Here is a 71,008-nt window from a genome sequence, read left to right as displayed (position 1 = left end):
GCTACAGCCGGGATGAAAAAGATGCATTCCGAGCCCAGGAGGCCAGTCCCTCCAAGCCAGATGTGGTAGTCTGGATATACATCTTCCCACCCCACCTCAGAGATAGGTTGCCAAACCTCTCATCTGTACAGCCCTCCACCCGCTGGGAACAAGTCCATCCAGTTACTGCCTCCCTGAGCGCTTTCATCCTTGGCCATGTGCTGACTCTCTCTCTCTCCACTGCTTGGGAATGGCTGGCTTGTACTTAATGATGCCAGAGTCAAGATACCAGGATCCTTTAAGAGAGGTGGAGAAACCTGCTCCCATGTCCCATTGCAGCCGGCATGGCTCTGAGCCTGGGCTGCAGACCAACTGAGGAAGTCCGCAGAATTTGGGACCTGTGCAAAGGCACTCTAGGAGCCATCCAGAAGGGATCGAGGCTCAGGCAATAGCCTGACGAACAGCTTAAGGAGAGCAGTTCCAAAAAGGACATTGTCCTTGCCAGCACTGTACTCAGGCAGGAAAGAGAAGAGAGAGCGCTCCTGAGTGTGGATCAGTATCAGGAGGTCACGGAGGAGCTGGGGATGGACACAAAGGAGCTAGGGACCAGGCAGGGTGAGCAGCCTGAGCAGATGGAGAAAAAGAGCCTCAGGAGCAGGGAAGAGAGAATTAGTCCTGGGGGCTCAACCCCAAACAAACTTCCAGGTTCCCATGCCACCATTGTGTATGGACATCCCCTGGGACTGAGCTCTAGGAGAGCAAGCTGGGCCTGGCTGGGGTCATGATGGTGGAGGAATGTCTGCCTCAAAGAAACAATCTCCAACAAGGGAAATCTTGTTTCCACTACTCTCAACACTTCTGACACCAAACGCTTCTGCAGTTCTCTGTGGACACCAGCTGGGCATCCTATGATTTAATTCAATTCTAATACTACCCAGACTTAGGGCAGACTCCCACAGTCCTGCCCTCACTTCCAAAGTCAAGTGCAAGTCCAGACCTCAAAGGTTTCCCCCAACCTCATCTTTGGATTTAATAATTTGCTAGAATAGCTCACAAAACTCAGAAAAGTGTTTTTACTTACTATTACTGCTTTATTATAAAGGATACAACTCAAGGAACAGCCAAATGGAAGAGATGCACAGAGTGAAGTATGGGGAAGGATCATAGAGCTTCCATGCCCCCTCCAGCCACACCACCCTCTGGGACCTCCATGTGCTCACTAAACAGGAAGCTCTCTGACCTCCTCCAGGTAGGGTTCTTTTAATGGAAGCTTCATTATGCAGGCATGATTGATTAAATCATTGACTATCGGTGATTAATTCAAGCTCCAGCCCCTGTCTCCTTCTTAGAAGTTGGGGTGGGGCTGAAGATTCCAACTCTCGGAACACAGACTGGTTCCCTTGGCCACCAGTCCCATCTTGAGCAGTTTTCCAAAAGTCACCTCATGCACATAAACACAGATGGTGCTGAAAGGGGTGTGTTATGAAAAACAAAAGTTGTGCCTTTCATCTTTATCAGTCTAGAGCTGTCTCAGGAGCAAAGGACAAATATTATAACCAAAAAGATGCTCCTATACCTCTTATCACTTAGGAAATTATAAGGGTTTAAGGCGCTCTGGCCAGGGGCTGGATACAAAGGCTGAAATATCATCACCTTGCCCTCCCCTGATGCCAAGCACAGAGACCTAGTTCTCCTCAGCTGGCTCTTATATAAACCAAGTCAGTCACAGGGTCTTTGCTTTCAGGAACTTGTCATGGAAGATTTGATCTTGATCAACAGAGCTTGAGGACATCCAAAGATGGGGCCTTCCATCCCTACATGTAGCCCTGAAAGCCAGACAGGGCATGTGTAGGAACACATTTGCCATCTTCAGAGACTCTTGAAAGCCTTGATCTTCAGACTTCAGAGGTTTCTTAGGTGGTCCTTTCAGCCCAGTATTTGTCTCTGAGTCTGTGATGGTAGGTGTTGAAGGACTGAATTGAATAGGAGCAAGAAGGGATGTTCTTTGAGAGATTAGGGGCAGCCTTGTAAGAGGGGTTGGGGATATTCCTGCAAATCACCTTAGGACCCAAACATTTTGCAGCCAGAAGGCTGGATTCCAGCCTCTGCCAGATCACTTGTGACCTTGTAAGTGAGCAAGTCACATAAGCAACATGGACCACCTTTCATCATCTGTCAATGCTCATGGTCCTTGACATCACAGTTGGCACCTGATACATGCTAGTTGAGTAGAAAAGAAAAAAATATATCATTGAGGGACGCCTGGGTGGCTCAGTTGGTTAAGCAGCCGCCTTCGGCTCAGGTCATGATCCTGGCGTCCTGGGATCGAGTCCCACATCAGGCTCCTTGTTATGTGGGAAGCCTGCTTCTCCCTCTGCCTCTGCCTGCCACTCTGTCTGCCTGTGCTCTCTCTCTCTCTCTTTCTGACAAATAAATAAATAAAAATCTTTAAAAATATATATATATATCATTGAGTATTACACAAACGTTAGCATTATGTAACAATTAATGACATGAATCAAAAGTTAAGTGGAAACCAGCCAAATCAGAGAAAGTTTTGATAACCAGAATTCAGGTTGACACAAGTAATCCGAAACTCTCCAAATGAGTAGGGTTACTCAATCGAGACAACTCAGACTTCACTGAAGTCTGGACAGGTTTTGCCAGCTGTGCTTTTGCAACCATCAGTTTTAACCTCACATCTCTTATCTCTATCTTGGGTTCTTTTGCAGATGAAGCAAATCCAGGCCCTTGAAGTCTTGAGGGTCGTTCATAGTGACAGTGTTCAGGGATAAGGCTTAGATATAGAATGGATTCATAGAATAAAAGCATAATGTCCAAGACTTGATAAATGTTAAACTCCAAGCCAACATAGGGACACATGAGACACAATGAGAGACCACTTATCCATGTCCTGGAACCTCTCTGCTTTTGTCCACCAGCATGGACATTTCTAGTGACCACCATCCTGGGACAAGAAGCCATTAAGCTACTTTCTTGGCCCATGGCAATGCTAGTTATCTATTGCTGCATAACAAACCTCGTGGTTTAAAACAATGCATAGTTATTATCCCATAGTTTTTGTGGATCAAGAGTCCAGGTAAAAATCCTAACGGATGCTAAGCAGTTCTCTGCTTGGGTCACACAAAGCTGCAAAGGGTTGTCCAGGGCTGGGTTCTCATCTGGAAGCCTGACTGGGAAAGAATCTGCTTCTAAGCTCACTTAGGTCGCTGGCAGATTTCCTTGAGATTATATCACCAAGGGTCCTCCCTGGGTTTTGCACACTATTGCCAAAGGTCACCCTCAGCTCCCAGAAACTACTCCCAGTTTGTAGAGGCTTCTGGAAGTGTCTTGCCATTATAAGCTTTCCCAACATGAATGAAATGCTCCATCTAGCAATGACAGTCTCCAGAGTAGGTCCCCTAGCAAGCTGGAGTAGTACATAATGTAACCCAATTAAGGTAGTGACATCCCATCACCTTTGGTTGCTTTCTATTGTAGTTAGAGGCAAGGTCTTGCTTACATCTGAGGGGAGAGGGATACTCCCTGGAGGCAGGGATTATGGGGGTCACCTTATGGTTTGCCCATTACAATTGCCAAGTTTGAAAGTTGTCTGGCAAACTGAAAGCCACACAAAAAATCAACATGATTGTGTTAAATTATTTACTAAGACCTGAAGAGAAAAGGAAGGAAGGAGGTACTTCCATGTTATTCCCAAAGCCTTCCATGAATTGTGTTCTTCTTAGTCTCCGGCAGGATTCTTCCCTGGACAGGTGATCAAGTCAGGACCAGCTGAAGATGCTTCACTAACACCTAACCCCACCAGATTAGGATATGGCATCCTTTCTTTATTCCAGCAGCCATCCCAGAGAGAGAGTGCTTCCCATTGTTAAGAAGAAAGACTTCATAGCTTACCTAACTGCAGTTTTAGCTCCTCCCAGGAGTGGAATTTTAAACCCAACAGTTCAGAATTTCCTCACCAGCACAAGTGAGGTCATCTGCTTGATAAGACCCTCTGCCCTTCCCCATAAAGGAAGGCAACCTGCCTAAAACAATCTTTTCTTTCCGTTTGCTCCTTAACTTGCTTATCTTCCTCCTTTCTGCCTACACAAGGCTTCCATTTTGAACTCCTTAGAGTACCTTTCTGTTTGTTAGAAGGGATGCTGCCCACTTGAAGAACAGTTGAATAAAGCCAACCAGATCTTTAAATTCACTCAGATCTTTAACACCATCTTTCCTCTCACCTCAGGGTTTAACCTTGGTTAACACTTGTCCCAGTCCTGTTCCCCCTTCTCCAGGCTCTCAGTGACCTCCGCCCGCTTCTCGCCCCACCCTCCAAGTAGCTTTCCCATCCTCTGATCCTGCCTGTTGATCAACCAGGTCGCAGAGGGACCAGACACCAAACTCAGCCATGCAGCAGATGCAACATTTTTTCAGGCAGAAGGTGTTGGTTTTGATCAGCTTCTCAAGGGTTCTACCCCAGAAGGTGAAGAACCATGGCTTTAGGGGATCCTTACTAGTACATTTGGAAGGAAATTCAGATAGCTCTTGTTTGAGGGCACGGCTGGCCGCCTTGTCCTATCCTCTGCCCAGGGTCTCAGGCCTGAGCTGGGCAGTCCTTCATAGCTCCAGCTCTCGGCGGGGGAAAAGCAAAGTGTTGGCACATGTGCCTCTGCCTGGAGCTATTCCCAAACCCCACTTAGCTTATCGGTTGCTCTGCCCTTGCCCTGACCCTCAGACCTTGTGCGCTCATAGCACCCTCCCTTATTGCCAGAGTCAACACCTCGGGGGCCCAGGAAGCTGCTGGCAGCTCCTGGGATGGGGGTGGGGCCGTGTTTGAAGACCACAGTGTGACTAAGGCTGCAGGTGTGCTTGGCCTTCATCTTGACAGGTCCTTTGGCTTCATTCATTTTTTCTCCGACCAGGCCCTACAGCGGATCTAAGGGCAGAAACTCTTTCCTGCCCAGGGCTCTCTTGGATCTGGTGTCAAGTAAGATCCACTGCTCTTGGACTCTTGGCCCAGGGACGTTTCTCCTCACCCATGGGAACACTGGCGGGCCCTGTGCTTCTGACACCTGAGCAGGGAGGCAGCCCAGGCCCCCAGGTAGGCACTTGGAACCTGCGGTTGACCCATGTCCCTGGATTATGGATCTGCTGTCAAGTAAGGGGGCACCTGGGGCAGGCCACAGGTGCAGGAAGGATGGCAATTAGCCAAGCATTGCTCTGTGGGGCGGGTGTCGCAGGGGCCTTTGGCTGGTGCAGGTTCCCTGGGGACGCTATGGAGAGTCGCAAGGATTCCTGGCCAGGGCTCCTGCCTCACACCACCAGAAGAAAGAAGCAAGCTGTGACTAGAACGGCATCTGGAGGCATGTCGACTATGTATCCCGGAAAGCACATTGGGCTGGATGGGCCAGTTACTGCGGGAGTGACTTACGGCAAAATCATAGCTCTAGAACTTAGAGGGCAGAGAGGCCCCTGACTTCTCCTTCCTTGTGAAACTAAGTTCATAAGAGGGAGGGGAGAGGCTATGCTGGTTGAGGTTGGGAAATGAGGCCAAACCACCATTTTGGAATGGGGGACACTGACTCAGACTGGATGGGGGCAGGTGCAAGGGATGGCGCTCAGCTTGCCAGGGTCAGATGGAGGGAGCAGGCACCAGCAGGACCCCACTTCTGGTCTGAAGGCAATGCAAACCCTGAGCCAGTCTGCTGTTTTTGTGGATGACTGTGCCTGCAAATGTGCCCATGAACAGATTCACCCTGGGGCCTTGGGCAGGCCCTGTACTGTGTGGGCAGTGTTAGAAGCAGGCTCTGTCATGATTCAGAGGCAGACACTCCTGCCCATTGCTGTGTGGCATCTCAGAGCAGGTGCAGAAAACATTCTCCAGGATGTCAGGTCAGGGGCCAGGGGAGGAGACAGAGTGGTGAACAATTCTGGTTGGGGAGGGTGTAGAGAGAGAGGGACAGGGAGCTTACTCACTATTCCCTGTCAGAAGCCATGACACTGTGGGAGGCGGGGTACAAGAGCGGGCAAGGCACTCTCTTGGTGACACAGGGCAGGCTTGTGTTCTGAGGACAGAGCTTGGAACTCAGATCCACCTGCAGATCACCTTAAAGCCCTCACAATGTGAGCAGTAGCCACTTGCAAGGACAGATGGCATCCGTGGAATGTGTGGGAAACCAGTGCCCTCAAAGGAGGGAGAGAATCTCTGTCCAGGGCTTCTCAGCTGGGGCGCTGTGAATGTGACACAAACTTGCAGAGATACGGACACCCTTGGCCCTTGGGACCCGTGGGGACACTCCAGGACCCTAGGGGCCAGCACACTGTCTCAGCCTCGGCACTGCCTCCTGGGCTCCAGCAGGTGGCATGTGTATTCCTGTCTTCCTGGTGTGCTACAGGGTGGAAAGGGGGAAGACACTGATGCTAGGCTGAGCTGGGAAGCCACACCCCAAAAGGTGCTTCAAAGAAGAGTCCGCCTGAATCCTTAGGAGCAGGACAATTAGGTTGGAGAAAGCCTGGGAGTGACAAGTAAATACTGTGTTTGGTCCCTTTTTCCGGCCAAGTAGGGAGAGAATTTGCATTAAAAACAACAATAAGCGGGCACCTGGGTGGCTCAGTGGGTTAAAGCCTCTGCCTTCGGCTCAGGTCATGATCCCAGGGACCTGGGATGGAGCCCCGCATCGGGATCTCTGCTCAGCAGGGAGCCTGCTTCCCTCTCTCTCTCTCTGCCTGCCTCTCTGCCTACTTGTGATCTCTGTCAAATAAATAAATAAAATCTTTAAAACAACAACAATAAGAACAAGGATTTGCAAAGGGCCCTCATTTTTGCAAATTCCTTGAGGAAGTGGTAATGTGCTGAAGAACATTTATTCCCCAAGACACCAGAGACCTAGTTGGGGCAGGGGATCCCTGAGAGAGAAACTTCTGGAACAGGGTCTTGACCACACCTCCCAGGGGACCATGGCTCTCAAGCATGACCTTCTGGGACATAACAGAGCTGAGGGTGAAGTTGGCATGTGGCCTGAGATGAGCTTGCCCCCTGTCACCTCTCACATTTGTAGGGAAGTGTCCAAGGTCTCAAGTCCTCTTGTAGGGCAGGCAGAGGGCTGGGCTCTGTGTCGGATTGATGCCGGCAGAACGGAGGCAGTGTGGCGAGGGCACCCCTAGGCTGAGGGGGGGGGGTCATCTAGTTTCCCTTATGTCTTAGTCTGATCGGGTTGCTATGACAGAATACCATCGAATGGCGGCTTCAACGACAGACATTTATTTCTCACAGTTCTAGAGCCTGGATGTCCAAGATCAAGGTGACAAGATCAAGGCAAGTTCCATGACTGGTGAGAACCCTCCTCCTGGTTCATCGATGGTCATCTAGCTGTGCTCTCACATGGCAGATGGGGTGAGGGAGCTCTCTGGGGTCTCCTTATAAGGGCTCTAATCGCATTCTTGTGGATCCACCCTCATAACCTAATTGCCTCCCAGCAGCCCCATCTCCTCACATTGTCACATTGTGGGTTAGGTTTTCAACAGATGAATTTTGGGGGGAGACATTCAGTCTATAGCACCTTAGCTGGAAACCCTTAGAAAGAAACTCCACGGATTGCCTGGGTCCCAGGAATGTGCACTTCTGCCTCTTTTCTTGTGTTGCTGCTCACAGCAGGGTGTACAGAGCATGACTGGCTAAGAGCTTGTTATAAATGCAGACTCTCAGGCCTCACCTCACACCTGCCAAGTCAGAATTAGCACATTCCCAGGTGATTCAAGTGCATGTCCATGTTTTTGAGAAACACTGCTCTATCAGATATTAAATTAGTGAGTCTGGAAAAGTGTGGTCTCCAGGGGAGTGGGAAGGGGGGGAGCAGAGCCCAGAGAGCCACACTGTCATGGTTCCAAATCCTGACTCCACTGTTCCCGCCCATGTTATCTTCTCTGAGCCTCAGTTTCTCACCTGCAGAATGAGGCCGATCAACTTCATGGGACTGGGGGAAGAATGAAATAGGCTGATGGGTGGAAGCACTTGGGACATAGTAGGTGCCTGATGGATGAGAATTTTCTGGAGTTTCCTTCTTTGCAGTTTCTTCACAGTGGGGCTGAGGAATGGCTGTCTTTAAGAGCGCCCTGGGAATTCTGATGCAAGGGCAGGTGATACTGCTTCTTATCACCTATAGAACCAAACACTTGGGATAATGTTTTGTCTGTATTCAGCCAGGTGGTGACTCTGGGCCCTTTCTCCATTCTATCGCTCAAGGCTGTGGCCTAAAAGCAGCCTCTACAGGTTTGCCTTTTTTTAAATTACTTTTTTGAGGAAACTGTACAATACAACATACATACAGAAAAGTGCATAAAATAAAAATGTAGTTGAATAATTATAAAGACAAGTGCTGTGTAGGCACCAAGTAGCAGAGCCATGCAGGGACCCAGAGATGAGTGTGGAATGTGGACTCCCTTGCAGGAGATTATACCTAAAGGTGTTACTTTATAAAGATTTTACAGGGGGGAAATCCCAGGCTCAGGTAAGTTAATAGCCCTCCTGGGGTCACACATAGCTGGGAAGGAGCCCAGCCAGAATTCAACCCACCTGCGTGGGTCTGACTGCAGGACGGTGCTAACTGGGCAGGGTTCCTGTGTGGGAGGTGGGGGTTGGGGTGGGGGGAAGCGTAGGGCAGGACTGGAGGGCCAGGCCCCAGAAGGAGTGAGGGTGGGCAGGACAGGATAGGATTCAGACCCTTGGGTTCTCTCCCCTGTGCAGGGAAGGATGAGGGGAGAGGTAAATAGCAGTTACTTTGGAATGAAGAGGGAGCACGCCCAGGGGGTGTCCGTCCTCACCTTCTCATTGCCCCCTGACAGCGCCAGGTGCTGTCAACCCTCAGTAAAACTTGAGGTGGGAGACCCTGGAATTGTCCTAGTGGATAAAGGGGAACTTGGCAAGCAGGTCTGTGAACTGTCCAGTGCAAGATCACTGAATCCAATAATGTCCATAGAGATGACGGAAAGTCAAGGAGAACGATGGAACCACCCCCAAAGGGAAGGTTCCCAGTTGAGTTGGCACGTTGCCCCCTGACCCCACTGCTCTCAAGGGAATGGGACTCTTTCCAGAGGAAAGTGCTCTGTGGGGTTGGCCTGAGGGCCCATTCTGGGTTTCAAGTGAGATAAGATATAAAACAAGGCAGGGGTCAATGGCAGGTCAAGGTAAACCCCTGCCAGAAAGAGTTGGCATTCTGAGGTCTTGGGACCATTACATAACCAATTGGGATAGTTCTGCTTTTCCATAAGCAGCTGGGAATTTCTGAGACCTGTTTACATAGAATTAGAACTTATAAAGGATACTGTGTCAAGTGTCATAACCACCCTGGTTCTCCAGCTGCCCAGTTCCCACACTCCCCTAGGTAAACTTTATTCCGTCTTTCCAGAGCTTGAAAAATGCAAATCCAAGAAAATCAAACACTAGATTCTTACCCACCACCCTCACACCTTTTTTTTTTAGACATAAAAAAAGGCTTTTCAACTGGGGTGCCGTGAATACAACACAAATGTGCAGATACCCATGGCCCTTGGGAGCCCTTGGGGACACTTGGTGATCCTCGGGGACCCTCGGGGCCAGTACTCTGTCTCAATCGCCACACTGCCTCCTGGGTTCCAGCGTGTGGTGTGTGTTTTCTCGTCTTCCTGGTGTGTCACAAGGTTGAAAGAGTGGGGAGACACTGATCCTAGGCTGATCACACTCCAGAGATTTTGTTAATTTATTTGACAGAGAGGGAAGCCACACTCCAAAAGATTTTATTTATTTATTTGACAAGAGAGAGAAAGAGAGAGAGAGAGAGTGCATACATAGGCAGAGCAGGAGACAGAGGCAGAGGGAAAAGCAGGTTCCCCGCTCAACAGGGACCCTGATGTGGGAATCAATCCTAGGAGCCTGGGATCATGACCAGCCGAAGGCAGATGCTGAACCACTGAACCACCCAGGTGTCCCTCCTGCAGCTACCTGTAGCGGGCCAATTCCCATAAACCTACTCTCTCCTTGGCATCTTATATCCTGCCTCAAAGACTTCTCGGAAACCGGTCCATCCCTCAGCATTCCAAATCCACCATCCGTCACACTCCACTCCCCACCCCCACCCCAAACCAAGTCCTCATCCCCCAGCTGCCAGATTCGGGAGCGGAAGGTTACCAGCAACCACGGGCCACGCTCATGTCGGGGAGAAGCATCATCCTAATAATAAGACAACCAGAAAACTGTTTACATTTGCCTGACAAGTGTTCCAGGGCAGGCCTGGGACTACAGTGAGGCAAATAAGGTACTGTCCACAACTGGAAAATTTGAGGAGGAGCCGAAAAGACCACAGTAATCAAGATGAATAATATTTTAAGGCAGTATTTAAGAAATTGTGGTAAAATAGATATTATATCAAATTTCCTGTTTTAACTAATTTTAAATGCATGATTTGGTGGCTTTAAGTACATTTCACAGTGTTGTGTGGCCATCACCAGCACCCTTCTTTTTATTTTATTTTATTTTTTCAGTGTTCCAAGATTCATTGTTTATGCACCACACCCAGTGCTCCATGCAATACTTGCCCTCCACAATACCAACCACCAGACTCACCCAATCCCCACTCCCTTCCCCTCCAAAACCCTCAGTTTGTTTCTCAGCGTTCACAGTCTCTCGTGGTTTGTCTCCCCCTCCGATTTCCCCCAACTCACTTCTCTCCATTTCCCAATGTCCTCTGTGTTATTCCTTATGCTCCACAAGTAAGTGAAACCATATGATAATTGACTTTCTCTGCTTGACTTATTTCACTCAGCATAATCTCCTCCAGTCCCATCCACGTTCATAAAAAAGTTGGCTATTCATCCTTTCTGGTGGAGGTATAATACACCACTGTATATATGGACCATATCTTCTTTATCCATTTGTCTGCTGAAGGGCATCTTGGCTTTTTCCACAGTCTGACAACTGTGACCATTGCTGCTATGAACATTGGGGTACAGATGGCCCTTCTTTTCACTACATCTGTATCTTTGGGGTAAATATCCAGTAGTGCAATTGCAGGGTCATAGGGTAGCTCTATTTCTAATTTCTTAAGAAATCTTCACACTGTTTTCCAAAATGACTGCACCAACTTGCATTCCCACCAACAGTGTAAGAGGGTTTCCCTTTCTCCACAACCTCTCCAACACTTGTTACTGTCTTGTTGATTTTGGCCATTCTAACTGATGTAAGGTGGTATCTCAATGTGGTTTTGATTTGAATCTCCCTGATGGCTAATGATGAACATTTTTTCATGTGTCTGTTAGCCATTAGTATGTCTTCTTTGGAGAAGAGTCTTCTGCCTATTTTTTGACGTGATTATCTGTTTTGTGCGTGTTTAGTTCAAGGAGTTCTTTATAGATCTTGGATATTAGCCTTTTGTCATAGTGTCATTTACAAATATCTTCTCCCATTCTGTGGGTTGCCTCTTTGTTTTTTTGACTGTTTCCTTTGCTGTGCAGAAGCTTTTGATCCTGATGAAGTCCCAAAAGTTCATTTTTGCTTTTGTTTCCTTTGCCTTTGGAGACATGTCTTGAAAGAAGTTGGTGTGGCCAATGTCGAAGAGGTTGTTCTCCTCTAGGATTTTGATAGATTCCTGCCTCACATTGAGCTCTTTTATCCATTTCGAGTTTATCTTTGTGTATGGTGTGAGGGAATGGTCAAGTTTCATTCTTCTATGCATAGCTAGAAAAGCATTCCATGCTCATGGATTGGAAGAAAAAACACTGTTAAAATGTCTATACTGCCTAGAGCAATCTATACTTTCAATGCCATCCCGATCAAAATCCCACTGGCATTTTTCAAAGAGCTGGAACAAACAATCCTAAAATTTGTATGGAACCAGAAGAGACCCCAAATTGCTAAGGAAATGTTGAAAAAGAAAAAGAAAACTGGGGGCATCACATTGCCTGATTTCAAGCTTTACTACAAAGCTATTATCACCAAGACAACATGGAACTGGCACAAAAACAGACACATAGACCAGTGGAACAGCTATGGACCCGCAACTCTATGGTCAACTAATCTTCAGCAAAGCAGGAAAAAATATACAGTGGAAAAAAGACAGTCTCTTCTCGAGCACCCTTCTGCAGACTATTTTCATCTTCCCAAACTGAAACCCTGTCCCCATGAACACCAACACCAACACTTCCTCTTCCCCCCTAGTCCTTAAAAACCACCATTCTAATTTATGTCTTTATGAATTTGGCTGTTCTAGAAAACTTACATAAGTGAAATCAAATAGTATTTGTCTTTTTTGTGACTGGCTTATTTAACTTAGCATAATGTCCTCAAGGTTCATCCATGGCGTAACTTGTGTCAGAATGTCCTTCCTATTCAAGGCTGAATAATATGCATTATATTCTATTGAATATGCAATAATATGCATACTATTCTTTTGTATCTCTATATCCATCAGTGGATACTTGGGTTGCTTTCACATTTTGGCTATTGTGAATAATACTGAACCCTATGAACATGCGTGTACAAATATCTGTTTGAGTCCCTGCTTTCAATTCTTTTGGCTATAGACCCAGAAGTGGAATCAAATAGTTCTATTTTTAATTTTTTTTTTTTCGAGAGAAAGTGTGAGTGGGGGAATGAGGGGCAGAGGGAGAATAAGAGAGAACCTTAAGCAGGCTTCATGCTCAGCCCAGAGCCACTGTGGGTCTTGACTCACGACCCTGAGATCATGACCTGAGCCAAAATTAAGTGCTGAACACTTAACCAACTGAGTCACCCAGGTGTCCCTATTTCTAATTTTTTGAGGAACCTCCATACTATTTTCCCCACAGCTGCACCATGTTGCATACCCATTAACAATGCATGATTTCCAATATCTCCACCCCTCCAAAACTTGTGTGTTTTTTTAAATTTCTTTATTAGTAATAGTCAACCCAATCAATGGGTGTGAGGTGGTATCTCATTGTATTTTTATTTTATTTTATTTATTTATTTGACAGACAGAGATCACAAGTAGACAGAGAGGCAGGCAGAGAGAGAGAGGGAAGCAGGCTCCCTGCTGAGCAGAGAGCCCGATGCGGGACTCGATCCCAGGACCCTGAGATCATGACCTGAGCCGAAGGCAGCGGCTTAACCCACTGAGCCACCCAGGCGCCCCTCTCATTGTATTTTTGATTCTCATTTCTCTAATGATTAGTGATGCTGAGAATCTTTTCATGCGTTTATTTGGCCATTTTTATAGCTTCCTTGGAGAAAAGTATATGCAAGTCTTTTGCTTGTTTTTTTTTTTTTGTTGTTGTTGTTTTGTTTTGTTTTGTAATTGGATTGTTTGTTGTTGAGTTTTAGAAACTTTTTATATATTATGGATATTAATTCCTTATCAGGTATGTAATTCACAAGTATTTTCTCCCATTCTGCATGCATTTTTAATTTCATTGATAGTGTATTTGGATGCACAGAAGTTTTTAATTTTGATGAGCTCCAATTTATCTATTTTTCATTTGTTGACTGTGTTTTTGGTGTCATAGCCAAGAAATCATTGCTAAATACAATTCTTAAAAATCCAAATTAATGTAAAAAAAAACCCGTATGAACAAACTACCAAAATCTAACCCACACAGGATTCTACCTGGACTTGTATTACTCACCTTATTCACCTCACCCCAATCTCACCCTTGTCCAATCCTGTTTTTACTTAAAAATTTGACATTTTGTTTTTCATGGGTTTGGGGGCATTAATTTTGAGTGATTTTTGAGAATGTTGCATTAGAATACCAGTCATCTTGGTTACTGGGTTTTCGGATGCCTCCTAAAATTTTGTGCTGGAGGCAAATTCCTGCCTCATCTCACTGTACTGCTGACCCTGTTCAGGAGAAAGTGGTTAGCCATCGCTCCCTAGGGCGGTACAGCGGTCTTCATACTGGGTCAGTTCTCTTTAAAGACTAGGTGAGGAAAGCTAAAAACCAAACTCCACAAGGAAGTCCTGTCTCTAGTTAAAGGGCCAAGTGTCCATTACCCTACTCATCCAGAGTTCCGCTAGTGGTGTGCTGGTAAATCGTCAACAACCTCTTGATGGAGTGGGGGGTGGGCAAGGTGGGCCTGGTATATAGTGTTTGCAGGTTTCCATGGTGTCAATGCTCCCTTCATGGGCATTTTCCAACCACAGACAGGATGTTGTTGAAAGCAGAGTTGGAAAGAAATGGTAAATGGACAGACTCAAGTCGTGAGAGGCATTAAAGAGGATGTTATTATTTGACTCTGAAATCACACCACATTAGCCAAAGATTCACCAGGAAAACCTGTGTGTAGTAAAAGAGATTTAATGCAGAGAATTGGGTATCTAGATGAGGGAGGGCCCCAAAAACCAAACAGGGACAATGCAAGACTAGGAGCAGCAGGAAGGCATTCCATCTCTAGGCTGAGAGACAGAGGGAAGAAGCGATGAGGGTCATTAGGGCCAGGGGCATGGGTCCCCTGGCAGACCTGAGCCCCACAGGACTTGGGACTGCTGACAGCATGTAGATGCTGGTGGAGATGGAGCCAGGGCAGACAGAGAGGGAAAGAAATACCGCAGCTTCTCTTCTCCTCCCACCTTTCTGTCCCCACCAGTGTCTCCCATTGGGCTAATGGATGGGGGCTTGCAGGCTACAGGATGCCCCCTTAATATACAGCAGAGCAGGGCAAGGGTGAGGAATGAATCTGAGCACAGCCAGGCCCAGGACTTTTTGATCTAGGCATGGGTACCTAGCATTGGCCCAATTATCACCATGCCTATTGCAAGGCCACTGGGTATAAGTGGCCTGCTCCCATGTTTTTGAGTATTGCTTGCTGATCAGACAATTTATGGAAGGAAAGGCCTCTTTGGCTTAAATAGTTGAGGACTCTAGGTCCAAATGTGAAACTTACATCGTTCTTACAGAGCAGAAAACTTTTCCAATGTGGGGATCTACAGATAATGTGTTTAGATTTCTTAACAAGCGGAGAGGATAATTGAAATATTCAATAACCTTAAGTGATAACCTGAATTGCAAGCTTTGCAAAGCAGGTTGCAAATCACATTAAGACGACAAATAGTTGGAGTGCCTGGGGGGCTCAGTCAGTTTAAGCATCTGACTCTTGATTTCGGCTGAGGTCATGATCTCAGGGTTGTGAGATCAAGTCCCGCATTGGTACCACACCGGACATAGAGTCTGCTTTAGACTCCCTCTGCCCGCTCCCACCTCTCAAAAAAAAAAAGCACAAATAGTCATTTGCATATAAAACTGTGAAATAGGAGTGGTTACATGTGTGGAAAAAAATTCTTTTAATTAATGATTTGGCTTAAGTAAATAATATTCTAACAAACCTCAAAATTTATTTAGCTATATAAGAAACATATTTCTAGTATCAAAGCTGATAGTTTATTTTGATGACTGATAAAATCACTAACCTGTCATTCTAAATGGAGAGAATAAAAAAGGAAGCAGAAGACATAATAAATGAAGAAATTGTGAAGAAATATGTCATTTTAAAATAAAAGAAAGTATCAATTATAAGAGAAAGGTTATTAATCTTAAAATAAATTATGTGTAAATGCATTTTTGATGACAAGAGTCATAATGAATTTTAAGTCTTTTTAGTGTAGCTGACTGATGGTCACAAAGCTCTGTAAACTGCCAATGAATCTAAGTTGATAAAATTAAGCCAGTTCTTTTTTTTTTTTTTTAAGATTTTACTTATTTATTTGGCAGAGATCACAAGTAGGCAGAGAGGCAGGCAGAGAGAGAGGAGGAAACAGGCTCCCCGCTGAGCAGACAACCCGAAGCGGGGCTCCATCCCAGGATCCTGGGATCGTGACCTGAGCAGAGGCTTTAACTCACTGAGCCACCCAGGTGTCCCAAAATTAAGCCAATTCTTGAATATGACTTTTCACTAAGCATTTTTATGGCCTGGTTGATAATAAAAATATTGAATAAGTAGGAATATCAAACAGTATGATAAGGGCTAAGAAGTTCTTTAGTGAAATTTCCAGTAGTTTCAGGAAAAGTCAAGAAAAGACTCAGAACCAAAAACTAAATTGTTGATGCTAAGAGAAATGGACTGATTAAGACAAAAAGCCACCACCAAATATCAACCTAATGCAGAAGTTCCTGAAAGAATTTCATGTGAGTCTCTGAGTTGAATTATGGCTCAGGCAAGGGTATCATCTGGCAGGTAGTTATTAAAAAAAAATTACTGTAAAAAGTTCTAAAAATGAATATGTGATTTGGAAACTACTAGAATGATTTGATGATTTATTTTCAAAATAATTTATATGTCTTGATAAGCCATTGTGGTTTGCAGTATCCATAGAATTCAGTGTATTTAGATATGAAGTAGAATATATTTGCTGATTTGATTTGCATATGATTTGCATGATTATTCTTGCTGTTAAATATATTCAGGCTGCAGCTGCACAGGAAGCTCATTTCTTTGAGGAGAGGCTGGGGCTGAGTTTCAGTTGATAAGTTGGGAGAGGGGCTTCAGCCACACACCACACATGGATACCAGCAAAAACACACAAAAGAGTATGACAGAGCAGGCTCCCTAGACAGCCAGGTGTGGGCAGGAGGACTTACTCACTGTTTCAGTCATTCAACGAATACTTACAGGACACCTACTGTGTGCTAGACGCTGTTTTAACTGTGAAGGATACTTGAGGTGGCTAAGAAGATAAAGATTATGTCTTTCTCGGACCTTACATCCAGGCGAAAGAACATGATTAAATACGGAGTGACTTTTAAAAATTAAGTTTTGGTGTTTGAAAGTTATACAAACCTCTGCCACCAGGGGGCACCCCAGTGTTGACCGGGTGGACTCAGCTGGAGAAAAGATTCGATGGGTTGGTGTATGCTGAAATTGATGGTGAGAAGACAGAGGTTATTTTGTGTGTCATGAGCAAGGAGCCATTTGTGTAGGAACCATGTGTGTCTGAGGAAGCCAAAAATCAGGTTTGTGTCATGCTTTCTGCTCCATACGTGTCTCACATAAAGAAAATGCACCCAAAGTTATTAATTTTTAATTATTTTTAAATTTTTAAAAATTAAAAATTAATAATAAAATAAAATTTAAAACTAAATAATTAAAAATTAATAATTTTAAAAAGACTTTATTCGTCTTTTATTTATTTGTCGGGGGGTGCGGAGTGAGAGTGAGCTCACAAGCGGGGAGGAGCAGCAGGCAGAGGGAGAAGCAGACTCCCCACTGAGCAAGGATCCCAACGCCGTACTTGATTCCAGGACCCTAAGATCATGATCTGAGCTGAAGGCAGATGCTTAACCAACTGAGCCACTCAGGCATCCCTATTTTACATGTCATGATGTAATAAATTTTTCACTTTAATTTTTCAAATAAATGTGCATAATGTAGCATTATAGAAAGAAAGATGAATATGTCAAAATGTTAAAAAGGGTTGAGACCCACAAAACCAGGGGGTATCCATTCTGTCCTCATGTTACTCCTCTTGGTGTCTGAACATCTCATCCTGGAGAACAGGAATAACAACCTCTGCTTCCCTTCCCCTTCCTTCTAAAGCCTGGGCAGAAATAGAAAGAATGGTGCTTATCACAAATGTGTCTCTCTCTACGCCACCTCCTTGCCCAGAGAAACGTTTGTGATTTGAGGTAAATGTGATCATAAATAAAAGAAGTGTTTTAAAATTTGTAGGGGATGGGCGTCCGGGTGCTTCAGTTGGTTAAGCGACTGCCTTCGGCCCAGGTCATGATCCTGGAGTTCCAGGATCAAATCCCGCATTGGGCTCCCAGCTCTGTGGGAGTCCACTTCTCCCTCTGACCTTCTCCTCTCTCATGCTCTCTCACACACACTCTGTCTCAAATAAACAACAAACAAACAAATAAATAAATAAAATCTTAAAAAACAAGATTGGTAGGGGAAAACATAAGGAGACCCAATGACTGTTTCCTTGACCTACCAGATTTGACAATTACGTTGACAAACAACCCCAAATGTAACATCAGCAATTCTCAAGTAGCTTGAGGGTGTGGGGCTCGGGGCTTACAGCTCCGTACAAAGCCGCTCTCTGTTCTGGATTCTGCACACTCTGTCTGATTTAAATTACTCTTTCCTTTGTGGCCACCACTGCTCTTGTACTTGTCAGATCCTGCCTCCATTTGGATTTGGAGAACACCGTGGTCCTTCTTGGAAAATAGAAAATCTGGACATGGACTCTTATCTTCCCCATTCTGGGAGTCACTGGGAGTGAGCTCATGGGATTTCAGTAGGAAGTAATAGTTGGCGTTAGGACCATGGGAGAAGACAGGCCTAAGCTGGTCAGGAGGGTCTAGTACTGACTAGTGAGTTCCTGGAAGGCAAAGACCACGTCTTATTCCTCGCCAAATGCTCCACTGCTAATGGTGCCCCACCTGCAGAATATTTGTTGAACTGAACTGCTAAGTAAAACCTAGTTGAGTGCAGGAAGCAGAATTATAGTCACTCCCTTCTTGCAGAAATACACATGGGATGGCCGGAGCAAGAAGGCGAATGTTGTATCCCAGATGTACCAGCTCTGTTACCATCTGTGATTGATACGTTATTGCTCCTGGTGAGTCCAACTAATTACAACTGAGTTACTTTTCCCAGGGACACACGGGTAAGGGGCATCAGAGAATACAGAAAACAAAGTTCCTTGGTGCTTGGACTTGAATCAGAGGTCTGTCGTTTCCTCTGTGATCTTGGGAAAGTCACTCAGTTCTCTGAGCCTCAGTCTCCTTTGCTGTAGTAACAGAGATGACACTGTAGTGAAGAGGGGATGTGAGGCTCCGAAAAGAAGCGTATGGGAAGACGTCTGGCCATGGACCCTCATATCCAATGTCGCTGTGGAAGGTTCCCGGTGATGGTGACTGTAACTGTGCGTGGGCTCAGCCATCAACTGCTACAGAAATAAAGTCAGCAGAACCTATAAGTGATCGTAGACAGGATCCTGTCCCTTGTGCCTCAGTGACACCTGGGGCCAAGGGAGGGGAAAGGCATTTCACAGACTGTTACCTGCCTTATGCCTCCTTCCTTCTGGCCCCTGCCTCTAGGACTGCATAAAGTTGTGGTTTTCCTTTTCATATATTATTTATTAGTGTTTTTAAAACCTCCTTTTCCCCCAGACTGCTTAGGGTTTTTTTTTTTTTCAATGAACTTTATTGAGTTATAATGTACTGAGGAATAATTTATCATGTGTCCACACCCCATTTTGACGAGGTTGGACAAATGTATATGTTCACACAACCACATCCAACATACTGGATATTCCTGTTACCCCCAAACTACCCTGTGTCTCAACCCAAGTTAATCCCTGCCTCTGCCCCAGGTAACCACTGATCTGCTTTCTGTCACCGTAAACTGAATTTGCCTTTTGTAAATGGAATTATGGAGCATGTACTCTTTGGTGGTTCACTTCTTTTGCTCAGCATATTTCTCAGATTCATCTATGTTACCATATCAGTGGTTGATTCCTTTGTTGTTAAGTGGCATTCTATTGTATCCCACTTTTTTTTTCTTTGCAAGAAAAAGTGTGCATGCTTGAGCAGAGGGTGGGGTGGGGCAGACTGAGAGGGAGAATCCCAAGCAGGCTCCACGCCCAACTGGGAGACTGACCGCAGGGCTTGGTCTCATGACTCTGAGATCATGACCCGAGCTGAAACCAAGAGTCGGATGCTTAACTGTCTGAGCCACGCAGGCGGTCACCACAATTTTTTTATCCATTCATTTACTAAGGGACATTTTAGATTGTTTCCACTTTTTTTATGATTTTGAGTAAAAATGCTATTTTTATCTCATTTTTATGTATGTTGTGAAGGCTAGCGTTCATTTTCTTTCTATATGAATAATATAAGTGTCCAGGTGTTCCAGTATGATTTATTGAAAAAGTTATAATTTCCTCTACTGAATTGCCTTGGCAAATTGTTGAATATCAATTAGTAATATATGTGGGGATCTATTTCTGCACTCTGTCTTCCGTCCATTGATCTCTGTGTCTATCCTTATACTGATACTACACCGTCTTAGTGTCACTCCACAGTGTCTTGAAAGCAGATAGCGAGGGCCTCTAACTTTGTCCTTCTTTCCAAGTTTATTTTGGCATTTGTGGGTCCTTTGTATTTCCATGTAAATTTTAAAATCAGCTTGTCGGTTTCCACTAGAAAGCCTTGGTGGAATTTTGTTTGGAGTTGCATCACATCTACAGATTAGTTAGGGAGATTGAGCTTTCTAATCCATTAAAATGGCATATGTCTCCATTTATTTTGGGCCTCTGGTTTCTCTCAACAGTGTTTTATATGTCTCAGTTACAAGTCTTAGCCATGTCTTGTTAAATTTCTCCCTAATTATTCATGTTTTGGAATGCTTATTTTAAAAGGAGCAAGTTCTGGTTGCTAATGTATAGAAATACAATTGATTTTTGTACATCAACTTTGTAAGTTGCAACACTGTAAATTTCATTTATTAGTTCTAGTAGTTTTTTGCAGGTTGTTAGGGTTCCCTGTATACATGACCACACAGTCTGTGCTAAAGACAATTTTACCTTCTACTTTCCGTGCTTTCTGCTTTATATTCCTTTTTCTTGCCTGGTTACATAGGCTAGAATTCTCAATTTCCTGATGAAGAGAAGTCATGAGAGCGAGCATTTTTTGCCTCTTCCCAAAGGAAGGATGAAAGTATTTAGTCTTTTGCCATTAAGTATGAGGTTATCCCTAGGCTTTTCATAATTCCTTATCTGTTTGAAGAAGTCTTCTATTCTTAATTTGCTACAAGTTTTTAACATCCACAAAAGTAGAAGCTCTTCAATTTTTTTCCCTACATCTATGAAGATAATTTTTAAAACAAAATTTATCTTGTTATGGTGAACTATGGTTTTTGAATCTTAACCAGCCTTAAATAGCTGGGATAAATCTCATTTTCTGTGTATTGCTATATTGAATTTGTTAGTATTTTTTTTTCATGAGAGATATTAATCTGTACTTTTCTTTCTTTTTTGTAGTGTTTTTGTCTGGTTTTGATATCAGAATAATGAGGATCTCATACAATGGGTAGGAAAGTGTGCTCTCCTTTATTTTCTGACGGAGTTTCCATAGGATGATCTTCTTTTTCTTTCTAAACATTTGATAGCATTCACTGATGAGTCCAATTAGGCCTGGAGTTTTCTTTGTGGAATGACTTTCAATTAAGAATTCAGTTTCTGGGGGCACCTGGGTGGCTCAGTGGGTTGAAGCCTCTGCCTTCAGCTCAGGTCATGATCCCAGAGTCCTGGGATCAAGCCCCAAATCGGGCTCTCTGCTTAGCGGGGAGCCTGCTTCCCTTTCTCTATGTCTGCCTGCCTCTCTGCCTAATTGTGATCTCTGTCTGTCAAATAAATAAATAAATAAATAAAATAAGAATTCAATTTCTGTAGTGGCTATAAGGTTACTTAGATTTTCTGTTTTTATTTTAGTTGGTTTCAATAATCTAGTGTCAAGGAGTTTTTCCATTCATCTAAGTTGTCAAATTTAGGTAGAAGGTTTTTCATGATGTCCCCTTATTATCACTTCCATAGGAATCTATGGTACTGTTCTCTTTCACTCCTGATATTGATAATTTGTGTGTATTCTCTCTCTTTCTCTTTAGTTGATCAGTTTAGCTAGAGGTTTATTCATTTTATTGATCTTTTCAATTAACTTATAGTATCATTGATTTTCTCTATTGTTTTTCCATTTCTATTTAATTGTTTTATGTAATATTTATTGTTTACTTTCTGCTTGTAACACATTTAATTTGTTCTTTTTTCTAAATTCTTAAGGTAGACAATTAGAAAATGTATTTTGGAATTTTATTTCTTTCCAATTAAAATGTTTAAAGCAAATTCCCCTCTAATGACTGTATTAACTGGAATAGCATAAATTTTGATATATCATGCATCCATTTTGCGTGGCTTAAAATAGTTTCTTTTTTTTTTTACTTAATGTATTTTCTGATTTTGTCTTTGACTCATGGACTGTTCAATAGTATGTTTCTTAATTTTCCAATTATTTGGGGAATTTTCAAATGGATAGGTCTAGGGAAGGACAAATTTGCACAGGCTCATTTGGTTTACCTCTCAAAATGTCTGGCTCCTCTAGGACACAGTATGCTCAAGACTTCTTTTTATCAGTTATCTGTAATGTATGCTAAAATAATGTTTTCTGTTTTCAAAAAAGATTTTATTTATTTGGGAGAGAGAGAGCACAGGCACACACAGAAAGAGAGGGAGAAGCAGGCTTCCCGCTAAGCAGGGATCCCCATGCAGGCCTTGATCCCAGGACCCTGAGATCATGATCTGAGCTGAGTGCAGACACCCAACTGACCGAGCCACCGAGGCTCCCCTGTCTAATGTTTCCTAAACCTGATTTTTTCTGAGAGCCAAGTGTGATGTCTTCATACCAAGGATGCTTTGATGTTGGCTGTGCCTAGAAGGCGTCTTGATTTGCCTTATTCATGGACAGTTGGAAGGAGGAACAGCAGAGGGGGTCAGAGACTCAGGCCAGGGGAAGTGACTGTCCAGCCGTCTTCTGGCTTAGCTCAATAGTAACCATTGGACAATGCTGTTCTTTCTCAGGATCCAGATAGCCACGTTCTGCAAACACTTGAGGTAGGTGAGACTCAGAAAATCATTCTGAGCCTATTCATTTATTCAGGGTACTGACCCTTCTGGGTACTGAGTTAGGTGGTAGGAGTATAAAGGGGAAACTTCAGCCTTACTGTGGAGTCAGGATAAGCACAGGAAAAGAGGGTCAAATGCACGAAGGGGCAAAGATAAAATCACACACACACATTTTAATATACATTAATCACTGGTCTAGAGAGTGGGTCAGAAATATTCTGATGTTAAGAATTACTGTACAGTTTTGTTGCTTAAAATCAGGAAGTTCACACTTAACAATTTAACATTTGGTGACCAACATCCATTTGGAATTTGGGCTGGTCTAGAGACAGTCGCACACCCGACGCCTGATGTTATAGAGGTCGTTTGGAGGTTTTGGGTTGTTTAAACCTTCCTTTCAACCATTTTTGCATTCAGGTTTTGAGAAAAAAGACGATAGTTATAAATTGCATCATTTCTTGAACTTGGGTTAAGAGTAAGTTCCAGAAAGCCCATCCCCCACACTTTGTTTTAAGGAACTTTGTTCGTAATGTGTCACGTGGACTTCTCTGTGATGCTAATTTAGATCTTGGTCGGCTGCCAGGGCCAATTAAGGTGAAAATATGCTGTTCGTTGGAGAGGAAGGTGGCCATCTGGAGCAAGGGGTGCAAATCTGAGAGGCATCTTCTCCTAAAGGTTAAAAAAACAAAATAAAGCAAGCAAGACCATAAAACCAAAATGAATTGAGACACATCCAACAGAGCACGATTAGTCATGAGGAAACACACAATAGGGAAGGGAAAGGGCTTGCGAATTAATCATTTTGCTTCTAACTCATGGGAAGAAAGATGCGGGGGGGTACAGCAGGAAGATGGAAGGGGCAAAATGAATGGCTTGAGTCACTGTCTTAGAAAGTTGTCTCCCTGGGGGAGAAAGCCAGATTGTAGCTGGAGGCCAAGGAAGACTGCTAGAGCTTTGAAACTGGGTGAAGCCAGTGAAGGGGGATAACCTGGAGTAGTTATGCATTTTGAGAGAACAAGTGACAGAAAAATGGAAAGCTTTCTCCCTTCACACCTGTAATTGGGAAAACGGTCCCAATAATTAGGAACTGTAGCTTGGAAAAGTGAGAAGGAAAGCACCAAATGAAACAATAGATTTAAAAACTTCCCATATGGTTTTCAGATTAGCGGCTAGCTTATTTTCTTTGTGAAGGACTGCATTCTGGAACTGAGATAAAACATGAGTTTCACTTTATCTATTTTTAATGATTTTATTTATTCATCAGAGAGAGGGAGAGAGAGCACAAGCAGGGAGGAGAGGCATGTAGAGGGAGAAGCAGACATCCATGAACAGGGAGTCCTATGCGGGACCCTGGGATCATGACCACCAAAGACAGACGCTTAACCAACTGAGCCACCCAGGAGTCCCGAGTTTCACTTTAGATAGAGTGAAAGAAACCAAAGTGTTTGTTTCCTGGAATTGGCATAGTGCTTGGCACAAACTAGATATTAAAAAATATTAGGAGGGGGGCCTAGGTGACTCAGTGGGTTAAACCTCTGCCTTCGGCTCGGGTTATGATCTCAGGGTCCTGGGATCGAGCCCCGCATCGGGCTCTCTGCTCGGCCGGGAGCCTGCTTCCTCCTCTCTCTCTGCCTGCCTCTCTGCCTACTTGTGATCTCTCTCTCTCTCTGTCAAATAAATAAATAAAATCTTTAAAAAAAAATTAGGAGATTGATTACATGGTGACAGAGTGTTCTAACTAGAGATTTTGGGTTTTGAGTGGTGGAAAGAGCATCTGAGCTTTGAATTTTTTTAGCAAACATGAACGGTAATAACAGCACACACTCCGAGAAAATCAGCAAGTATCAGGGTGTAAGTGACTGGTGTTGCTGAAACTCTGGGGGAAAAAAAAATCCACACGGAACTTGATTCCTCGGTTTTTCCAGCAGAGGGCACTTTAGGGTTTCTGTGACACACACGTGTCTCCATGACAAAAATGAAAAAATCTTTTGTTTCCAGAAGAACTTCACAGGTTTGTTATCTCAGAACTCTGCAAGGTTCCAGCAAGGTGATAGGAGGTGGGAAGGCTGCAGGGAAGACAGGTTGTTGGGAAGAGCCAGGATCAGGATGCATTTCTAGCTTTGTACCAACTGGGTGGTGACCTTGGCCAGCCACTTCAGCTTCTGGACCTGCTTCTTTATTCGCACTAGGAAAAGACCGTGTTCTGATCGCCAGAACCCTCTGACCTGACCGCATGGGATGCATATCCCCTCAGCAGCTTGGGGTCGGTATAAGGCCCCTTTTATATTTTGGAAGATTTAATTCTGAGCCCCATTTCATCATGGCAAGTCTGTGTCTTTCCTCTCCGTTCTTTCCTGAGACTCATCCCTCTCTGAGGCTGCCCCTGGCTTTCTGCTTTGCCCCTTGAAGTGGAGACTGTCTTCTCCTCTAAGGCCTGGGCTCCCAGCGTTCCCGTCCACAAAGGTCTGGTAGCTCTGCACATCTGTGATTGAGGACATCCAGCCTTCCCCCTGGAGAAGTCAGACATTCGGATCTAGAGGAACTTCAGAGAGGCTTCAGTACTTCAGAATCTGCAAAGGCATCAAGACCCCTTTCTTTGGAATGCTCCTAGACCCTGACACAATTTGTCCACTCCTCCCCAGCAGTCACAGAGGGAGCTGGGGAGGATGGTCTTTGTCGGTGTCAAGAGTCCTGGCTCACCCTCCCCGAGAGGAGTGCTTGCTGACTTGCCTTTCATCTACTTCCTGAAAGGGACACTCAGGAGGTTTTTTTAAGGGAGACTCACTGTCTCCTCTGCTAGAAAAAGAAGTAGCTGGAAACTTCTGACAGAAACTTGCTCTTAGAAAATCTAGTTCCACCTCCTGGGGCACCTTGTGACATTTTTATGATGGTTTGTTCCATCTTGTCTTTCCTTAGAATTAGTAGAATCAACCCAATTTTAGGCTGGGGTTGGGGGGTTGGTCAGCAGATGACATTTTGTGTTCCTCTGTCTCCTGCAGGAGCAGTGGGGACTTCCTCCCTCCCTGTGGCCAGCCCCCAGGCTCTCCAAGATTGCCAGGTGCCCCTCCCTCTGGTCCTTTCAGTAGGGCCCTGGGGGAGCTGTACAGGAGGTGGCCTGCCAAAGGCCTGGCAGAGAGGAAGAGCAGGCACTGAGATCAGCCGCTCTGCTCCAGCTGGGGTGTGGACGCCAACAGGCTGTGGGGTGCCTGGCAATTCCTCTGGCTGCTGGGCCTTGGATCCATGCCTGTCCCCCAGGACTCCATCTCAGAAACCATGATTTCTGGGCCCTGTTCTAAGACTTGCCCAGGACTTTATTAAAAAGGTGGGGGACTCAGCGCAGGAAGGGGACGTCATTCCATGTTCTTGGACTTGGTGTCAACTCTACAACTTAGAAAATCGTCTTTTGCTTCTTCTTGTGCCTTCTCTCTGGCCTTATCCCCCTTTCCTCTCTCCCTTCCTCTATATCCTTCCTCTCCCACCCTCTGTTTTCTGCTCTGTGGCCAAGGGGTGCAGAGCCCAGAACTAAGGGGAAGGAAAGCTGTATCCCTTACCCAAGGACTCAAGTGCAGCGAGCAGCTGCTGGTGTCCACAGAGGGACATACCTGTGTGTCCTCTCAGGAGAAAAGCACTGATCCCTGAGTTGCATGTGGCCCAGCCTAGCACTGTGCAGCTGGCTCAGATCCAGGACCAGTGTCTGCAGGCTAAGGCCCACATGTTTGATGCTGTGCTCCATCCGGCAGAAGTTTTGTGCCTAACTCTCCCCCCGCCCGACAGATTCACGCTTCACAGAATGCATTACTGGACCCAAGCATTATGCACATTTAAAACATACTGAAGATAGAAAGAGATGAAAAATATTCATAGAAGTTCACCTCCTTTCTCCTTGTCCCCTATGGCACCATCCTGCACACTCCCGGTGTCTGTCCCACACCTTCGAGTCTGCCGGCCAAGTTGTCCTCAGGGCTACAGCCCCATGGGGTCCCAGGTGGCTCAGGGTGAGGTGGGGAAGGATGGTGGTCATGGTCATTCATCTCCTGGTCCTGAACATTCCAGTTCTCCTCTGCCCTGGCACACGGTAAGCTTTTCCTTCCTCCTCCACCCAAGGATTGGTGGGGCCGTGGGACTTGTTCCAGCCAAAGAAATGTGAGCAGAAGTGATCAGAATCACTTCCAGGTGCAAGCTGCTAGAGCCGGGGCTAGAGGAAGAGGGAGATAAAGAGGAACAGCAGTGACTTCGTCTGTAAGAGCTGTACCGAGTCCTCCCGACTTGTGGTCTCAGTAACAGCCATATGCGGTCTCCCTGTGCTGGAGGCAGCAAGTCTGGGACTGAGGTGTCTGCCGGGGTGGGTTCTCCCGAGTCCTCTCTCCTCAGCCTGCAGACGCCACCTTCTCCCCGTGTCCTCACACAGTCTTGCCTCTGCGTGTGTCCGTGTCCCGATGTCCTCTTCCCCTAAGGACACCAGTCCCAGGCTCGTGACTTTACTTTACCTAAATGACCACTTTCGAGGCTCTATCTCTAAATATAGTCATGTTCTGAGCTACGGGGCACTGGGACTTCAACATTTGAATTTTGAGGGAACACAGCCCAGCCCATGACCCCACACGAGGCTGTTATTTCCTGGTGGAGGGCATCTGCCAAGCCTGCTGAAGTCCAGCACATCACTCCCTAGCCATCACTTTCCAGACCTTCCAATGATTCTGTAGCCCCCAGTTCCCCGTGTCAGATCCTTCCCCTCCTGGAATGCTGGCTGCCACTTCTGCTTTCCCGCCCCAGCCCTGTCTGGTACAGATGGGACAGGGCGAAGAGTGTTTTTTAGGCCCCCGGCCCATGTCCCCTGAACCATGGCAACCCCTTCCAGGTGAGGCTCACTGTGCAACAGGTGGAACCCTGCGGTGCCTGGGCCGGCAGCGGGGAGGCAATGCCCCCCCGGGGTGGGGGAGATGAGGAGGATGGCTCATCATTCCCTCACTCAGGTTGACCTTGGGACCCCAGATGCCCTCTAGTGAGTCATCCTTTCTTAGCATTTCAGCCATTCCTGCGTAGAGAAGTGGGTAGGCAGGGTAACAATGGGGGTCGGCTCTCTGTTCGGTGAAATGGTTTAGGAAACATGAGGGGGGGAAGCTGGCACAGGGAGCACACTGCCGGTGCCATCCCTACTGGTTGGGGAAATATCCACCCTGAACTTGGCACCTTGTGGTGGTAGGGAGGGGGACCCTGCTTGCCAGAGCCCTCAAACGTTTGCAGTTTTCCTTTCCTGAAGCTACTTCCTTTGGAGACTGCCTTGCTCTCTCTGTCACTGTTGGCTTTGAGCCAGTAAACAGGGTGTTTGAAAAGAGTCAGGTCTGAAAACTTGCAGTGAGATGGGCCCATTCCCTGAAGAGAGAGCCCGCTGTTGTGATAGGTTGCGACAGGACCCCTGTCAGCTGTCAGCTGTAGGGCCCTACCCACCCCTCCCCCAAGTCTTCCTCCCCAGCTGCCCGGGTCACAGACTCCCACCTTTGCCATGGAGAGTCAGGAGCGGGGACAGCCTTCTGCTCCTGCTAAGAAGCCAAAGGGAATGCTGTCAACAGAGTTCAAAACCCTTTCTAAATAAGTTAGATAAGATCTGCAGGGGGGGTTGGAAGCCACCATGGTGGTGATCGTAGTGACCTAGTCATCAGTCCTGGAGGGATACCCTCAGCTGGGGCTGCTGGGCAGCTAGTGTAGCGTCAGGCTGTGCCCCTGAATAGAGCAGCCACACCAGCCCTAGAAGGTCACTTCTGCTCCTCCCACAGACCCTCCATTTGGTCTCCAGACCTCTAGATGCCGGAGTCTCAGGAGGTGGTACTTAGAGCCTTTCTCTTAGGTCCTCTCTCTCTTCCTTGAGGACTTATACAGGCATGGTGCTTTTAATATCATCCAAATACCCAAATCTAGACTCCCAAATTTGTGTTTCCAACAATGACCTTTTCCTGAAATCCAGGTCCCTATAGCCAACCACTCACTCACTCCCCACTGGAATGTACATTTAATGTACCACACTTGAGACACAACTACTGGTCTTGTCCCTCTGCTCCAATCATGCTCCCCTCAAGGCATCTTCGTCTCAGTAAATGGTAGCCTCTCCATCCAGCTGCCGGCCAGCAGGTGGTTCTCCATTCCTCTGTTTCCTTCACACTCCATAGACAAGCTGTTGGCCTCACCTCCAAATTATGTCCCAAAGCATGGCCAAAGTCAATCTCAAACTCATCCTCCCTGCCTCTCTCCCTCCCTCCCTCTTCCCTCTCTTCCTTTCTCCCTCCTTCCTCCCTCTCTCTCTTCCTCCTCCCTCTCTCTTTCTCTTTCTTTCTCTGTGTGCTGTAATAGGAACGAGGTAAAAGAAAAGAACTTTCTCCCCCTTATGTAGTATCTCCTTTTGAAATATTTTTATTCACTTCTTCTAACAGCAATATAGAAACACAGAATCATAAAAAATAAGATTATAAATTGTCCATCAATTACGTAATAGCACTTGGTATTGCTACAGGGAGGAGACCCGGGGCTGGAGCAGGCCCTCTCAAGCCTCCCCAGGCTCTCCGGGCCTCTGTGATCTCTGCCAAGTCCATGAAGGCATCACGCACTGCCGGGCACGGCAGTGTCAGTGGAGACCTTGTGGTTTACACCCAGGGTCCTTGGGGATGACAGAGATGGGTAGATGATGATTAAACTGCAAACACTGTGTACATGTGGCACACCAGAAGGTGGCCCCAGGATGCTGGCGATGCAGGTGAGGTTACAGGTGACGCACAGACATCACTTGAGCCCCATAAGGCAGGGAATTCACAACACTGAACCAACCTGCCGAGTTATTTGTGTTCCCTGGAGGAATAAGGGGCTAACGGACACGGGGGGATGGATGAGTAAGGAGACGCACCCAGTCCATCCTCCTCCACTCTCATCTCTGGTCCCCTCCCCTTTCTCCTCCGTCCTCATCCCCAAATTAAATTCTCTTGGGGTGAACAAAGCAAAAGAGCTGAGACATCTAACCTATTCCAAAAAGTGTGCCTTGATCTCCGTTTCTTCTCAGAGAACAAAGAAAGGAAGGGGACATTAGGCGAGCTGAACAACTAAATTGCCCAGTTGATGCCAATTCAATTAGACCGACCAAATCAACAAAATCAGCTTCCATTGAATCCAATTTTTTCAATTACTGTGATGACTGATTTCTAGAAAGTGAAAAAAAAAACCAGTTTGGCATTATTTTCAGAAGATGGGATGGGCTTTCCTGTGTGGGTGTGAGTGCGTGTGCCTGTATGCCTCCCCGGAGCGGGTGGCGGGTGTGGGCCTGCCCGCTCCCCTGCCGTCCCAAGGACGCGTCTCAGAGAAGCCTGGCAGGAATGTCTCGGTGGGACTGGGCAATGCTAGTACATTATCCCTGAGGAGAGACGGCTTGGGGTGGAGAAAATCCCCCTCCCTTCCTGCCTGAGGGGGAGCAGGTCTAAAGGGTCGGGCGTTCCACCAAGAGGTCTCCTCTGTGGACCAGTCCTCTGGGCCTCACACTTCAGTCACTGCTCAGAGTCAGGCAAAAAACACATCTTAGCTATGTTGCTCTACCTTCTGTGAAGGAAGCATAACGCTTCTGGCTCTTTGACGTCACCAGAAAGAGAACAAGTTCTTTTCTAACTAGGGACCACTCATTCATATCCTCCCACTGCCAGCCCACCAAAGAAGAACAACCTTCCCAATGTGGGTCAGAGCGTGTGTGTGTGTGTGTGTGTGTGTGTGTGTGAGGTGTGCATGGGCCCAGAGAGACTCTACGGGAAGATGAAACATGAAAGAACATCAGGACACCTTACTTCGACTATGGAAGTGTGATGGGTAACATGTGTTCTGTGGGTCCACTTTCCAGGCATTGCTCTAAGTTGGACCCAAATATTCAGGACTGCAAAGTGAGAGGTACGCTTGGGGGCTGCACGAGGTGGAGCGTAGAGGGCTTGGCAGTTGGTGGGTTTGGCAAAGCATTAGGACCATCTTTGGGGTTCAAGTTCCTTGATATTTGATCTGTCTTGACATTCTCAATAATGATTTAATCTGTTGGCTGTCTGTAGCCACTAAGGAGTCGCATAATCTGAGGGAAGTCATCCTCTTTCCCTGGCTTCACTTTACTCCTTCATGCACAAGGAGGCTTGAACCAAGTGACGTCAAAAGCCACCCCCCACTGGCAGGAGAACCTGCACCAGGTGGCGTTCTATGAGGCTAACTTTCCTCCCTGTTGAGGCCTCGGTCCTCGCCTTCCTCATCCTCATGCTTGTCATCAGGGAGAACCTTTCAAGTCAAATCCTGAACTACTTCACTTGACCTACCCAACTGGTGTCAACATGCGGACAAAAATCAAACAGCTCTGAACACGTTAGCAACAGATTAGTAACAGTCTGATTCAACTGAAATTAGTGGTTTAAATCAGGCACAGAATGCCAGAGGAGGCTCAGGGTGAGCTCTTGAGCTTCCTCAAGTTGTTCTGGGGAGGGCAGGAAGGGGACAAAGGTGACGCCACCAGGAGAATTCGGTGCTGGGAAATCCACTGACAGACTTGCCTGGTTCACTTGGGCACTCCCCTGTAGGAGCAGGGTGATGACAAAAGGGCTCTTTGGAGATTGGGATTGGTGTGTGCGGCCAGGGAAGGCAGCAGAGAGGACATCCGAGTTTGCTCCGCCCCTGTGGCCCCCGTGTGTCCTGGCACACACTAGAAACAATCGACACAGCCCTGGTTGTGCCAAGGTCTAAGACTGACAGGAGCCTGGGCGGCCGCTCAGCAGAGAAGCTGGCGATGGCTATGGGGCCTATGTTCCCAAGCTCCACTTTGTCACTCCTTCTGGTTTTCCTTTCCTCCTGGGTCCCTGTCAGGGCTGCTAAGTCACCAGTCTATGGTGAATCTGAGCCAGTACTTAGAGGACAGCAATGGCAGATGGGCTCATCTGAGGTACATAATCACCTCCTCCCTGGGGGCTCAGTGCCCTTGGGTAAGTTTTCTGCAAGAACCATAGCGTTTGGTGGCCCCCCTTTGGGATCTGAGATCATAGCACCAGTGATTCTGAGGAAACGGGAATGCGGGTCAGTGAAGGGAGGATGGAGATGCGTCATGCTAGGAGCCAGGTCTCACTGAACATCTGGATGGAGTGGCCCTTCTGCAGAACACTTTGGGTCACGGACAGTCAAGGGGTTGTGGGGCTCCACAGCCGGGGCCCCCTGACAGAGGACCTGCCATGGGTCTGAGGGCCCATGGTACACCAACCACAGGGAAGCCCTGCTCCTGGGGAGACTCACTCAAGGTAATGCAACCTCCATGCCCTCCCCGCCTCCCCTCTCCACCTCCCAAACATTCTGTTCTGGCTCCTCTGACCCCTTCTAGGGCTTCTCAGCACAGAGAGAACCTCCTGGAGTTGATATTCATCTTGGTGACTCCAATGAGCTTGAGTGGGGTAGAGAGACTGAAGGAGGAGGCCAGAGGAGAGTCGCAGAAGAGATCAGACAGCTCGTCCCGTTCCTCCAGCTCGTAGGTGGCATCATTGAGCATTCTCCTATGCAGGTCACAGGTCTGCTCGATCTTCAGCTTGCTGATGTCACTGCGCAGGCGCATGAGCTGTCTGGCCAGCTGCTGGTCCTGTAGCCGCATCTCCATCTGGAAGGGAGGAAGGGAGGCATCAGCAAAGAGGTGGGCTGGGGTTGCAGCTCCATAGTCTCTGATAAACACAGACCTGCTGATGGGAGACCTAATTAATGGCTTGTACCACCAGCTGGTCCACCTGGAGATACTGGCACACTCCCTGCTCAGGAAGGTGAAAAGACACACACAGCAAGATGACAAATGGGGACAGACGGTTTCCTCCAACAACACTTCATGCCAGGCTAGATTCTATGTCTAAATACTTCTGGAAGAGGCACATGTCCGTCCTGGCTTAAAGGTTCAGTCTCATTGTTAACAGACACACATGGGTAGAGTAAGAGTACAAAGGAATGCACGGGAGTGGTTTAAGTACCAAACTGAGAAGGCTGATTACCTCTGGGTGAGAAGGAAAGAAGGTGGTTAAGAAGGTTTATGGGGGCTTCAGCTTTATTGGTAATATTTCATACCTTATGTTGGGTGGTGGGTCTACTGTTAGATCATTCTTTAAATCTTTAAACATTTTAAAATGACTGCAATATGTTTTTTTTTTTTCAAATATTTTATCTGTTTGAGAGAGAGAGCAAATAAGAGAGAGCATGAGAGGGTAGAAGGTCATAGGGAGAAGCAGACTCCCTGTGGAGCTGGAAGTCCGATGCAGGACTCGATCCTAGGACTCTGGGATCATGACCTGAGCTGAAGACAGTCACTTAACCGACTGAACCACCCAGGTGTCCTGTAATATGTTTTTTTTTAATATTTAATTAATTTGTTTATTTGAGAGAGAGAGAGAGAGAGAGAGTGGAATCACGCAGAATCTGTCCTTTTGTGACTGGCTTATTGCACTTAGCCTCATGTCTACAAGGTTCGTACAGGTTAAGAGGCTTTTTAGATTTTAACCTTTGCAGAAATGTTTAGCGAACGTAAGTCAGTCTTCAAGGCTCCTGCTTGCAGTAAGTTGGAAGAATGGCAGCTCCTGAGGAAGGTGGGAGAGCTGGGACGGGGTCTAGCTGGGGGGATGGAGGCCCTCCTGCCTTTTCTGTCTTCTCTGCCAAGGAGGGTGTTCAGGCAGCGATGGCCTCACATCCCATCTTCTGCCACATACTGTCAGGTGCAGTGGAAGCATAGCTTTAGATGAGAGCTATTTCGATCTGTGTTCCAGAAGAGGAAACCAACTCAGAGAAGTTTAAGGGACTGTCTGGGATTGGCCAGCCAGGGTGTGGTGCACTCAGATCACCCCGGGGCCCATCAGAGCCCAGAACTGGAGGCCTCTCAATGGCTTCCACTGACCTGGAGGTGGGCTGGATCCCAGAAGCAGTGAGAAGAGGGAAATCCATTGCTCTGGGGTTAGACTCTTGGTGCCAGTGGAACCCCTCTTTACTAGCTATGTGGTTTTGGGTGAGTCACTAACACTTCCTGAACTCCTGTCTCTTCTTCTAGAGAGAAGGGATCCTGTTTATTCCAAGGACTATGAGAAGCATAGCAGACAATGAGTGAAAGCCAGGTGAGCTGAACGCTGCCAGTCAAAGGTAAGAGGTTCACCTTTAAGTTCTTTCTCTGGGCCTAGGTGCAGAATGTGGAAACTGGTCAGAACCTCCCACTTTTAAGATTTCATTAAAACAACTGAGATGCTGGCCCTAAAACCTGGTCCCGGTGACTCAACGATCAGTGTGGGTTAATGCTCTCCCTGGCAAAGACTGCACTGTAGGACGTGCTGATTTCTAATCTCCCTGCCCAGGGTGGCCTGTTGTTCCTGCACAATAGAGGCTCTTGCTGGATTCTCGGAGGAGCGCCCACAGTGGCTGTAATCCTGTAATTAGGGCATAGTACTTGGTGAAAGGGGGAGAAATGTCAGTGTGTGGTGGCTGTTAGCACATTGCGGTGACAGGGCGTGTTCCCACTGGGTGAGGAAGCCCAGGAAGGAGAAGGCGGCTGATTGATGGCCTGGCAGCAACCACGGTGCTTGGCTGTAGCCAACCCAGGTAGGCTGGCCAGCTGCGGAAATTCATGGAAGGACCTCATGGGAGAGGGCTCTGCTGGGAGGTCTCTGGGGCCGTCTCAGGGGGAGTTAGAAGACAGGCTGACTCCCGCCTCTGGGCTGGGTGGAGTGAAAGCCGACGTTGCAGCGAACTGATGGGGAGAACAGTGAGGCAGTTCCTCAAAAAATGACACACAGGATTGCCACATGACCCAGCAGTGCCTCTTGCAGATAGATCCCTGCAAGTATGGAAAGTAGGGGCTTGAACATTAACTGGTAGCCCTGTCCATAGCAGCGTTATTCACAAGAGGCGAAGGGTGGGAGTAACCCATGTGTCCATGGATGGATGCAGAGATAAACAAAATACGGCCTGCCCATACAATGGCGTGTCCTTCCGCCATCTTGACATATCATGGGAGACCTCAAGGATGATATGGAAGAGAGAAGCCAGCCACAAAAGGCAAAGTACTTTACAATTCCACTTACATGACATAACTAAGTAGTCAAACTCGTAGAGACAGAGAATTGAATGGGGGTTGCCAGGAGCTGGGGGGATAGGGGAGTGTGTGTTTACTGGGGACAAAGTTTTGGTTGGGGAAGAAGAAAGCCTTTCTGGAGATGGATGGTGGTGAGCACCACAGCACAAGGCTGTGAATGTACCTAATTAATTATACACTTAAAAATGCTTAAAATGGTAATTTTATGTGATATACATGTATTTTACCACCATTAAAGAAACAACAAAAGCTACACATTTGGGGGGGGGGGGTCACTCCGACCTGGTTTGCCCAGGACCTTCCTGGTTTTAGCTTCCCAAGTCCCACGTCCTAGAAGTCTCTGCGGCCCCGGGCACGTGTGGATGTTGCAGGCGTTGGCGAGGAGGACTTGTCCTGGTCATCCAGAGGCCCGTCTCTCTGTGAGATATTTTCTTTAACATGGGTGGCACTGGGAACCCCCCAGACCCTGAAGGAGGTGGCGTGGTCTGGGAGGTTGAAGGCTTCTCTGAGGTAGGTCAGAGGAGCAGTGACCAGAGAAGGAGAGACTCAGACCAACTGCCGAGGAGAGAGTATTTTGTTCTTTGGCAACGGCCCCAGCAGTGTTTGGGAGAAGAGGCATTTTTGTGGCAATTTGGATGATTTGCTCCCTTCCTCAGCACCCCTTGCCCACTTGCCCTGTGTTCACTTGCTCAGTCTAAAACTCTGAATGACACCTTGGCATTCCAGGGAAGCCAGCATGTCTGTTTCTTGAATAAAGTCTTAAACGTGCAAGGTTTGGCTGATACCTTTATTCCTAGTTGCCCATAGGATGTGCTAGAACACTTTCTTGGGTCTGCTCTCTGTAGGTCTAAAATGCCCTGAAGATTTAAGGAGTTTGAAAAAATACAAAAGGCACGTAACCAGCAGACCTTTGGGAGCACAAGAAGCAATTCTTCTGAATGTGCTGCCTTTGCTCCCCACAGCTCCTGCTTCCTAAAGCGAGTGCCAGTGCACGGCCTGTGGGACACACCCTCCTCTCTCCAGCACCAGGCCTCCCTGAAGTCCTGTTCCTGATCTGCTTTGTTTTCTTCACTTTCTGGACAATCATGCACCTTTGCCCCTGAAAGCTTCTGTTTTCTTAATTTGGAGAAACAACAAGATGGGGACCAGGGCTTGAGACTCGGCCCTGTGCACCCCTGCCAGCACATCTGGGCAGAGGTTTGCAAATCTATCTCTAAAACTTACCCCAGAGAAGACCCTATGCCCAGGGCAAACCAGAGGAGCCATGGATGAGCAAGACTGAGTCCCACAGGGATTAGTACAGGTCCCAGAAGACACAAAGAATTCCAAGGTGATCAAGGGCATTTCATTTAATCCCTACTTCTGAGGCTCAGATCTAAGCCACCCCAACCCCACAGTCACAATTAGGCTCTGACTGATGTTGACAAGAGACAGAGTAGAAAAATCCAGGCCATTTTCAGAGTAGAAAAATCTGGGCCATTTTCTCAGTTGCGCATGAAAGGACAGAATGCGCTGTATTCTCTACAAGACTTCATTCTTGAACCTTAGAAGTAGTTTTTGTAAGCTGTGTGGTGATTTATATAACTTAACCGAAAGGTCCGGCTTATTGTTTTCATCAGTGCTGGGTAGGAACACACTTAGAAGCCTGGAGAAAATATTATTCATTATTTGATCTTGGGTTTGGCCTCTGAGAAAGAGCCAGAATAATGCTGTTAGGAAAGCAAGTAAGTAGTGTCACTGAAATGTGCTGCTAGAGGCAACTTTAGGGTCTGGGAAAAATTAAAAAACATTTTTTTCTAACACCCCTAGAAACCAAACTGTTTGGGGATTGATTTTCCAGCAAAGCTGTTGACTTGAGAGGAGGCTGGAACAGGCTTCTCAAAGGTCTCTACTCTGGCAGCAGGAGACCACTCTTTCTGGCAAAGGAGAGGCTGTGCTCATGGCTGCCACTCTGATGCCACTGGCCTTGGTCAGGTGCCAGGCTGTCCCTGGCCCAGGGTATGGGTGGGCGGAAGGGCACCATGGCTCCCATTGTCTGGGCAGAAGATAACTATCTGTCTCAGCTCCTTCAAGGTGCTCTTGTGCCTCCTTGGAGCCACTGTCTAAGGGGAGGGAAAGTTTGAGCAGAGCCCAGAGCCAGAGAAGAGAGCAGGACCCTGCAAGGGACTGTCTGTCCTCTGTGCAAGAGTCAAACTCTACGTATATGATCAGGCCTTTGATTTTCAAACTTGGAAGGTCCTAGACCAAACTGTGTCTTCACTCACAACGCTGGCCTTTAAAAAGGACAGCCTGATGCACCCTGAAGAGCCCCTAGATCTGTCCCCAGAGGCTCTGTGTTCCAGTTTGCTTTGGTCTGAATGTTTGTGTGACCCCAAAATTCACACGTTGAAACCCTCACACCCAATGTGACGGTATTTGGAGGTAGGGCCTTTGGGATGCGCTTAAGTCATGGATGGGATTGACACTCTTATAAGAAACTCCAGAGAGATCCCTCCACCTCTTCTTCCACCATGTGAGGACTCAGCAAGAAGTCTGTGACCTGAAGAGGGCCCTCTTCTGACCGTGCTGGTCGCCCGATCCTGGCCTTGCAGCCTCCAGCCTGTGAGAATTCGATGTCTGTGGATGAGAAGCTACCCAGGATGCGGTATTTTGTTGCAGTAGCAGCAAGAGACTAAGACACAGTCCTAGATCAGCCCCTAGTGAGATGAGTGGCTCTGGGCTATGGTGTGACCCCTTTATGGAAAGGGGATGCTGATCCCCTTCCCCTACCTGATAAGACTGCCTACTGGACATGAGGTGGGCCTGGAAGCTCCACACCCAAGAGAGGAATCCTGTGTCCTTTGAGTGAGAGCAGAAGAGATGGGCGCTATGGCCGTGTTGGGAAGGACAACTCCCCTCCCACTGTCTGCCCTGGGCCCTACACTCAAGAGCCTAATGGACAGGTCTCCCCACTCTTCAAACCTTTCAAAGGTACCACCAGCCCTCCTGGCTCCCTTGGTCTCTCTAGCCTCAGCTTTCCCATTCTGAGCCTCTTTCCCTCCATGGCAGTCACACTGGGTCCTTATTCCCTCCCCTAGAATACTTCTTCCCTTCCCTATCATCCTTCAGGACCAGCCCTTGCCCCTAAACCCTGCAGATTGGGTGACACTCCCCACCATGGGTGCCTCCTACCACAGTACTTACAGGCTTAGTTGACTCATCTGTCCCCCCACCAGGTGGCAAAACACCAAGGAGAAATGACTACCCTGTATTCACCAGGCCCATCCCAGTGCCTGGTGCATAGCTCTGGTGCTCAAAAGCCATTTGTTGAGTGAATGAATGAATGAATGAATGGAAGAAAGGAAGAAAGAATGAGTCCATCAATGGATGATACCTCCCCAGAGTCATGTTTTGATTTTCTCCAGGGGGCCTTTCCCATCGTTCTCACCCAGGCTGCCCTCCAGGCCTGTGGAGAGGCAGTGAATAGTATGAACAGAGCACTGGCTTGTGGGTTCAAAGTCCCTCATTGACCACTCGCTGATGGTGCAACGCTGGGCAAGTTGCTCAAGCTGTCTGAGCTTCGATTTCCTTATCTGTGAAATGGGCATAATCATAATGTCTGCTCTCGAGAATGACATGAGTAACACACATATAAGACACTCTGTATAGGACATGAGGTTCCATAAGTATTAGTTCCACTTTAGCCTCCAGAACTGCAGAGCTAAGCAATTAGTTATTTCCCGTTTGTCACTCTTATCTCTCCCACTAAGTCAGAGGAGTCTTTGAGTGCCGAGGTCTGGTATCATTCCTCTTCCCTCATCAGCAGGGCCCGGAGTAGAGCTGGTTGCCAAATCATGCTTCCCACACACTTCACAGATTATTACTGGCACCTAACACCTCTGTCGCTCCTCACACTTAGGCACAGCCGGGTGGGGCTGGCAGGGTAGCGTTAACATCCCCCTTATCACGTGTCTTATCAGGGTTCAGGGAGCTGGTAATGCCCAGGTGCTTCAGGATTTGAAATGGAGGCAGGGGACCCTCCCAGGTGGGGCGTTCTCAGTTTGGCTGGTGCGGGCCTTCCCCAACTTCCCGGCCAGTGCCCTGGACAGCCAGCAGTGGCCTCGCAGAGCTGTGCCGCTCCTGGCAAGCTGCTGGAAAAAGGCCACAAAGCAGACTGCAAGGAGAGCCTAGCTCCCTGGCCTCTCTGAAGCAGGATGTCCTGCTGGGGTGTTTCTGGGTGGGAGAGCTGCCAGAGAGGGGACCCCATGCAGGGCTGGGTGCCTGATCCCCCGTGAGCCCCTTGCACTGCCTTCACACTATATCTACAGGGAGCACTATCAGTCCCGGGTGGGGGTGGTGCTTCCTTAAGACATTGCCTGGAGATCAGGCATCTGTAGCCAGGGCAGCTGTCAACTGAATGAAGGGGGCCAAGGCGCCCTGACTTCCGTGGAGAGCCCCGAGAAGACCCCTAGAGCACACCTGTTGGGACTTCTAGACTTCTCCTGGGTTCCAGGCTTCCCAGCTTGGAGACGGACAGAGTGGGAGTTTCACACCAGAGGCTGAGCAAGCCCACGAACCAGCCAGAAACACTGGCTGACCATGAGTGAGGACCACTGCTTGTGGGCCAAGAGCTCTCTGGGGCTGGGGCTTGTATGAGTAATCAAGGCTCCGGGGCACCTGGAGGTTCTATATATAGATTCTCACAGTGCCTTCAAGAGGAAGTGAAGCTAATCTATTCTCTGCCCCACCTTCCAGGCATGACTGAGGCCATTTCGCTCTCCAAAGTCATTTCACACTCCATTAACCTGGAGCCTGCCTCCTTAGAAAGAACAGATGGTTTGGGCCTCATCTGCCTGAGGGACTCGCAGCAGCCTAGGGCCACTGGGGTGAAAGCAAAACCCACCTCGGGAGAGTATTTGCTGCACCTGGGAAGCGGCTGTGACCCAGCTACCCCCATCAGAGTCCAGAGTTAGGGCCCGAGTCAGGGCTGCTCCCCTCCCCCACACACCCCAGGAGCTTAGTAAGGTCACCAACTGGTGAGTGCTGTGGAATGTGGCCAGTGGTGGCCCTGGGGCTGCTGGCAGAGTGTGAGCTGAGGAGGGGGTGGGATGGAGAGGGCTGGGCAGCGAGCCTGGGACAGCTGACTGATGGGCACTCACAGGATCTCTCTGCGCATCTCCTCATTGAAAAACAAGAGTGATCAGCCCCTTGGTTCCTTCCTGCTCTAGCATGTGGTGGCTCTGTGCATCCTTCTAACTAGCACTGTAAGAACTAGCTCTACCAGAGAGGATCATCCTCAGCCGCTGGTGCTGGCGGGCATGCCTGCCCTTCGGGGGAACAGTGAGGGAGGCAAAGAAGCCAGGAATGCCCACTGGCTTGGGAGTCTCCTTCTCCCCGATTGCTCCTGAGTGCCAGGCCCTCGGTGCAGACGGTGCAGACGTGGAAACCGTTTCCCCTGCAGAGGGCTCAGCCGCCTTGAGTGAGCCTCTCTGTCAGCTTTCTGTGGCTTTTGCCTGCTCACTGGTTGTGTCTGGCTCAGGCCCGTGCCCAGGGACATGACCAACAACGCCCTTTGGACAGTGCTCGGGTTTTTTTTGTTTTGTTTTGTTTTTTTATCTATTTATTTATTTTTGGCCCTGGCGGAGGCTTGGGGACAGGGGTGGGTCCCGAAGCTTATAAAATAACACACCCTTCAGAAAGGGGATGTTCAGCCCAAGGGGATGTCTCAATCTTGAACAATTCTCTCTGAACCTCTGTGCCACCAGACCCGGCCCGTCTATATTAGAATAATGAAGACTTCTCCAAGGGAGAGGGGAGTTCTTGGAAAAAAGTGCAAAATCGAGCAAACTTTGGAGAATAACAGCCTAGAACTCCAGGAGTCGAGAGGATGTGTTGAACGAGCCTAAAACCTCATGAAATACAAAGTAGATTCAAGCTCATTCGATCCCAGGAGCAACCGATGGTGTAGCAGCCATTCAAAGCAGGGGTTCTGAGGTCAGTCAGCTCTGGGTTCAACCCTCCCACCCTGCTGGTTGATCTTGGCCAAGTTACTCTACCTCAGTTTTCCCATCTGCAAAATGGGAACAGTGCCTGCCTTAAAAGAGCACTGTATGAATGTTGTGATGACTATAAATGTTCACAGGACATTTAGTGCAGAGACCCTGACTATCTTGGTAGGTATTTATTATATACACTCTGCCACGTAGGTATTTATTAGATCATTTTACAGTGACAAAACCTGGGGCTAGGTTAATTGGTTTTCCTAAAGTCACACAGCTAGGGTATGGTAGAACCTGACTGGAAGTCTGGTTTAGTCACAAATTTTATGCTTTTCCCACCCCACCTGTGTCTGGTTGGTGACCCAGTTACATTAGAACCCCCACAGGCACTTGTAAATTTCCTGACACCACCACAGATTAATGGAATCTGAATTTCCATGGAGAGTTGGGAAGGAGCTGTAATTTTTTTTTTTTTTTTTTTTTTAGAGATTCTATTTATATGTCAGAGAGAGAGAGAGCACAAGCATGGGGAGCGGCAGGCAGAGGGAGAAGCAGGCTCCCCACTGTGTAAGGAGCCCGATGAGGGACTCTATCCCAGGACCCCAGGATCATGACCTGAGCCAAAGGCAGATGCTTAACAGACCAAACCACTCAAGCACTCCAGGATCTGTATTTTTTAATAAATGCCCTGGATACCTTTTCCAACACTTACTACACATTAACATATGGTGTAGTTATTATAACCTGAGGGGTGCCCCTCAGAGGAATTGGGTTTTCCTTATTATTGGAAAAATGTGAATTGGAAATAAGGAGCTGCTTAATGTCAATCACACTTAAAGACAGGGATTTGGTTGTGGAAGAAGGTAGGGATTTGTCTATTTCCTCTTGGTTAATTTGATTGTCCGCTGTGCCTGGCACACAGCGACCACTCAACGTGCACCTCAGCTCCTCAAAGCATTTTGGAACTGTACTTATTATACCTCTAGCATAGTTCTTATCACACTGTGTCATTGCGTTTTGTGTCTGTCTCCTCTACAAAAGGGAGAACCCCATAAAGGCAGGAACCCTGTCCCATTCACCCTGGCCCCCACCAGCACCCAGCTCCTGATTTCAGGCACTCTGTGAGCTCTGGCTATAATGGATGAGTGGAGGATTGGATCAGAGGATCCCCTTACCACCACCCTGCCTGTCTCATACAGCCCCAGGGCTGCCTTCTGCTGCTATTCTGGGTGGGTACTCCCATCAGGCCTCTGCTCCTGTCTTCCACCTCCCTCTCCTTTCAACTGCAAGACACTTAAGGAAAGGAAAGGGGCAGGACCTGATTCTTGGAGTTGGCTTCATCTCACTGGCCAACGGTCCCCACCTCATCAGCCCTCACTGTGACTGGGGAATTTCTGTGGATCCAGGTGTCAATTTTCTTATTTTAGTCTAGGAGAGTCTATGCCTTTCTTAAAACCTGCAGATTATAAGGTGAAGAACGTGTACCAATTACATTGGCAAGACAGAGAGGAGCTTGGAACTTTTCTTTCTTTTACGTTTCATTTTAAAATATTTTTTCTTCCTAGTGGTATATAATGCATTCCTATTTTGGAAACCTCAGAAGCTATAGAAAAGTTCAAAGAATAATATTGGCATTCAGAAATAAAGGTCACTGATGTTTTGTCCTATTGCCTTTGCCGGTGACTTTGTTTGTAAATACTTTAGTAAAGACTGAAGTTTTACTAAAGTGTGTGGCCTGATTACTAGAACAGTCTTCCTCCTGCAGATTGCTCATGCCAAGCAGGCTGAAAGCTCCCAGGTACACTGAGAAGACTCAGAGTTGGGCAAAGGAACAGCCAGACTAGAAACTCTGGGGACTTGAACCTCAGCTCAGCCAACACCTCTCTGGATGGCTCTGAGCATATCCTTATCATAGAATGGCCACAGCTTTCCCAGACCCTGCTACACGGTGGTTGTGAGGCATTGCTCACCGTTTACAGGTGTCCTGTTCCGTAATTAGCAGGGTTTTATTTATGTATTTCCTTTAAAGATGTTATTTATTTATTTGACAGAGAGGGAGAGAGAGAGGGTAAGCAAACAGGAGCAGGGCTACCAGCAGAGGGAGAGGGAGAAGCAGACTCCCCTACTGAGCAGGGAGCCCAATATGCAGGACTGATTCCAGGACCTTGGGATTATGACCTGAGCCAAAGGCAGACCTGAGGCGAAGCCCAACTGACTGAGCTACACAGGTATCCAGCAGGGTTTTAAATACAGGCTTTTGAACAACTCCTGGCCTCACCAACTAGAACACCGAGAGTGTCAGTACCTATACCTAGTACAAAGGTAAGCGATCTGGATCCAGAGCCCAGAGATGTGGGTCTGTGTCCTTGTTTGGCCATATCTTTGCATGTGACCTTGGGCAAGTCACTTAACCTCTCTGATTTCAGGCTTAGTACCTTTCTGAGCCTCAGTCTTCTCCTCTGTAAAATGGGAATAGCAAGTACCTTCAAGGTTTCTCCCAGGATACTGTATGTAAAAGTGCTTTGGGGACAATACCATGCTCCCTAGACAGGAGGCAGGACCACGACGATCATCAAATGATGCTCGGTGTGTTTGAATTGCCACTTGGCCGTATCATTCAGTGGAAATGGGTAACACTGGCCTTGTTGGACATGCCTGGGACACACCAGTCATGTGCTTGCCAAATAGGCAGCAGAGGCAAGAGAGGCTTAATCAGGAGAGGTTGAAATCAAGCTGTGGCCACAGATAGGGCCAGCCAACTTCAAGTCCATGACCTGCCACAGCAGGTCCTAGAATTACTAAAACTTGTCAGGTTCCTCTTCCCTTTTTCTAACAACCATAAACATATTTTGGGGGGCTTTCTGTGGGTATCAAACACCTGCATGAAACTACAAGAAAAATATTTCTCACGCCCAAGGATTCTGGCCCCAAAGACAAACCCTGAGGAAGCAGGACCATTCTGTTTTGTTTTTAGTTTTGGCACCGCACAGGCCAAGTGGAAGATTTTCCCTGTTTCTTTATCTGTCAGGTTGGCAAGGGGAACATTTTAGCAGGGTTGAAGAGAGGAGACAAGGGAGTGTCCCTTTCCCCCTTGTGCTACAAGCTCTGGGACCAAGCACAGAGGTTTGTGAAATGTTCTGAATTCCAGACTCAGCTAGAGAGCCGAGTCCCACATGATGTGGGGCGTGCTCTTTCTAGCTCACTCTTTCCTGGAGGACTACCCCTACGTCTTGGCCTCCTAGTGAGGTGGCCCCAAAGGCAAGGACCTGAGGCTGGTACTTTCTGACCACATAAGCAGTCTGGAATAGGCAGAGATGCACCACGGCCACTGGACTGGGCTCTGGGTCCATTTCTTGCACAGAGAGGCTGCAACCCTGCCTGTCGTAAGCAGATGGCGACAGGGTCCCTGGATACTTGGGAAAACCAAAGGTCAGGACTTCCTAGTTTGGAGGAGTAATGCCGACAGTTTTGTTTGAGAAATCTCCACCTTCCTCGTATCCTCCAATACATGAGACTGGGAGGAAAAGTCTGCCCTGCTTACAGGTCCCTGGAGCATGCCAGGAGTGACTTGCTGTTTTCCCTTAGGTGAGAGCAGAGAGGGAGAGTGAATCCCTGAGGGAGCTCTTAGGATCCTTTCTTGGCTTGGAAATGAGATCCAGGCAGTCACTCTCTGCCTTTGAGCTGGACTCGGAGAAGATAGCGGGTGGACTAGCCCATCTGTCCGGACCCAGCATGGCCTGCCCCTGAAAGGGTCAACAAGGACAACAAACGCCTCCCTGGTTTTATTAACAGTGCCTGGGACAGCCCTGGGGTAATCATAGAGTCATCTGGGGCCTGCCCACTGCTGGGCCCATCTAATCTGGGGCCAAAACTTCCAACAAAGGGAGCGTTTGGCTTCCGGGAGGGAAAGCAGCCACGTGATTGTCTGGATTACAGATTTTTAATCCGCTACCTTTAGCCACATGAAGAGAAAAGACAAATTTGCCTATGAGCCTGACACACTGGTGGAGTGAGCCTGCCCAGCTAGAAAGAAAACATAACTCTGGGCTTAAAATAAAACAAAGGTTATTTGAAACTACTTTCACCGGGTTAGAAAAACAGGTTAATTAAAAAAAAAAAAGATTTTGTTTATTTGAGAGAGCGTGAGAGAGCATGAGTGGGGGCGGGCAGAGGGAGAGGGAGAAGCAGGCTCCCCGCTGAGCAGGGAACCCCAAGACATGGGGCTCAAACCCAAGACCCTGGGATCCTGACCTGAGCCGAAGGCAGCTGCTTAACCGACTGAGCCACCCAGGCCCCAATAAAAAGGTTAATTTTTAATGCCCCCAGCAGTGAGTTGTCAGATGACAAATTAGGAAAACAAATGACTTGAAGTTAAATGTTTTGACTGCAATTCTCAAAATGTGAGAATCCGTTTGCTGTGCAGATGTCGAACTCCGTGTTTTCCAACCAGTCGGAGGATTTTATGAGTTGCCTGTTACTATTTAATCCCCAAAGTGGAAGTGGTCAGAAGTGCACATTCAAGTGGGCCTGCCCACCAGTCTGCATTTGAGCTGCTTTTGACCTCAGACGTACAATCTCTGATGGAATCTCAGTCTTGGACAACTCAGTGTGGGATGCTGGGACTTCCTTTCCAGAGGCCCATTTATAGACTGAGCCCTGAGCCGAAAGGGAAGCTAAGGCAATGGCTCATGTCAGGGTGTAGGCCTGGGGATCCCTGGGGCTTCCTTCCGTGGTCTCTCGCTGGTCCCCTGGCTCCAGTCCTGCCTGCCTTTCAGTCCTGACTTCTCAAAGTGTGGTCCATGGACCCACAGCATAGCATTACCTTGGAGCTTGTTGGAAATTTGGAATCATGGATCATAATCTTTATTTTAATGGGAGAGCCGGGTGATCTGTATGCACATTAGTTTGGGAGTCACTGCTCTAAGGAGTGTTTCTGAGTAATTTCTGGAGCACAGATCTACGCCTGTGGTTGCTCATTCAGCATGCCCAACTGGGCCCTCTGCTGGAGGGCTGGCTCTCCTGTTTCTCTCTTCATAGCCCTCTACCCTCGATGGAGAAGGCTGAGTTCAAGCTTTGCCTCTGGCACTTACTAGTCATATAGTCCTAGTCAGGGCCTCTGACTTCTGTGAGCCTCACTTTACTCATCTGTAAAATGGAGACAATTACAGCAATCACACAGGTCTGATGTAAGACCAAGAAATAATGGTGTGAGGACTGGGATTGTCATTCAGTCTTACTTCTCCCTTGGCCCCCACGCCCATGCATTCTGGTGACTGCTGGCATCTTTGTGAATGTACATTTTTAGGAATCACCCAGCAAAATCCATTGCCTTTGGAAGATACTACATAGTATGTTGGCTAAGAAGAGCATGGGCAACACAGCCAGATGGACTAGAGTTCAAATTTTGACTCTCTTACTTACTGCTACATTCCTGTCTGAGACTTGGTTTTGTCCTCTATAAAATGTGGTTGACAAGAAAGTGACATGACAATCAAAAGAGGTAATACATGTGAAGTGTGTGGCACACAACAATTAGTGACAAATCTTGGTATTATTATTACTATTACTATTATTACCCAAACCTGGTAGCACAGAGAAATGGTGGGAAGGGTGGTAAATACCATACAAATGAACCAGCACTGCCACTCTGGAAAACAGTGTGGAGTTTCCTCAAAAAGTTAAAAATAGAGGGGCTCCTGGGTGGCGCAGCGGGCTAAAGCCTCTGACTTGGTTTCAGCTCAGGTCATGATCTCAGGGTCAGGAGACTGAGCCCCACATTGGGCTTCACGCTCAGCATGGAGTCTGCTTGTCTCTGTCCCCTTACTCCATCTCTTAAGTAAATCTTAAATAAATAAAATCTTTTTTTTTTTTAAGTTAAAAATAGAACTACCCTACTATCCAGCAATTGCACTACTAGGTATTTGCCCAAAGAATACAAAACCCCCAATCCCCAGTTGGAAGGGATACAAGCACCCTGATGTTTACAGCAGTGTTATCTACAATAGTTACACATGGAAGCGGCCCAAGTGTCTATCGACTGATGAATGGACAAAGGAGATGTGGTGTACACACGATGGAGTGTTATTCAGCCACAGAAAGAATGAAATCCTGTCATTTGCAAGGACATGAATGGAACTACAGAATATACTACTAAGTGGAGAAAGACTAATACCATATGATTTTGTTCATACATGGAATTTAAGAAACAAACCAGTTAAGGGGCGTCTGGGTGGCTCAGTGGGTTAAAGCCTCTGCCTTTGGCTCAGGTCATGATCTTGGGGTCCTGGGATCGAGCCCTGGGAGCCTGCTTCCCCCTCTGTCTCTGCCTGTCTCACTGCCTACCTGTGATCTCTGCCAAATAAATAAACAAATAAATAAACAAATAAATAAATAAATAAACAAACAAACAAATAAATAAATAAATAGAAAAAGAAACAAACCAGCTAAGGGGAAAAAAGAAGAGTGAGACACAAACCAAGAAACAGACCCTCAGCTACAGAGAACACACTGATGGTCACCAGAGGGGAGAGAGTCGGGGGGATGGGGGAAATGGAGGCGGTGTAAGTGGGAGGGTTAGGAGGTGGGGGAAATAGGTGATGGGGATTAAGGAGAGCACCAGCTGATGCCCGGAAGTGTTGAATCACTATATTGTCACCTAAAACTAATATTACACTGTTTGTTAACTAACCGGACAATGTAAATAAAAACAGGAAAAAACGACTACACCGTATATGAAAAATAAGAAAATACCATGCAGGGCACCTGGGTAGCTCAGTTGGTTAAGCAACTGCCTTCAGCTCAGGTCATGATCCTGGAGTCCCAGGATGGAGTCCCACATCGGGCTCCCTGCTCAGTGGGGAGTCTGCTTCTCCCTCTGACCCTCTCCCCTCTCATTCTCTCTCTCTCTCTCTTTCTCTCTCTCAAATAGATAAATAAAATCTTAAAAAAAAAAGAAAATATCATGCAAATATAAAGCATTATTAATGCTGATATTCCCTGTACTTATTTCAGCCAGCCTTTGGCAGCCAAGTTAGCCCTGGCAATTAGCCATCCTCTCTTTGCCTACAGAGCATTGCTCTCTCCATTACCAATTTTTGTCCTTGACCTGGCCCACCTGCTTTCCCTCAGCATGTAGTCTGCCTGAGGCACTCGCGCAGCTTGGCTTGCAGTGGCTGGGCAAGAAAAGGGGCACAGGCTGCAGAACTATAGCATTGCTTTTCAACCTAGGCTGCATTGTTTGGAAGCATTGAGGCGGTGGGTGGAAGTCAGGGTACGGTGATCTTTAAAACGTACTGATGCCTGGGACCCACCCAGGGTCTATCAAATATTCATTTGATAGATCTGAGGTGCCTCTAGGTTCTGGGACGTTTTAAGGTTTCCCAGGTGACTAATATGTAGCTGGGGTTGAGAGACCCCTCTCTCATGCAGAGGATGAGGAGGACAAGCTCTAGAGAACTCCCTCCTGGTTTACACGCAGGGAATACCTTCTCTACTCTCTACCCCAAAGGGGGCCCACAGGGAATGCTAATTTATTTCGAAAGCAAACGCCTCCACTCCCAGAAGCAATAAAACCTCAAAAGGACCCAGAGCCAAGTAACAGAATCCTTGATGGATGGGGATATTTTTGTTCTCTTTGTGAAAACCAACTAAAGCAGTTCAGCCTCAGGAGTTTAAAGAGCAGCTTTAAAGAGCCCGGCCCATGGTGCGTCCCTCTCGACTCACCTCCTGAAGCCCCCAGGAGCACCCAGGGGCATGGGGTGTCCAGAGACGAGGTGTGAAGCCACAGGAGCCCCATTTACTATGCAAGCCAACTGGCACTCCAGTTACTAAAGACAGGCGTGGTGGAATGGTGTTTGGGGAAGCAGTTCCAATGAAAGATTAAACATTAAAACAAAAAAAGACTTCCAATGGATGGGACACCTGAGTCCCTGAGCCTTCCCTCTCCCGTGCCCCAATGATTTATTTCAACCCTTGAGGAATTCCAGGCCCCAAAGGGGATTTATTTTTCGGGGTTTTGCAGAACAAACCAGGGAGACCTCTGCCTACCCTGATGACACAGGAGTTACAAGTGGCTCTCGAAGGCACTGGCCGTTGGTTGCTGGCTCACCTGTGGCTATGGAGGCCTGACTGGGCAGGTGTGACCTGGCCACAGGTGATGGGGAGAGGCAGGAGTTGAGATCATGGCAAGCATGAGCACTGTGCCCAGCTTTGCCAAGAAGCCATCATGCCTGGGACCAGTGATTCTCCTCTGGGCTATGGGCACAGAGTTCTGAACACCTGTTCCCTTTCTCACCTGCTGAGAGAGGCCCCTGTTGGGAGCCTGCTGTCCCCTGGGCAGAGAAAAGGTCAAGCTACTGCCCCCTACGCCCCAAGGATACCTGTTGCTCATGGTCATCCCCTCGAATGCGTCCCCCCTACAACCAGGTCCTGACTTCTGGGCAGACTCCCACTCAGCCTCCGAGACCCAGCCCAAAGCTTTTAGGGCCGATCAACCATGTCACCCTCTGGGCAGCCCCTTAAACACAGTCCGTCCATAAGTACCTGTGACTACAGGACTAGGGGCTGGCTGGCTGGCGTGTGGATCTCATGTCACTGTGCAGTATGAGGTCTACCCTGGATTTAACAGGAAAATGACAGACGTACAGTTGGGAGGGATAGAGATGGGGAGAGACAGAGAGATAGAGACACAGCAGAGAGAGAGAGGGAGAGAAACAGAGAGAGGAAGAGAAACACAGAGGAGAGAGAGGGAGAGAGACAGAAAGAGGGAGAGAGACAGAGAGAGGGAGAGAGGCATCTTTTCCAGGGTTGCTTAGAGGGGCAGCCACTTACCAGTTCCTTCCTGAGCCAGGCTATAGCCTCGTCGATACTTTCAAAGCCTTCCAGCTTGCCGGCAGGCTGGGGCCCAGCGTCCTGGGGGCCACTCCCGTTAGGTGGGGAATGCCGCCTGGGCTCTCTCCTCGGGGATGAGGGGTCCTCCTCCCCACACTCCCCCTGCTCAGCAGGGGGCCTCGGGAAGGGCCATGTCTGCTCTTCCAGCCTGGCCTGCCATTCCAAGTAGGAGGGCCTTCGGGTCTCCAGCCTCAGTTTCTCAGTGAGGGCCTTCAGGCTCCGGAGGTGGTCATCCGGAGGCAGGGCTGCTCCTGCCGGCTCTTCTTCCCCACCTACCACTTCTTCTACTTGGATCTGAGGCACAGACATTCTAGAGTCTGCTGGGGCGGCCAGACATGGGAGGCGGTGGGAGGTGGTGTGGGACTCTTGGTGGGTGGCAAGGTTGGGTCCCACTCAGGAATGCTCTCATCCGGCTGGGGTCAGGGCTCCTGAGCGCATTGCTGGGATGTGAGCAGCTCCCGGAGCTGACAGGGGCCCTCCGTGGATGAGCCACACAGGGTGCCCTCCAGGGCAGCTGTGGAGGGTCAGGATTTAAGCTTCTTCCCGGAGTCCTGCGGGTGCCATGTTTCACAAAAGGCAGGAACAGACAAGCGTCAGCAGGAATCTTTGGGGGCAAATTTGCCAAGAAGATCTATCAGTCCTGGAGGTGCAGGCAGATCTGAGACTGGCGGGGAGGCAGGACTGAGCTCCCTCCTCACGGGCTAGGGCAGGCGGTGAGAAGCTGCTGGCTGGCTGGTTGGAGGCCCTGCAGGAAGGATGCAAATGAAGTCAGTACTAATCCCTCCCCTGGCAGGAGGCCTGCCACATTCCTGAGTTCCTCAGGAGGGGAAACTGAGGCTCAGAGAGGTTAGGTGACAGGGCTGCTGATGGCTCCCTCAGGACGAGAAGTGAGGCAATTTTAAGCCTTAACTCAACGCACAGAAGTTAATAACACATCAATGCTCTGTACAGTGTTCCACCGCGGACGACATGATTCCACCTCCATTATCTCATTCAGTCCTCAAGGCGGGTCTGTAGTTACTTCTTTCTGTCCCCATTTTATATGCCAGGAACCTGAGGCTCTGACAGGTTGGATGACTCACCCGAGAGCTCCTGGCGATCAGCAAGGACAAGACTGGGTTGTCTGATTCTGAGGGAGCTGGTCTCTCCTTGGAGCAACAGAGCCCTTGTGGGTCCCCAGGCAGACACAGTTGTGCCCTGGGGTCCGGGGATGCTGACCCTGCCCCGCCCCGTCCACCACAGCCCCTGTCCTCAGGCGCTGTCTCCTCCAGGTCCTCCTGCACACCCTCAGCTTCTTCCTCCAGAGACAACACCTTACCTCACCGCTTCCGAGGAGGAAACAAATAAACCTGCAACCGCTTTGGGAAGAGCCGACCTCCCTCAAGGAGGATTGTTAAACGGAGCGAGGACTATGACTCACCACCCTTCTAGAAAGATGGTTCTCACATTTACTTAAAATGCACGCACTCTAGCGCCTCGTGGACAAGGGCTGTGGCTCTCTGATCTGATCTGGCCTTCCCATCTCCGGGGAGGTGGTCTGAGCACAATGTAGAGAAGGAGCTCCAAGTCCGAGTAAGAGACTCCAGCCTCCCAGCGGCATCCCTGCACCCACAGGGTCCAGGCAACTGGAGATAGGTACATCAGAGTAGGGGACATTTGACTCGGACCAAGGAGAGAAGTCCTTGGTTCTCAGGCTGATCTTTAAAAACGTGTGCTAAGGGCATGCCGAAAAAGAATGAATTCGTATGGAGCGATGTCCAAGATAAAGCTTCCATGGAAAAACAAAACAAAACAAATTATTTGTAGTCTAGAGGGTGTGGAAAAGGAGGAGAAGGGACAGATTTTTATTGACTTCTATGAGAATAAAATGATCTCTGGAAGGAGGAAAAACTAAAACTAAGAGTTCTGATTACTTGTTTGGGTGATGAGAACTGGACATGGGGTGTTGGGGGATGGCATAGGAAGAGGCAGAAAGTTCAGAGGGAGCAAAATAAAAACATAGACTCATCCCTCCAGGGAAGCTCTGGGGCCTCCCTCCCACCTAGTGATGGAGATGTTCAGGAAGAACAGACCAGGTGGCTCAGCTGGTTAAGCCTCTGCCTTCCGCTCAGGTCATGATCTCAGGGTCATGGGATCAAGCCCTGCATTGGGCTCCCTGCTCAGTGGTGAGTCTAGTTCTCTCTCTTTCCCTCTCCCCTGCTCATGCTCCCTCCCTCTCCTTTCTCTGTCATTCAAATAAAGAAATAAAATTTGGGGGCACATGGGTGGCTCCATCAGTTAGATGTCTGACTGGTTCAGAGAGTCCTGGGATCCAGCCCCATGTTGGGCTCCCAAGCTTGCTTCTCCCTCTGTACCTGACTGTGCTCATTCTCTCTCTCTTTCTCTCTCAAATAAACAAATAAAATCTTAAAGAGGAAGAAGGGGGAAGAGGAAGAGGAAGAGGAGGAGGACAGACCTTGCTGTCTTTTTGGACTGTTTCTACAATCTCTGCCTGTCACATGATCTGACCGAGGGATATCTGGCTGTCCTCCCCATGCTCTGAGCCTGGCCCGTCTGGAGGTATCCCTGAGGAATGAGGGGGAATAGTCTACCCCAACGAATGGCAGAGAAACCTAGTTCTCACCTCCAGCCACCCAGATGGGAATCCTCAGGAACTTCCACAAAAATGGATTCCCAGGCTCCACTCCCAGGGGTTCGGATTCCATTAATGGGGGTGGGGGAGGCTCAACCATCAACATGTTTTTAAAGCTCCCCAGGTGGTGTGAGGGAGCGGCCAGGGCTGAGAACCCCTGGTCTGGAGCTAGAAACCCTAGACTAGGGGTCAGAGGGCCGAGCTGCAGGTGCTGTCAGGCTTGCTGGGCCTCAGTTTCCCAGCCTATAAAATGGGGGTGATAATATCAATCTCCTAGGTTTGGGGGATTGGCAGAACTAAGGTTTGTACACGCTTTCTGCAGGTGTAGCACGCTTTGCCGATGCAGGGTGTTTTCCTGAGGGGCTTTCTGCGCCTCTCAAGGTCACACAGGCTTCTCAGAATCTCTCCGAATCTAAAGACCTATTAGCAGCCCCTCCCAGGCGCCAGCTGCCTCTTTGCTGAGCTGCCAGAATGTGTTTTGAGTGTGCCTCGAGGCAGCTCTACCTTACAGGACTTCTTTTCACAGACAGCTCTGATGGTTTCCAGTGAAGCTTTTGGGAGAGGATCTAAGGGCAGACAGACGCTAAGCAGTGCTCTCTCTCTCTCCACATCTCAGTTGCCTGAGCAGATGACACGGACCGGAAGTCACCCTCATTCTCTCCCTGAGCAGCACGCTTCCCTGCAGAAGTCAGGGGCAGCTGTGGCGGGAGGGAGAACCTGCTAGGGGAGGGTCTTCCCTTGGGAGTGGGAAAGAGCTATGACTCCATGACTTTAGGAGGCTGCCTCCAAGGGTAGGGGAGTTTATTTTAATTGGTGGTTTCTAAAGCAGTCCCGAGAAACCCTGTGAAGACAGTGTCAGAAGGACTTGGAGGCATTACCAGGAGCACCAATGCACGGTTGAGTCAGCTAATGATGAGTCTTTGATCCGCTGAGCTTAGGGAGTGTGTGAAAGAACCCTTGGATGCATCCTCTTACTCAAGCCTCCCAGTGGCCCTTGAGGAGCTGGTGGGATCACCCCATTTCACAAAGGAGAAAATCAAGGTTGGGAGGGGTGGAGTAAGTCACCTCTGACCACAGACGGGGCCAGCAGCCAGACTTGGGCACAGTCTTCAGACAGTGGCTGGCCTCTCTGTCTACTCCAGAGGGCATGGCCTTGGGGTTAGACCCCCAAGTACGCCCAGTTCTGTGATCTTGGACATGTCGCTTCTCGACCACTCCATGCTTCTGTCCTCTTCTAAGAAGTGGGGGTAACCGGGCTCGTCTACATAATTTGCTGGGCTCGGTGCAAATGAAAATGCAGCGCTCACTGTGGAAAAGTATTTAGGAATTGCAAGATGGCAACCGTAGCGCATTTACCCAAGCACGGGGCCCAACGGGGCTGCCCGGGTCCCTTGCTCATGAAGCCAGCCCTGGTGGTAATAACATCAGCTTCATGGGCCATTTCAAGGATTGAAGTAACAAATCTCCAGCCCTTTCCACTGTGCCTGTTCTATGGTAAGCCCTAGACAACAGGATACTTTAAAACTATTATTCTTAAGATGATGAAACCTATCTGTGCTACATCTGTCCTGTGGCCAGATAGCCCACTCTGTGCAGCACGGGGCAGTCATCCCGTTCGTCCCAGACCTGTTAGGTTGCCCGAGCCACTTCTTGCACCCAGCATCCTTCCCTGGGAGCTCACATCCCCCCAGAAGTTCAGGTGTCCCCCTCCGAGTTTCATCATACAGTGGTGACTAGCAGGTCTGCCATGGGAAAGAGAAAAAAAGCCCAGTTTAGGAAAACACAACTCTTCCATCCCCACTCCCTTCCCTCCCTGCTCCTATTCTAAACATCCCCATCCCCAGCTCAGGGCCCCGGGAGTGACCGGCTTTGACAGTGTGTTATCCACATGATAAGAGCAAAGGCAGGGGGGCTGAATGCCTCAGCTCTGGCCCCAGGTGTGCTCTCCAAAACCTCATTGCTGGGACCTCCGTGTCCTCCTCTGTACAAAGAGGCTTCCTACCCCAACCCCTCTCATGTGAGGATCGGCTGGAGTCTGGTAGGTGAAAGCTCTCTGCAACCTTTGAACCCACCTGAGGATTATTATCGCATCAAGGCATGTGTGGGTATGGGGTGGCCTGAGTCAGGGACTCGCCCCTTGACGTGTGCGGCCACCCAGAGCAGGCAGGGACTGAGCCCCAGACTGCTTCCCACAGCACATGCACGTGGTGAAGATTTGCTCAAATAGGATTCGTTGTCTGGTCTTCTGGTCGTCCAACATCATCCCGGGGATCGCTGCCCCTCTGGAAGCCTCGGAGCCCGAGAGCCGCTGGGCGGCTGTTCCTACCCCGTCCAGCTAGGCTGCCAGGAGCTGAGCTGGAATGTCACTGACTCAGGTCACCGTAGGGATGTGGGCACTTAGTGGGCACTCCACCGGGTGCAGGGGAGCAGACGCCAGCCCTGGCTTCCTGGTCTGAAAGGGCGGTAGGGACTTCCTCTCCTTTGGACAAACCAGGGACCTGGGAACACGGGCACTGAGAGGAAGAGCCCATCAATACCTGAGTGGGGCGGTTGCTTTATATCTAAGTCCTTCCTGCCACTGGGGAACATATTTTCTCTCACTCTGAGCCTTGCAAAGGCAGACAGCCTGGGGAGGAAAGCCAAAGCACGTTGGCACAACCAGGAGCCCAGAAAAACAAGGTCAGACCCTCATCCCACCAGGCTCGGGCGTGCCCTGCCAGGCAGGCCACCCGGCTGCCGGGAACATAAGATTTCCTGCAACAGAACACAAGCCTCAGGGGCACATCCACCTTTTTGTAGCAGTGACAAACCAGAGCCCGGGACCTACGTTGCCAAGGAGGACTGCTGCTCGAACATGCTCCTGGCTCATTCCAGCCCACAGTGGCTGCGGCGAAGGAGGCCAGGCCAGCCATGAGCTAATTCTTGGGCTGCTGGAGAAGCCAAGTGGGTGCAGTTCAGTCATCCGGCCAATTAGGCCCTTGTGCCATTATGATCTAGTCTGTTCACTTGGACAGCTTTCAAACCCACTTCCTAGATGGACTTCATGGGCAGGAAAGGGTGCAGAGGCTGCTGATACGTTCTCTCCTTCTCTCCCTGTCTCTGTCTCTCTCAAGGATGAAGGTGGGCTGAGCCCGTTCCCCGGCTGCACTCACTCCCTGTTGTTCCACGTTCTAAGACACTCTAAAGCCACCCTCGCCCTGTTTGGATCCCCAAGCTCATGCCTGGTCCCCCCAGTCTGAGGTTCTTCGGAGAACTGTTTCATATCTTCTCCACAGTATGCAATTTCCTCAAAGCTCCTGTCCCATGGAGGAGCATGCTCTCTTACACCCTCGGGGCTTTGCACAAGCTGTTCCCTCGGCCTGGAACACCCTTCCCTCCCTCTCTCCCTCTGTCTATCATTTCTCAGGGGTTTTCTTTTTCAGGAAGTGTTCCTTGACTCACCCCAGCTGTGTGTGCCCAGGATGCAAGGAGAGCACACCAGAGAAACAATGATCTCATCACGACAACATGAGCTAATGCTTACTCAGAGCGGACGATGCCAGCCATTGTTCTAGGAGCGTTACATGGACGAACACATGAATCCTCACAATGACCCTACAAGGCAAGTAGTATCACTGACCCATTACACAGATGAGGAGACTGAGAGACACAGAGAGGCTGAGGAGCAGAAGTAATGAATGAGAAAGCAGGGATTTCACCTCTGCTGTCTAGCCCTGGGCTGGATCTTCAACCACTGGACATACTGGCCCTCTCAAGCCATAGCACTGCTACAAGGAACTTTCCTGATGGTTCCTTTACCAGACTCTGAGCTTCATGAGGGTGAGAACCAGGCTTTGCAGCCTGGAACACGCAGCACTTAGCCCCATGCTGCTCTCTCTAAATATCTGTGGCATGAACAATCAAAGAGAACAGATCCCCCCCCCCCCCGGGTCCCCACCCCATGCCCCGTGGCCTGTGCTCCCACAGTCTGAGCCAGTCTGGACAGGCTCACAGAAGCAGAGGGGACCTGGTCCCCTCCCCACCTGTCCTTATGAGACCTGTTCCAACCTCAGAGTCCCAGGCTGTCAGGCGCTAGGAAGACAGGAAGAATCTCATCCTGCCAGGACAGGGAGGGGGCACTCAGGCCAATCCAGCATCACAGGTATAGCTGAAGGATCTCCTCTGTGTCCAGCGTTGTGAGGTAATTTGCACCCCTTGTCCTTTCCCTCTTCCAGAAAGAGCATTTCTCTGTGTGCTTCCTGTTGAGTAAGGGACAGGTGGGGCTAGGTAAGGAGAGACAGGGGGCCAGGTGATCAGGCTCACCAAAAACCTCAGAAATGCTGAGGCGTAACAGAACCAGAGATAAGGGAACATAACCATGCCACCTCGTTTGTCTTAACAGCAGAGATGAGACAGTCAAAGGAGAAGCAATCATGGTGCTATCAGGGGTGACATCAAGAAGATTCAAGTTCCCTGGTCAGTGTTCAATAAAAGACAGACCATAAAAGCCCTCAGGGGTCCCTATTCAAGTCCCCTCTCACTTTAGGGAGCTTTTTTTCTTTCCTGTTTTCATCTTCACTGAATAAACTTTCACTTCACTTCACCCTTTTGTGCCTGCAAGACTCATTCTTTGACTCAGTGAGACAAGAACCCTGAAAACCTTTCAAGACGGGCATGCCTTCTCTGTCCTGAGTAGGTGGTCACACGACCCCAGCTGGGCCAATCAGAGTCCCCCTAGGTTTCTGTACCAGAATTATCCAGAAACCAGCCATGTTCCATGCTGACCTGGGGTTCCTGGGGGTCATTGTGCTCAGCACAGGGAGAAACTGTGTTTCTGACATTTATAACCAACATAAGCATGTGTTGGCCAAAGAATATAAAATAACACAGTGGGTATTTGTGGGTATTTGTCCTGTTTGTTTATCATATACTGCTTTCAGGGGGCTCTTCCTCTTGTGTTGGACGACAGACTGGGTACCTCTCCTCTGAGCAGAGAGGATCAGATCCTTCCTCCTTGCCGTCCCATGCCCTGACACCCAGGTGAGAGCATGGGACTTGAGCTTAGCCAATGTGGGGTGTGGGGAGCATGGGTGACTCAGTCAGTTAAACATCTGCCTCCAGCTCAGGTCATGATTCCAGGATGCCGGGATGGAGCCCCTGCTTCTCCCTCTCCCTCTGCTGCTGCTCCCCCCACCCCCGACTTGTAATCTCTCTCTCTCTCTCTGTCAAATAAATAAATAAAATATTTATTTAAAAAAATGTGGTGTAGGTGCCTCCTTAGCGCAGTAGGCAGCGCGTCAGTCTCATAAAAAAATGTGGTGTGCATGAGGCCCAGAAGGCTAAATGGTTAGGATTCATTTGTGGTCACATGGGCCTTGGAGGCAGATGTGAAGTGCAGGGGAGGGGGCATTATCTCAGCCTGGTCATCCCTGTAAGGGACTGTGGGAGGACATGATATGTAACAAGGAATTATATTTGGTTTCCATCCCCAAGTTCGGATACAGAACTCCTGAAACCCTTGGCATGTCCTAAGTGATGCCATGAGAATGAGGGAGCGATGAGAATATTTCTTGTTGTAACGTCTGGGTTTAGTCCTTAGATTTTTGTTGTTGTCGTTGTTGCTTTTAAGATTTTATTTGATTTTTTGTGAGAGAGAGAAAGCAGGAGTGGTATGAGGGGCAGAGGAAGAAGTAGGCTCCCCGCTGAGTAGGGAGCCCAATGCGGGACTCAATCCCAGGACCCTGGAATCATGACCTGAGCTGAAGGTAGACGCGTAATGGACTCAGCCACTCAGGTGTCCTTGTCCTTAGTTCTTGAAAGACCCCTAGAGCCAGAGAGGTGAAAAGAGTGTCCTTTTAACTGCACCGGAGTTTTTGTTAATGAGGGGACTCACGGAAAGGGAAAGCCCACTCTGTGATGAGAAGGTGGGAACTTTCAGCCCCGCCCCTGCCTTGGGAGGTGGGGGGAAAGGCCTGGAGATTGAGTCAATGGCAGATAGCTAATGATTTAATCAATCATGCCTATGTAATGAGACTCCATAACAACCCTATCTGAAGGGGTTCAGAATGCTTCTGGGTTTGTGCACACACGGTAATTCTGGGAGGGTGACACACCTGAAGAGGGCATGTGAGTTCTGTACCCCTTCCTGTCACGTTGCCTTATGTACCCCTTAATTGGCAGGTGAATGCAAGTAAATGCTTCCCTGAGTCTTGTGAACCATTCTATCAAACTAGTGATTTGGAGGAGGGGGTTGTGGGCAATTCCCCATGTACAGCCGGTAGGTGAGAAGTGTGCATAATAATCGGGACTTGGAGTTGGCGTGGGAAGCAGAGACAGTCTGCGAGACGGAACGCTTCCCCTCCGGGGTCTGACACTGTCCTTGGCTCGATGGTGTCCAAATTGAGGGAGATTGTAGGACACCCAGCTGGTGCCCGGAGAGAACTGGAGGGCTGTTTGGTGTGGAAAAATCACACATCTGGTGTCAGAAGTATTTTGGGGGTATATTGTGAGTAAAAACCTAGCACCCCACAGAGTCTGTCTCAGTCAAGCCATTTAATTCACAGGGTCTTGCATCCCACTCTTTGTTTTCTGGAGCTGCCTTAGTTCTGCCTGTTTTCCCCCTTGGGTCTCTACCGCCCACCAATTCTGTGAACTCCTTACAGCAACACTGTTTCCTGTTGCTTAGACAGAGAGCCCTGACTGGAAGGGGAGGGGGATGTATAATTCATTTGGGGAGACAGAATCCACCCCTGAGGGCTCAGCGGTGTCCTAAAACAGCATGCCAACCAAAAAACTCTCCCCTCCCCACATTTCCACACGCCCCTGAGAGGCAGATGGGGCCCCTCCAGCTGAGAATCAAAGGGCCCCCATTTTGAAAGTGGGGCTTGCAGTGTCCACGCTGCAGAGCTATAGAGAGGATGATAAGACAGAGTGAAGGGAAAGGGCTTGGCGGACCATCATGCATCTTATAAACTTAAATTCAGGGCAGCTCAGGCCACAACAACTCACACCTGAAGTTTTTTCTTTCTTTTTCTAAAGCAGCTAATTTTTTCTTCTTTCTTTTTTTTTTTTTCAGTGAGGGGTCAGTAGGTCTGTGGCATGGAGGCAGAGCTTTGACAAGGCAGGCTTTTCCAGCCAGGTTTAATTATAAGCCCCCATGCTTATCTTAAATGGAGGGTTGGGGGTAGAGTTGATGTTTCAGGCCTGACCTCCGGCGGTGGCCCACGCAGGCTGTGAATTTCTAGTGCGTGTTCTACACTGGCCATTGGCAGGAGTGCCTATGACCCGGGCTGAGAGGCTGAGGGACACAGCCCTGCGCCCTACAGAGCTGCCCCAAAGGAGCCAGGGAGCTTTGAGGAGCTGCCAGAAAGCAGGTTTTCTCTCCTGTCAGAGGTTGCCATGGTGACAGAAGCAGGAGGGGACACCCGCTGGTCTGGACCTACATAGCTCATCTTTGTTCCATGTCTTGGTCTGAGCTGGTGATGGGAGGGAGCTCCTGAGATGATGGAGGAATGACATGTTGCAGAGACTGGACCGTGGTGGGGGTGAACTGTGCTGGGACATTGTGTGTGTGTGTGTGTGTGTGTGTTTATACTGTTGCATGTGAGCTCTGGGTGTGCGGAGGGGGATGAAAATAAGGGAAGGGGGACGGTACCAGTGTTGTGCATGTCGATGGGATCTTCCTCAAATGCCTGTCCCCCCGCCCCCATGATCTACAACCCTCAGAGGACAGCTCACCTGGAGGGGCCGAATGCTGCCCCCGTAGAAGAACCCTTCATTTCCCACTTCCTGGAGGTCATCTATTTGCTGCCTGGATGCCTCCTCCCTGCAGGCATCAGAACAAGTCTGAGCTGGGAAGCAGGGTGGCTTGGGGGGCTGGCCTCAACCTGATGTCTTATCCTTGCTCCATAACCTCATGTTTGAACATGACCAGGTCTTTGAGCCAAACATCACCTCATTCTAGAACCTTCTGTGTTCTTTCTGAATGCAACCAATTGCTTCTTCCCCTAACAAAATTTATTAGCACTTTTCTGCACCAACTAGTCTGGGTATTTGCCATTTCTCTCCTTGGGCCCCATGAGTTACATTATGATGTAGCTGGTAGGTGGATGGGTGTCTTCAGCATCCCTTCTGTGGGGCCTATCCCAGTGTCATTTCAGTATTTGGAAGGGACTGTGAGTCCTAGCTCCCTGCCCATCACCCTCACCCCCAAGGATGCTCATGTGACCCAGACTAAGACATTCATTCTAGCCCTTACTCATCCAATGGATGTGTGGAAGGCCAAGCAAGGCCAGTCTGTATATGTTCATGGGATTTAAATACAGACATTTGAAGAAACAGGGTGGCTATTCAGCTGGAGTTTCCAGGGTGCATCTTTCTCAGCCTCACAGAGAAAACTCATTTGCACTGAGAAGGAGTAAGACTTTAGGGAGGAGAACCAAAAGAGAGGCAGAGACAGAGAAATGTCAACATCTTCAGAGCCATTGGACCCAACAGTGTCCAAAGACAGAAACTCCCACTCCTATGCACTAATACATTCTCTCCTTTGCTTGAGCTAATTTAAGCTGCACTTCTGTCCCCTGTCATTAAAGGGGCCTGAGTCACTTCCCTGTACTGACTGTGGGATCTGTCTAGGCACAATTTGATTCCAATTCCTCCCCATACTTCTTATGGCTGCTGGTTTGGTACCACCAGTTCAATTTTAACACCTATTTTTGGTATAAATAAAAGAAATACATGAATGGCTATTTCCTCTCGGACTAAATACAGGAATAAAAATACAAATTCTAGAATCAAGAGGAAGAGGGGAAGAGAACCATTTTCTAGTGGCTACCATGGGCCAGGCACTGTGCAAACGTCTAGTTGAACCCTTGAAATGGCCCTGAGGTAGGAAGAGTATCTAGAGTTCCCGTTCCTGACAGGTCATACACAGGTGAGCGAAGAAACTACCATCTGAGCCCAAATTTTCCCAACTCCACCACTGTGACCACGTCCCCACTGGCCTCATTTGTAGAAAAGTAACAGGAACACATGCTTTATAGTGTTTCAGTGTTTTAAAGCCCACGTTCTTAGGAATCCCAGGGGGAAATAATGCCATTTAAATAGTCCTTTGATAATACTTCATTTTCCTATAAAATTGATCTGGGCAGTCAAGGAGGATGAGACCCAAACAGCTAGACTGATGTCTCCTTCTGTTGATACTGGTGAGCCAAACAGCATGAGGGCCTCTCTCCTAGGCTAGAGGCTGCCTCCCAGGGCAGGGCCTGGCAAGTGAGGGGACCTGGGCCTCAGGAAAGTTCTGCCATTCATGACTATGACACCCCCCTGGACAAGTCACATGACTTTCTGGAATGTGAGTGACGTGCCAGGTAGGGGAGACAGAACCGATTTCTTTTGACTGTGGTGTTGCTGTTGGGGGCCTGGTGGCTCCCAGGCCAGTTCCAGGGGCAGCTGGGATGCCAGACCTGAGGCTGTAGGCACGGGAGGATGAGCTGATGGGCTGAGGCCCAGTTGGGGATCCCAGGAGGTGCAGGGAGGCTCAGTGGGCTGGGTTCCTAACTCCCCTGGACTTCCCTGCTCCAGGCCACCCAGGCAGCCTCCCAGCCAGGGTCCCAGCCCTGATGCTGGTAGACGGGAAGGAGATAGCCATTTTAGACAAACCCAGCCCAGGGTCGGAGAGAAAAGAGCCCCTAGTCTGAGAGTCAGCTCCAGGGACCCTGTCCCATCCTGAGTGATGGAGGTGACTCATTTCCCCTCTCAGGGCTTTTGCTTCTCCCCTGCAAAATGCGCAGTTTGGGCACAGCGGCCTCCACACTTCCTCCACCTTGACACGCGCAGAGTCTAGACCACAGCAGGCGGTGGGTGGTCGCCATGTCCATGAGCTATGAGAACAGGGGGGCAGAGGAACCCACTTACCCACATTCCCCCAGGGGTCTCCCCGTGAAGCTCGGTTTCCGGTGTCCTGTGCTAATGGTTGTACCTCCACTTATCATTGAGAGCTTCTGTTTCCATACCTGGAATAATGAGAACAATCACAATGATTTTGAAATCACCCTCTACACAAAAGTTCACAAGTTTTTCCCCCACACACTATGGTCTGGGCCAGAGAGCCCTTCCTGAGAGTTCAACCACAGACAAACTGCAAACCAGAGATGTCTCGAGACTCGCCTGGGGTCACACAGCTTTGTTAGTGGGGTTGTCTGGGCTCAGATTCCTCTTCTGACTCCATGTTGAGCTTTTACTGTCTAGAATACCGGGAAGCCTTGCTTCATCTCACTGGGATACTGTGAGGCAAGATTCTATAAAAAAACATTTGTTCAGACCTTTGCACATTCAGAGTGCTCAGCCCATGCTGAATAATTGATGGGCTCTGCTCCCGGCAGTTCAGAGCAGACACACAGGCCTCCTGCCACACACAGGGCTGGGAACGCGGAAACCTTTCCTATCATTTTGCCCAGTGAAAGAAGGTGCCCAGAAAATCACCAAGAAAGACTTGTGCTTTCCTGTTGCTGTGGGGAGAGGCCCGGGCTCCTGGGCTCCTCAGACCTGCAGATCTAATTTATGGCCTCAGGGAAAGGAGAGAAGAAAGCACAGGGCTGCTGCAGGGAGGGGGCTGCTGGGGTGGAGGGCTCCCCGGGGTCGAGGCCACAGTGTCCCCTCCAAGGCTGTGAGGTCCTGGGAAAGGGCTGCTCTGCTCTGACAAGCAGGGATAAAGGTGCCTGAGAATCCTCAAGTCCTCTGGTGGGGAGGGCTAAGGAGGGGGGAGGCGCAGGGAAGGGAGATGGGGGAAGGAGCCATGGGAAATGCGGAGTCTGAAGCTGGGGCCCTCTTCCAGGGAGAGCTGATGGAGGCAGAGACGCCCAGGAGGGGGCTGAGGCAGCCCTTTGCTGCTCCAGCCCACTGCTGCCTGTGACCACAGCACTTTTCTGGCCAAAGGCCATGGCACTGGGGATTAAGGGGTAGAAAGCAGACACAAAGTGGCCTTTAAAGCAATTCGCAGAGATCAAAGTAGGACACAGTTCAAGCGGGTGTTCTGGCTATCAAAGTAGGGAACATTTCACAGCTGACTGAAACTCAGGGTGCCATTTCACCACTAAGGGCGCTGGGGTGCCCGTCATCCCCTGTGGGGTGTGGCCCACCAAAGTGTCTCCAGACGGGGATGTGTCTCAGCCCCCACACAAGACTGATTTAGGAGTTTCCAGATCCAGGATAATTGGCTTCAACTTCAAATAAGCAGAATCGACAAAGTTCAGCTCAAATAGGAATTTGTTTTGATGACAGGCTTTCTATTTTGCTCTGCATTACAAGTTCCAAAGTCTCATGGTTTAGCAAGGACTTCTTAAGAAGTTTCATGGTGTGCTCTGGGCTTGTGCAAATCACTTCACTTTCATACTCCGTCTGGGCGTGCGGACCTCTCCAGGGACTGAAGGGCCCTTAGCATTTCCCTGTGTTTGGGCAGGGCCCGTGCTCAGGAGCCTGGGATGGGGGCAGGGGTGATTCCAGGCTGGACTGAGGCTACCTAGCAGTGTCTAGCCTGCAGCTAACTTGAGGGCAGGACAGCACCCACACTGGGCTCTGGAGGGAACAGCTGGCTCTGGCAGAACAGAAAGTGGGATGTGTGACTTTGCTCCCCACTCGTGTCAGCTTGAGCGGCTGGGCTGCTGAGCTGCCAAGTCCATACCTCACAGAGGGTAGGACTCGGTACTGGGAGAAACAGATAGGGCAGGTTAGGGATGGGGCAGGGCTGAGTGTTGGGGGACAGGGGCTGATAGCCCAGTCCCAACACTTACTAATTCTACCACATTGGGTAATTGATTTAATCCTCTAGGCCTCAAGTTCCCCATCCATGAAATGGGGTTCATACCGGAACCTACTTCAAAGCTTTGGAAGGTCCCAATGAAGTAGAGGGTATGTGAATTCTTAGTCACGTCACTAGTCACTAGACTGACTAGTCTACTAGTCACTAGTAGGACTGTCCCTTCCCATCCATGACAACACTTGGCTGGGCCTCTCCTTGGCTTATCAAAGGGCGGAACGGCTGCCAAACCATTCAAGAGAGCTCACGTACGTCCGTGTGCTCCAGATTGCTCGGAACATCACTCTCCTGTCAGCTCAGTACTCTGGGCTGCTTGAATGGTCTTTCTTATCCTGCAACCCTGATCAGACTCCACACTCCTTGAGGGCAAGACCATTGTTTTATCTGTCACACGGTGTCTACAATTGATCTTAAAACCCTTCTGCGTGGTTTCATTAAGCTAGCTGCAACAAGGGCACATGGTGATTGGGACTCCCCCCTCCTGGCCAGCTGCCTCAGGCAGAGGGTCTGCGCTCCAGGGGGACTCTGGCAGGTGCTCTGGCTGTCCTTCTCTCTGCTCCACACCGGGCATTTGATAATTAACAGAGTAAATGTTAGAAATGCAGTCTCCTTGGTGACAACAGAGGTATTCAAGATACGTGGTTGGCGAAAATTACTCGAGACATCTTGACCTGGAAAGGCAGGGTGAAGGGATTTAGTGAGCTCTCAGGGGAGGCGTGGTCAGGACACCTAGTGGGACAGATGGCTGCGACCTCACCCAGCCCAAAGAACAAGCTGCATGAATTCTGCTGGACCTGTGTGCAAATAGTTGTTCAAAAGATGTCTATAGTGGCACCTGGGTGGCTCAGTCATTAAGCATTTGCCTTTGGCTCGGGTCATGATCCCAGGGTCCTGGGATCCAGCCGCACATCGGGTGCTCTGCTCTGCGGGGAGCCTTCTTCTCCCACTCCCACTCTCCCTGCCTGTGTTCCCTCTCTCACTGTCTCTCTATCTGTGAAATAAATAAAAAAATATATATATTTTTTAAAGTGTCTACATAGGGGAATGCCTGGTTGGCTCAGTCGGCTAAGCGTCTGCCTTCAGCTCAGGTTGTAATCTCCAGGTCCTGGGATTGAACCTCATGTCAGGCTCTGAGCTCAGTGGGGAGCCTGCTTCTCCCTCACTCTCTGCTGCTCCCCCTGCTTGTGCTCTCTCTCTCTCAAATAAATAAATAAAATCTTTCTTTAAAAAATGTCTACAGGGGTGCCTGGGTGGCTCAGTGGGTTAAAGCCTCTGCCTTCGGCTCAGGTCATGATCCCAGGGTCCTGGGATCGAGCCCCGCATTGGGCTCTCTGCTCAGCGGGGAGCCTGCTTCCCCCTCTCACTCTGCCTGCCTCTCTGCCTACTTGTGATCTCTGTCTGTCAAATAAATAAATCAAATAAATAAATAAATCTTTAAAAAAAAATGTCTACATATACAGCACAATGTGGTCTGAGGCTTGCTTTCATCCAACCTGCTAACGAGGTTCGCCTTCACCTTCCTCGCAGGGGTTGCCATCCAACAAATAAACAAAAACCAACCCAACCAAACCCTAGAGTTATGACTTAAGTCAGTTAATAGAATCTCAGTGTCCCCAGGGCACCGCATATGTCAATGCTCACCGGGCTAAGGAGGTAGTGTCATTTTCCTTTCACATTGTGGGGGTGAAGGGAGGGGGAGAGTCAGGGCCCTGAGAGGCCTCCCAGGCAAGGATCCCGATCCAGGACCTGGGTACTCATCACCCTGAGAGTTCCCCAGCTGGCCTCCGGGGCTGAAGTGCCCAGTTCACACTCAGGGCTCTGTTGGTTTCCTGGAATGAGGAAATGCTGCTCGGCCTTCAGTAAGCCTTGAAACTGTGGCCACAATGAAGGTCACTGTCTGGGCCCATTATGTAGGCGGAAAAGGAGCTCTGAGCTGGGCCTTCCCTTCCAGGTCTCAAGGGTCAAGATGTATGAGGAAGTCTTTTGGGACCCATTACCAGCTCCCACAATAGATCAGATTCTGGGTATGTGGGGGGCAGGTTGGGGGGTGGATTTCTGGCCATACTGGAAAGATTATCTTGAAGAAATTGAGCTCAGGCTATACCCCTGGATAAGCTGAACCCTGGCCCCTTCCCAGGGCTCCGTAAAGGTTGCTGGGCAGGGGCCTATGGGGAGGAGGCCCCTGATGCCGGAGAGTCATTACTTCTCTACCCCTAAGGATGAGAACCTTCCCTGGACTGGGCAGTGCCCACAAGGAGATGGGCTGCTGCCCTATGCACTCCCTTCCCTAAGGACTTTTCCTGGTTCCTGGGTAAGCCTGTTCCATGCTTGGGGTAGGGGGTCGGGGAGCATTCAGAAGGAAAGCAGATGGTGTAGGGAGTGCAAGCCTCTAATCTCTCCTCCTGCCCACCTTCCTTCTCCTTTTCTTTCCTTTCTCTCCCAACTTCTCCAGAGAGAATTGGGGCGGGGGAAGCTCTGGGCTTTCACGCACCAGGGCAACTGTCCTAACCATGGAAAAGCTGACATTTGCAGCCTTCCAAACTCATGTTGGCAAGTCCACCCTCTAGGGCAGCCCAAACTCTACAGGGTGATTGCCAAGTTCCTGACTAAAACCCTTTCCCACCTCCCATCTCATTCTCCCTGCTCCCACCCTCTCTGTAGCCCTGCCTCACACCTTCCGAGGTCAGCCTGACCACTGCTTCAGAATTTGCCTTTTCCTTCCTTTCTCCTCACCCCAATCCACGTCCCAGGGTACATTTGTGTATTGAGAGCCATCCAGGCTAATCCTAGGAGATTTCCAATTAGTAAGAACTCCCTCAACCTTATTCTATAAACCAGGGAGCAAACTGGTCAGCTTATCATTCATCTTCCAGCTTTGCAAGCAGCTCAACATCCCAGTCAAGAAAAGAGCCACGGCCAGTTACAGCATAGCTCCCAGAGGGGTCTGAAAATTCCAGATGCTCGTGTGGGACCACAGGAGCTTTCCACTAGCAAAATTTACCTAGAGAAAACCACCCGAGTGTGTGAGGAGCCTAACAAGCAGTTTCTCCCCCCTTGGTCTGGGGCTCTGTGGGTCTCTCTCAGCAAACAGTTAGGCACTGCCTTAATTTACTTCCCCATCAGAGTCTTGTTTTGGAGGGAGGCCAAGCTGGTAGATACGGAAATGGGACTATTCATCTTGTGCAAATCCATGCATGTATTTGGGAGGACAAGAGAGAAACAAGTGCCTGAAAAGTTGGGGACGTCTGGTGGGCAGGGAGGAGAAGGGGGTGAGGGAGAGCCCTTCTTTACACTTGAGACAAGTGTGGTTGAAGCAAGCCAGTCCGACTGCAGAGCCTTTCAGGTTCCTGACGCAAGAGGTGGATTTCCTGTCTGCACGGGGTCCCTCAGGATGGTAATGCACAGTCCCTGGACACAGGATAAGCCCTGCCACAGAGCTCTCATTTTCTCTGGGTGCAACTGGTTTTCTCCTCCTCTCTGGACCTCTTCCCTCGGATCTCCTAAAGCAGTCTTCCTTTGAGAGCACTGTCTTATGAGTCAGGCACACGAGGCTGACTCTCCCTGCTCTTTCACTAGCTACCTGAGCCATACAGAGTTACCTAGTCTCTTGGAGTCCCATCAGCAAAATGGGGATACAGTGTCCCCTCTGGGGGCTATTGTGAGAATAAAATGACCAAAGGATGACAAGGGTTCTCAAGCGGTGCCTGCTTGGTAAATGTACTTAGAAAAGAGCTGTCATCTTTATCCACTCTAAGCACAGCTCATGGCTGCTCTGCCAAACCTCTTAAAAACAGACTAGCAGAAACGAGCGGTTGTGGTCAGGCTAGAGGCGCCATGGCCTCCTCACTCTTTCTGGACAGCACTCTCACAGAGGGACAGCACTCTCCCCTCTCCACCCCTTACCCGGTGGGCGGCAGGACCATCTCTGGGGCATCAGAAGGGAAGCTGCTTTGGAACCCTGGCTCCCTTAGGCACTTAGGGGATTCTGCTGTTGATGGTGACCTGAGCTCATCCCACCTGGGATTCACCAGGAATGGCTGGGAGTTGATGGCAACTTAATCTGGGAGAACGTGCCTGTGAGTTTAAGAGGAGGTCATGACCCACCAACCTAGAATCAGTCTACCTTCGGACCTTCTCAGGAGGAACCACATGCCACAGAGAATGAAAACCAGACACAGACAATAAGGGATTATTTTAAAAGCGGAACATCCAACCTGACTTGGTAGAGGGAGATACCTGTGCCCAAGTCAAGGACCACAGACCTTCCTGCCTTCTCTTAGTGAACCCTGGGGTGGGGTGAGGGGACAGTCTCAAGGCTGACCTGCTCCTTCCCCTGGGGCCCTTTGGGCGGTACAGTTCCCTCTGATCACACTGGCCTCAGCCCTTCAGAACACCCAGGGCCCAAGTGCCCTGGGTCACTTCTTCTGAATTAGGGATTGCTTCCTTGGGGCAGGACCTTGATGTCACTGTGCCTGAAGTAGGTTGGAGGGGATAGGGCGGCCTTAGAGACGACAAACAGTCTGGGAATAGACCTGGAGGGACTGAGTGGGGCTCCTCCCTCTCAGTGTACCCCAAATCTCCATCAAGATCTTAGCCATGGAAGGGGACAGCAAGGATGTGGGAGATAGAGTCCAGCAGGCTGTCCCATTCCCCATGAGACAAGTGAGCCCCCAGGGACGGTGAGGCAGGATCCCGCTCTCCTGAGGGAGGGTTGCGGGGTGTTCACTCCAGGGTGCTTTGGAATCCGTGCTCGCCAGCCACTCCCCCCCCACCCCGGCCCCCGCCCCTCCATACTGCTCTCTGCCTGTGCCTGCTCTAGGGACCTGCGACCCCAAGCCCCCTCCCCTCCAGCCGCCTTTGGGCCACAGCCGCACCACCCTCAGCGGGGCACCCAGCTCCAACCCCAGTCCTGGGCACGTCTCGCCCCGGTCGCGAACCCACCTTCCGAGGCGCTCCAAGGCCCTTTCCAAGGGAGTCACCTAGCCCCAGCCTTCTTCTCGGGACGTGGGCTCCGGGCGCCGCAGCCTCTGGCTCCCGCCTCTGGGCTGAGCTGGCTTCTGCCTCCCTTTCTCTCTGCTCCCGTGAATTCTCAGCACTATTCTTTTTTTTAAAGGGACTTTTTTTTTTTTTTTTTTTTTTTTTTTTTTTTTCGTTGCGTCAGGGCGGTTGCCTGGCGACGGCGGAGCTATTCCACCCTGAGCGGTTTCAGTCCGGTCTCCGCCAGCCTCTCATTCAAGCCTGTCTACCCGCCGCTCCCGGGACCTGGGACCCCGGACCTCGGGGTCCAGCCGACGGGCAGCCGGGTCCTAAAGCCCCCTAGTTGCTCTTTCCCACCAGGACCCGAACCGGAGCCGCCGCCCAGCCACAGGGAGAAGCAAATCACACACATTTGCCAAACCCTAGACGAAACCAAACCCAAATATCCCCTTTTTTAAAAAAAATTTTATTAAATCCAAACCAAAGCAGTCTCCCCCACCCCCAAGCATGGCAACGTGGCTTTGCCACTGTCAGCAAATTTGCCTGCATGGAGGGGGAAAAGAACGACCTTCAGCGCGTGTGCGCGAGCCCAGATCCGACACCCCATTTACAGGGGGCTTGAGTTCAAATTTGCAGCAGCTCGTCCCATTACGGAGTGCCTAATATATGCCCCATCATCCCAGCGCCTCTGCAGGGAGATGTGGGCATTTTCAGCTTACAGATGAGGAAACTGAGGTTCAGAGAGACTCCGCAGAAACCAGAGGGTAAGTGGAAACAGACTTTTTCCAGATCTTCTCCCAGAGGAGCTGGGAGTGCTTCAGAGGGGCCTGCCCCCAGAGCACGTGTTTTCCCCACAAATCACGGGATGCCTTCCGGCATGTACTTCTCTGTGGTGTGTCAACCACTGGAGATAGTTACATTGGAAGGTCCAGTCCCTGCTGTACCAGCGCCTACAGCTGCAGGAACCTACAAGTCATCCCGGACCCAGCCAGGGCTGCCCTCTCCTGACCTTCAGCCTCAGCCCTGCCTGGACACCCAGGACTCCGGTCCAGAGCTCAAGGGCTCCACTTTCTCCTGGAACCTCTGACCCCAGGGGTGATTACTGGAAGTTCGCTTCATTCTTAGGGCAGCCTGGGACATGGCCAAGTTCCTTTCCTAAGACCCTTGAGGTTGGCAGGATCCTTTGAAATGATCTAATCTGCCATCCTGACAACAACACGGAGTGGGGATGGGTGCAGAGCAGGCGTTGTTTTCCGGATGAGCAGATGTACACAGTGAGGTGTGGGACTGCAAAGTGACTTGCCGGGTTCAGTGGCCAGGGCAGGTCTAGTTGTTGCAACTCAGAGACTGAGCCCCTTGTGCTGCCCCCTGGTGCCCTGTCCCTTACCGCAACTCCCCATTTGGGGCCTGTCCCACTTCCTTCCTTTCTGCCTTCACTAGGATGTCTGCCCAGGGACTTTGTCTAAGGAGACATCCTGCTAATGTGAGCACCTCTTTTTGCTAACAGGTCAATGTTTCTAGTACACAAGTGTACTTCAACGGGGATTTCTTTGAAAAAAAAATCACATTATTGACTCAAACTTGATTCTGGAAATATCGATCCAATCCTTCCACTTCTTCCCATCCCCTCTGCCACGACCCTGGCCCAAGTCACCGTCAGCCTGCCCCAGCTGCAACACAGCCTCTTCCGGTCCGTGTTGCACCCACTCTTGCCCCGCCCCTGAGCCAGTGACTCGCCCACAGCCAGAGCACTCTTCAAAATGGAATCCGATCTTGGCTGCTCCCTGCTTAAAGCCCTCCAACAGCTCCCGTTCCTCCCAAGATAAGAAACCAGCATGGCCCATCAGGCCTGCGTGGTCTGGCTCTGCCCACCCCTTGGATTCCACCTTGCGTTGCTGCTCTGCTTTCCACACCGTCATTCTTCTGGGTCCTTCTCCACTCCTGCTCCTTCCTTCCACATGGGGCTGGCCACATTTCTGTCTCCCGAGGGAGCCCCAGGTTATATGTCCTCATAGTACTACCTATCTCTCCTTCCTGGAC

General features: G+C 49.1%; 1 protein-coding gene across 3 annotated transcripts; it reads right to left on the bottom strand.

Annotated features, from left to right (window-relative positions):
- Nucleotides 1-28,988: 28,988 nt before the first annotated feature.
- On the bottom strand, nt 28,989-69,313 carry FAM167A (family with sequence similarity 167 member A). Of its 3 annotated transcripts, XM_047717453.1 has the most exons (5): nt 68,933-69,313; nt 66,666-66,777; nt 62,092-62,189; nt 49,506-50,310; nt 28,989-32,241 (listed from the first exon to the last, which is right to left on the bottom strand). In XM_047717453.1, exons 4-5 carry the CDS (start codon nt 49,872-49,874, stop codon nt 31,978-31,980), a joined length of 633 nt encoding a protein of 210 aa, XP_047573409.1. In that variant the 5' UTR covers nt 49,875-50,310; nt 62,092-62,189; nt 66,666-66,777; nt 68,933-69,313; the 3' UTR covers nt 28,989-31,977. The 3 variants fall into 3 exon arrangements, with proteins under 3 accessions (XP_047573409.1, XP_047573408.1, XP_047573410.1); XM_047717452.1 differs by lacking the exon at nt 66,666-66,777; XM_047717454.1 differs by lacking the exons at nt 62,092-62,189; nt 66,666-66,777; nt 68,933-69,313 and adding an exon at nt 50,648-50,837.
- Between the last annotated feature and the right edge of the window lie 1,695 nt (nt 69,314-71,008).

This window comes from Lutra lutra, chromosome 2 (genome assembly GCF_902655055.1).
Source record: "Lutra lutra chromosome 2, mLutLut1.2, whole genome shotgun sequence".
In the NCBI taxonomy this organism is placed as follows: domain Eukaryota; kingdom Metazoa; phylum Chordata; class Mammalia; order Carnivora; family Mustelidae; genus Lutra; species Lutra lutra.
The sequence above is the reverse complement of the archived record's forward strand: the minus strand, read 5'-3'. Positions and strand labels throughout refer to the sequence as shown.

Coding starts and splice junctions, on each gene's coding strand:
- FAM167A (XM_047717453.1), bottom strand. CDS start 49,874: ATGTCTGTGCCTCAGATCCAAGTAGAAGAAGTGGTAGGTGGGGAAGAA. Junction 32,242..49,505: donor CCTGGCTCAGGAAGGAACTG/GTAAGTGGCTGC, acceptor CCTCCCTTCCAG/ATGGAGATGCGGCTACAGGA.